General features: G+C 30.3%; 6 protein-coding genes across 11 annotated transcripts; 3 read left to right on the top strand and 3 right to left on the bottom strand.

Moving 5' to 3' along the window:
* Positions 1 to 3335: 3335 nt before the first annotated feature.
* LOC100784948 (3-ketoacyl-CoA synthase 15) lies at positions 3336 to 7514 on the bottom strand. The gene is made up of 3 exons (XM_006594528.4): positions 5429 to 7514; positions 4517 to 5101; positions 3336 to 4121 (listed from the first exon to the last, which is right to left on the bottom strand). The coding sequence occupies exons 1-3, from the start codon at positions 5819 to 5821 to the stop codon at positions 3570 to 3572; spliced, it is 1530 nt and encodes a 509-aa protein (XP_006594591.1). The 5' UTR covers positions 5822 to 7514; the 3' UTR covers positions 3336 to 3569.
* Positions 7515 to 9128: 1614 nt separating this feature from the next.
* LOC100804391 (L-type lectin-domain containing receptor kinase VII.1) lies at positions 9129 to 11634 on the bottom strand. Its single transcript, XM_003542996.5, has one exon. It carries the CDS (start codon positions 11350 to 11352, stop codon positions 9298 to 9300), a length of 2055 nt encoding a protein of 684 aa, XP_003543044.1. The 5' UTR covers positions 11353 to 11634; the 3' UTR covers positions 9129 to 9297.
* Positions 11635 to 24803: 13169 nt separating this feature from the next.
* LOC100804922 (probable hexosyltransferase MUCI70) lies at positions 24804 to 30391 on the top strand. Its single transcript, XM_003542997.5, has 9 exons — positions 24804 to 25453; positions 25729 to 25965; positions 26175 to 26388; positions 26558 to 26667; positions 26745 to 26944; positions 27199 to 27302; positions 28822 to 29009; positions 29097 to 29296; positions 29847 to 30391. The coding sequence occupies exons 1-9, from the start codon at positions 25210 to 25212 to the stop codon at positions 30060 to 30062; spliced, it is 1713 nt and encodes a 570-aa protein (XP_003543045.1). The 5' UTR covers positions 24804 to 25209; the 3' UTR covers positions 30063 to 30391.
* Positions 30392 to 31841: 1450 nt separating this feature from the next.
* LOC100305662 (uncharacterized) lies at positions 31842 to 35618 on the top strand. Of its 5 annotated transcripts, XM_041007750.1 has the most exons (3): positions 31842 to 32373; positions 33814 to 33999; positions 34956 to 35618. In XM_041007750.1, the coding sequence occupies exons 1-3, from the start codon at positions 31931 to 31933 to the stop codon at positions 34972 to 34974; spliced, it is 648 nt and encodes a 215-aa protein (XP_040863684.1). In that variant the 5' UTR covers positions 31842 to 31930; the 3' UTR covers positions 34975 to 35618. The 5 variants fall into 5 exon arrangements, with proteins under 5 accessions (XP_040863684.1, XP_006593338.1, XP_040863685.1 ...); XM_006593275.4 differs by lacking the exon at positions 33814 to 33999 and having other exon boundaries at positions 31845 to 32373; XM_041007751.1 differs by lacking the exons at positions 33814 to 33999; positions 34956 to 35618 and adding an exon at positions 32489 to 32558 and having other exon boundaries at positions 31845 to 32373.
* LOC100785480 (lipoxygenase 3, chloroplastic) lies at positions 33997 to 39198 on the bottom strand. Its single transcript, XM_003541688.5, has 9 exons — positions 38685 to 39198; positions 38300 to 38565; positions 37870 to 38107; positions 37065 to 37400; positions 36882 to 36964; positions 36479 to 36586; positions 36045 to 36328; positions 35691 to 35957; positions 33997 to 35521 (listed from the first exon to the last, which is right to left on the bottom strand). The coding sequence occupies exons 1-9, from the start codon at positions 39076 to 39078 to the stop codon at positions 34765 to 34767; spliced, it is 2733 nt and encodes a 910-aa protein (XP_003541736.1). The 5' UTR covers positions 39079 to 39198; the 3' UTR covers positions 33997 to 34764.
* A 25140-nt stretch (positions 39199 to 64338) lies between these two features.
* LOC100805463 (probable ubiquitin-conjugating enzyme E2 24) lies at positions 64339 to 71800 on the top strand. 2 transcript variants are annotated; one of them, XM_014765804.3, is made up of 9 exons: positions 64339 to 64751; positions 65635 to 66502; positions 66836 to 68286; positions 68910 to 69074; positions 69365 to 69790; positions 69884 to 69947; positions 70493 to 70632; positions 70795 to 71106; positions 71264 to 71800. In XM_014765804.3, exons 3-9 carry the CDS (start codon positions 66847 to 66849, stop codon positions 71507 to 71509), a joined length of 2793 nt encoding a protein of 930 aa, XP_014621290.1. In that variant the 5' UTR covers positions 64339 to 64751; positions 65635 to 66502; positions 66836 to 66846; the 3' UTR covers positions 71510 to 71800. The 2 variants fall into 2 exon arrangements, with proteins under 2 accessions (XP_014621290.1, XP_003543046.1); XM_003542998.5 differs by having other exon boundaries at positions 68943 to 69074.
* The last annotated feature ends 289 nt before the right edge of the window (positions 71801 to 72089 follow it).

The following is a 72089-nucleotide window of genomic DNA, read 5'->3' on the forward strand; positions in this document are numbered from 1 at the left end:
TGCTGTGCTACTTTTGGCGTATCTAGGCTGGCAATAGCAATGAAGACAGTCTATGTAGTTTGAACTTTGCAGACACATGTAATGCAATGCAACCTAACAGATAATTGATACACAGAATGAGAGGATCATTCCAGTCATTAGGTTGTTAATTCGTTATCAGAAAGCGAGAGATTTGTATTTGATAGTGATTAATGTTGGCCGTTGGGTAGGTGAGGTGAAAGCAAATTTTGACCGTGAATTAAAAAAAAAGAGAGTACATTTATGATAAAGATTAAGTACAATTATAATAAATTTTGAAATATATATATATACTTTATCTTTTAAAGTATATTTCCCTTATCTTAGAAGAGACTTAAAAGTAGAATCGTATTTATAGCTAGACAATAATTGTCTTTTTAAGTTCACGAGTTTTTCTGGCCCTACTTTTTCTTATAAATTCTTTTATTTAGTAATTAGTCGATGTATTATTTAAAGAGTGAATTATATACACAAGAGGTTTAGACTTCCTCTAAAATTTTTTTTATTTAAAGCAAATCTTAAGATGAGACCTTTTTAAAATTAATAATATTTTTTGACAAAAAAAATAAAACATTTTATTAACATTTTTTCTTTCAAGCTTATATATAAGGGTACAAAATTATTCGTTCAATTATTATAATTGATTTGTTTAACATTTTCTTTTCAATTTCATTCAATCTTTGTTGAAATATTTGTTATCTTAAATAATATTATCGAAATTATTAACATTATTCTATAAAAATCCATTCAATCTTTATGACATTTAATTAATTTTATTTAAGAGAATCAATCCTTCTTATATAATTAAGTATGCTAATTGGTGTATTTTGTATAATTTTTCTTATAATTCCAATTAAAAATAATATAAAATACTTAAAAAAATATCATCCAAATTCAAATAATGAAATAAAAGCAATCATTATCTATAACTATTATAAAAGAAGTATTTTCATTTGGTGTCGTATCTCTTCTGAATATTTTTATTCTCAATTATTATAAATTACTATAATATTTTATTTTAACTTTTAAGGACAGTTATATTTTTTTAAAATAAGTTATACCCAATTACATATATAATTAATTTTCAAATCTAGGCATCGAGTGCTTTTTTTTTTTACTAGTTTAGATAAAAATGCAACCAATAGTAGATATGAGACGTTTTCACGAGTTCAATATTTTTTTTCGTATAAGGTCATGAGCTCAATAACTGAAGAACATATCCACTTTGATACTAAATTTGGTCGGCTTCGATCGTAGCTTGTCTTGTGCAATTGAACCTGCGTAAGGAAAGAATCAGCAAAATTAAGAATGCATGTGAATGATTCCACCGTTGTATATAATAATAATAATAATAATAATAATAATAATGCATGATTTTGAATGCGATATCCAGAAGATAGATATCTCATGCAGTGTTTGGTGTACACAAAGATAATTATAGTAGACTATAATACATTAACTCCTAATTTATTATTTATGTTTGGGGTATTTTAAAAATAAAACAAAACAAATCTTGAAAAATCAAAATGCAGTACATTTTAATTTCATTAAAAATGGTAAAGTCGAAGAAAATAGAATAAAACAAAACTTTGTGATTATATCCATTCTCCTAACACTACCCCACAGTTCTAATCATTTCCAATTTTTTTTATAAATATCTGTTTAGATCTTTTACGATATTAAAAATTAGATGAGGATAGAGGAATTGTTGTTCTTATTTGGGCCTCGGCTGGCGTTGTTCTCATAAGCACTTGCATAATAAAATAATGACTTAATATGCTAGTTAATAGTAGTATATTTTCTACCTTTATTTCCATGGTTTTCTGAATTTTGTAACTCTTTTGTTAATGTATTTTTGCCTTTTATTTTCAAAATTTTGACTATTCATTACTTCACTACTCATTGTTGTTAGTTGACTCTAGAATGATTAGTATTCACAATTAATGACATTACACGTTTTTTTAGGACATTACACGTGTAACATTGGTATTAACCATTGACACTGTCACTGATGTGTACTCAGGGTCTAAATGCAGGAAAAAGTCATTTAATGTTTTAGTTTATTAATTAAAGCATTATATATATATTATTATATTTTAACTGTACTTTGTTTATTAAAATATATATATATATATATATATATATATATATATATATATATATATATATTTATCAGTTAAGCGAAGATGATAATTTAATCATATAATAATTTATCATTTTAAATATAACACCCCATTAAAAGTTAATTAAATCTGTCTAATTAAAAATAAAATAAAATATTTAATAGATAAAATTATAAGATATTGCATAATTCAACTAATAAAAAGTTAAAGTAAAAAAGTATTTAATAATATCCCAACTTTGTATATTTTTTGCCTTATATTTCATTATATCTTACGTTCATCATCAAGTATTGGATCGTTTGGCCAACATCTCAGGAGGGGCCGACTCAAACCGTTCCGGCGATATTAGAGACATTTTTCAAATACTACTCTCATTGTTGAGAAGTCTTTAATTTCCATGATTAAAACAAGGGTGGGTTTCCTTTCTAACTGCAACTCAGTGCATGCTTGGAAATCCGATGACAAAATCAAAGGATCAAGACCCTTCCTTTTACTTTTATTTTATTTTTTTCCATTAGATCTACGTTAAAACGTGCATTACAGTAATTTCAACTGGAAACCAAACATGCATTTAGCCCATGTAAATTCTACAAATGTGAAAAAATCAAAGTGTTTGCAATTGTGCAATGAAGCAACTACTTCATTGTCCCCCAACTGAAGGTAAAATGTAGGATATGTATGAGACTTGAACCAAATACAGTGTTGAAATTGCTGGACCAAGTTTTCCGTTCAGAAGGTAACGCCATTCCTCCTCTGACAGTGGAAGATAAAGATTTCTCAGCACTGAGTCTGAATGTGTCAATTCAGCACGGTTAAGACTTAAGAGTGTTAACAAATGGTCGTGACATTTTGGTTCTACATGACTAATGCAACCCAATTTCAGAGATTTTTTTTTAAAAAATGTTTCGTTAATTTCAGGGACTAAGTTGAGAAGGTGTTACAATTTCAAAGACCAAAACGGTGTGATTTCCTCTTCCAATTGTATTTTAAATTTTTGTTCTTTAGTTTGAAGCCTTTCTTTCACTAACACCACAATTGAGACTGCCCTCGTTTTTTCAGGAACAGGCTGCTAAAGCAAAAAAAATTCTTGGTGAGAACAACTAATTTAATACTAAAATTAGTAAAATATTTTGATTTTGTATGAGGTCATGATAAGCCAATTCTGGTAGAAATTTCGAGAACTAGCTTCCAGCGTTTTATTCTTCAAAATATTTTGTAAAATTAAATTTTCCAATCTCCTAATTAATACTCCTCTTGATCTTGATGAACACGTGGCCCTTCTAAAGTTTAAACCATGGTGATCTTTCTCAATCAAGTCCTAATGTTTCTCCTTTTGTTTTAATTTATTTAAATTTATGTCTTTTTCCATTGTACATAATATGGACCTAAGGCAGCATGCAATCGAGTTATGTAGCTGCTACTACTAGTTCAGCTATCATCCTCAATCCAAGGACTCTGCTTGGGTCTCCCAACATTCCTAAGAGCCTTCCACACAACACTGTTACACATGAACCCTGCCCCAAGAGCTATTTGGCAAACCCGATCACCCCTTTTGATCCTTGAGTTCAACTCAAGATAAGCCAGTTCATACCAAATGCTGCTGCTTGATGTGTTGCCAAATCGCTCCAATGTCTTCCTTGATGCTTCCATGTATTCCTCTGTGAGCTCCAAGTTCTTCTGAATCTCATCCAGCACTTTCTTGCTCGTTGCCAGAATGCACATGTGCTCGAACGCCAGCTTGTAATCAGGAATGTATGGCTTTGTTTTCCTTTTCTTGAAGATCAAGTTGGTGAAGAAGTGAAGCTGCTCTGAAACGGGTAGCACTAGTGGACCTAGTGTGGTGATGTTGGCCTTTAGTGCATGGCCTCCAACTTCAATTACATCTTTACTCACAGAAATGCCCTTCCTCCCTTCACTATCTTCCCTTTGATGTATGCTTTTGTAGCTTCTGTTGTTCATCCCTTTGTGAGTTCGGACCAGCTGCCACATGCATTAGTCATAGCTCAAAGCATTAAGATAGAGATCCTAAAATTGATCTCTTAGAAAACAAAAGTTATAATGTCATGAAGAGGTACATGTGTAAAGTAACATAGTAGAGGTGTATCCACTCTTTATGGACAAAAATTATACACAGTAGTGCTTTTTGTATTGTTGTCTAATCAGAACTGAAGTTTTACTTTGATAATCTATGTTAAGCTTTAATGTAAACCTACATTACATAGATTAGTAAGATAAAACTCCTATTCTAATTAGATAATAGCAACATAAAGAACTGCTTATAAGTTTTTTTCCTTTAAATTGGAGTATGTAGTACAGTAAATATATAATTGCTTTCTCATTTCACTTTAGAGGAGTCAAATTCTATCGAGAAATACCTGTTTGAGTTCATACTTGGCGCACCATCTATCTAGGTGAAAGTTTGAGAGCATGATGGCTGCAGCTCCCATTCTGAAGAAGCAATTGGGAAGCAGCATGCCAATATCATTGCCACTGTACCATGTTGAGCTTACAGCTTCTGTGCTAACTACAAGTGCATAAGTTCTTGGATAAGCATCCAGAAGGTCTTTAGCAAGATCAATAGCTGTAATTCCAGCAGCACAACCCATCCCACCAAGGTTGAAGCTATGGATGTCATGCCTAAGCTTGAAATGGTTTACTATCATTGATGAGAGTGATGGGGTGGTGTTTAGTATTCCACAGTTTACTATCAGGATTCTGATATCTTTTGGTTTCACTTTTGTGGCAGCAAGAAGGTCCTTAATTGCCCCAAACATCACCATGGATACCTCTTGTCTGCCATCATTCAGTGAGTTTCTGTAACCAGGGTGAAAAACTCTTTTTGGCAGGTAGGTCTCATCGCCAATGCCAGATTTCTTAAGAACTCGTTCTTGAAACTCAATGGCAGTATCATTGAAATTCCCAGATTTTTTGGCTAACTCAATGAACTCTGCCTTAGAGATCTGCATAAATGCCCTATTATTGAATACATGCCAACATTGAATGTATGAATAAATAAGTTTACCCCCTCAAGCATATTGCCAAAAGACTAAGTTCAGGTTTGTATATATGTTAGTGTGACTTTTAAGGTAGTTATTGTAAAGTTAACAAACATATTATACACAACAGTTTGTAGTTAAATTATAAAATTATAAATGCATACTCAACTTACTCAAAAACTAAACAACGATGATAGACTAAAGATGACATAAAAGTTAAAACTCATCCACACTCTTGTGTGGTATGTGAAGAGTAACTACTAGTTAAGAAAAAAGTGTGTTTGTTTTTACCTTGCATTCATCTGAAGGGCGAAAACATGAGAAATCAAGCAAATAGGTAGAGCCGGGTGTTAAGTCAATATAAAAATATAGCATTAGGCCCAAAAGTCCTGATATAAATAGAATCTCAATGAAACCATATTTCTCATAGAGGTCTTGCCAAGTGAACTTTCCAATACGAGCAATGAAGGCTGCAAGGAGAGGTGGTGCCAGCAACAAGTACAAGCGATGGCTAATGAGGTAGCCATAACCCAATTTCACATATTTTAGATTAACTGAACTAAGGAAATCTGGCAGTCTAGGCTTCACTTTCACAGAGAAAGAAAGAAAGCCAGCATTTGGGCCAGAGTTCTCAACACCTCTCTGCACAATCTCGGTGGAAAACTCCTCCCTGTCTTTTGACATGGGGGAAGAATTGTGTTACAATAGGCTGAGTGTGTTGAATGAAGAAAAAAATGGTGGAAAAAAGCAAATATGTGGAGGATTTTAGTAAGCTAATGCAGCTGGATAGATGTGCAAAAAGTAAATAGAAAATTATTGAAAGGCAAAGAAGCTTGATGCGATATAAATATATAGGAATTAGTGTCCTCAGTTGGAGAAACACTTGCTGCTTGGCATGGTAAATGATGCTAAGGATTTTAAGGAGAATGCAAACTGAATAGGTACATTTTGCATGAATGCGTTTGAGCAGCAGATTTACAGCCCCATTGAAATTGCATGCAAGAGGAGCATGTCAATTTCCATCCTCTTTTTCAATAACAAAAATTCCCTTTAGCAATTTCCTTCCTCGGGAAGCAAAAATTTGTGTAACATAAAGTCATAAACCATAAGGCTCTCTGGGGTATATATGGTAGAAGAAAATGAGAAATTGAAAATTTTTAAATGAAACTATTTAATACTTACTGGTTATTAATACAATGAAAAAGTAAGACAATTAAAATTATAGCAGAACAGGATTTAGATATTAAGTTCATAATAACCTGTTGTGAAGATAAGGATTTAATTAAATTAATATGGTTTCTTTTTATGACATACGTAATTGACTACCTAAAAAAGTTCAGCCTATTATTTGTAATCTAATCCTATCTTTGAAATCAGAGAGAACAAACAAAAGCATGGAAGTTTTTAATATAAGACCAGCGACCAAAGACAAGCCTAAAATGCCAAAGCTTAAAAATAATGTGGCATCATCGATGATGGAGATGACAAGAAACTGAATTACCATTAAAAATCCAGACCATTTTTTTGGAGATTTTGATTTGATGAGGCGAGTAGACATACATGGTTGATATTTACATATGTATTTGGTTTTCCCTCTTAACAGAAACATGGCTAGTAATTAATAATCAAGAGTAGACCTTCTTTCATAAAATCAGCAATTCAGCTGTTCTTGCGCACCCAACTTCTCAGTCCCATCTTATTCACATACTCCGATATACTGTACTATGTAATTCAACCATGATTTTAACCCCATAATATTTCATGCGAAATACACTTCAGTTCAATCTCTGCCTCTAATCTACACCAAAATTACCCTTATATCCTTTCAACTTCAGCCAAGTCACTGGGATACCATTCTCTTTTGGCCTCCCTATTTTCATCTTAAAAAACCTAAAACAAAAGTAATCCCAAAAGACAAGAAGACGTACACACACAAAATTAATGACATAAATAAAGACTAGTCGAGATACAGGCTCAATATTGTGCATCGCTGCTATCAAATAGTTTGTCCCTCCAAATGACTGAATTGACTTTAGGTGTCTTCATAAAAGTTGTGGAGAAGTTTATCCTTAAAATTTTGGAACTTGTCCCATTTCATTTCAACCTTTACAATTCAAGATATGCTTAAAACACTACACACGTATCAGGTTGCCTAGGTAGAACGTCGTTTACAACTTCAAACACAAATTCATTCACATTCCACATTGTATCCACTCAGAACCTCTGCATGAAAAGTATAGATCTTTATTTGAGTTTTTCGTAGACCCCAAGATCACTTCAATCAAATCACTAGAACCTAAGTCATGTCCTAAATTAGAACAAAATGTCAAAATGAAATAAAATTAAAAAATTAATCAAGATTTGCATTTAAGTTTAATAAAGTCCAAAAATATAAAATTCATCTAAAATATCATTATTAGGTAAATAAACATTCAATATAGTTAAATAATAATAATAACAAATATCTCAAAATTGACATGTACCAATGGCAAGGGGAATTACAATGAAATAGAGCATTTAAAAAAACCAACCTAACCCTATTCTTGGGGGCTAGATGCATTGCCTTTTCCGCCCTTTGTTTACCTCTTCCTTTCTGCTATTTTAGCTGAATGCTGCTTTCAGTTGTCCAACTCCAAAACCAATTCAATAAATATGGATTTTTATTTGTCAAAGCGCGTGGACCGCACCACCTCCCTCTAATTTTTTTATATTCCTACTGTGTATGCACTTGTTTAGAAACGTCACTGCCAAGCCAATGGAACAGGCAGAATCCTCTTAGATGTACCACAAGAGTTTATTCCTTTCTTATAATTTATAAACAAAATTAGTGAGTAGTTCTATTCATAATAAATTGTTCGCAGACAATTCATATTTCTAAACATTTGATCAGTTAAGACTTAAGAGTTCACAATGAAATCATTTAAATTCATCCACCGGCAATCTTTGGCAAGTATTATGGAAAAAGTATCACCGGATCATACGTTTCCCAAAATCTAAAAAGTACTGGTTCGATAATGTCCCATAATAAATGAAAACTGGATCACTTGGGATGGAAAATTTGGTCGTTCAACTCGTAAAACTAACGTCTAACAGTATGCTACACTAATGGTTCACTTGATTCGGCGGAAACCAAGCTATAACACGAGACGTGATTTTTGTCATCTCATAATTTAACTCTCGTGGTTTTGCTGTGTCAGTTGACTCAGATCTCATGATTCAGTGGGCAGTGTCATGAATGAAAACATTAAACGTGTTATCTTATCTTCAATTTTTGATGGAGTGTTTCCTTAAAAAAATAGAAGAAAGAACCAAATTGTTGGCGGGTGGGCTATCACGCAGAATTAATGCACCAGGTTCCAGCTGGCAGCACTTTTCTATTCTACCACTAGACCATAGATCGATTTTGATGGTAAAGTTTTAAATTGGAGTCAGGTTATAATTTCATTGTGATTTTTACTACTCTACTAGAAGATTGCAAATGAATGTGACTAATATGGCTGTAATTGTAGTTAAAGAGACTTGAAATTATAGCCTTAGTTGATGGTATGGCAAGCTAGGATCATGGACGCCGCAAGCTTGTTGACAAATAACTACATTCTTCTGATTTAAGTTCTCACAGCTTACAAGTGAAAAAATGCCACTCGTTTCTTGGTGATGTCAATATAGCTTTGCTTATTAGGTGCAGATTCAGCGACTGCTGCCAAAATTCCCACCTAACGATAATCAATCTTCTTATTTTGCTTCCTCACGTTAACCAAAAAGCTAAAAGTTCTTATGATGGCTCTTGGGAAATTAACTGGCAGATTCCTTCTATAATAGTGTCGTGAATTATAAAATCAGGGTAGAGTTTGGTTTGGCCTAGAGTTCTGTCAAAGCAATAATTTATACAATAGAGCTAATCAAGCATAATATATCAGATCAAAATCTATAATGGTACATTCTGTACAACAAAAAATTCAAAACTATAAAATTGGACTGTGTATAAGTTGAATTGTAAAAAAGAAAAATATATTTCTTCTTCCAAACCAATCCGATAAGATGATAAATGAATTTGCTAAATGATGCATGCGCTTTGGCCTCACAGTCTCCGCTAGCACCAAATCCAACTCCTGCTGCCAGAAAATGAATCCAAATTCTATGTTGTCATTCATGACACAAGTTCACCTACCCTCAACTACAGATTCGGACCATGTAAGAGACATTGAGGAAGAGAGACGAATATCTTGGAAAGTTGGGTGTGACGTATAGCTAAAATACTGAGAATATTCAGACAATATGTCCCTTGATTTTAACTGTTGGAGCAAATAGGTATCCATATTCTCAATTTCTGAGTCCTCTACCTCATTCTTCCCCTCTAAAACATTCACCACTTGTCTCATTGTGGGTCTGGTCTTTGGTTCAGGGTAGGCACACAACAAACCCAAGTGCATTACCCTCTCCATTTCTTGCACATTGAACTCTCCCTTAGCCCTTAGCCTTTCATCCAGTGCACACTCAACTTGCCCTTGTACCATTAGTTGCCAAATCCACTCCACCAAAGGTGGCTTACCTTCTTCTAAAGGTCTCCTTCCACACAAGACCTCCAAAATCAAGATTCCAAACATGTAAACATCTGTCTGAGTGGAAGCTCTTCCAGTCTTAAAAACTTCAGGGGCCATGTACCCCACTGTTCCAACCAATTTTGTGGTGCTAGCAACTTGACCATGGCTATGCATTCTGGCTAACCCAAAATCTCCGAGCCTTCCATTCATATCCTTATCAAGTAGAACATTACTGGCCTTGATGTCCCTGTGCACAACCTTATCTTCCCACCCCTCATGCAAGTACAACACTGCAAAAGCCACATCTTTTAGAATCCTTATCCTGTCTTCATAACTTAACATCTTGCTCTCATCACAATCAAACACCCTCTTGTCCAAGCTCCCATTTTCCATGTAGTCATAAATTAACAAGAAATTCCCAACATCTTTCTTGCACCAACCTCTCAACCCCACCAGATTCCTTTGCTTCAGTCTCCCAAGACTTGAAACTTCAGCAAGAAACTCTCGCAAACCATCATTTTCATGAGAAATGCGCTTCACAGCAACCTCCACCCCTCCTCGTAGAACACCCTTGTAGACTTTCCCATTCCCACCAACCCCAATCACATTCTCCTCAGAGAACCCCTTTGTTGCTGCCTCAATTTCTTCATATGTCATTCTGTGTGGCCAATACTCCAACTCCCAGTCTTCCATTTCCATCCTCTTCCTTTCTTTCTCACGCTTTCTCTGAATCAAAAACAGTGCCAACAAAACAAGGAGACAAATAACAAAGAAAACTCCAACAGTAAACCCTGCAACAAACCCCTTGGACTTAAAAATTGAATCTTTTGGAAGAACAAAAGATGGTAACCCGGTAGTAATAAGTTCATCACTTAATGAAAATTTCTCATTACTGAAACTCCACCCCAAAATCTTATGACTCTCAACTAATTGGCCAGTGGCACTAGTAAACCCAACAAACATTTCATCCTCAAAAACCTGAGATAAGTTGAGAGAAACATTCAACAAAGGCCTACTAGGCCTTTTCATACCCACCGGTGCCATGGTAACATTAATCCAAGAATCTTCATAGTCAATCCAAACTTGGTAATTCTCACCACTGTTAAGCGTCAACTCCTTAAAGGATTTGTCAGCGCCATCTGGCCAATATCCAGCATCATGGGAAACATAAGATTTAAGAGAGTTTATGTCAATCCCAACATGGTTGGCGTCGATGTCATCGAACTCTTGGTTCTGGAACACGTCGAACTCAACACCGAACACGTGATTACTTGAGTTGCCGTTGTTGGTGAGGTTGAACAGACCAAGGTGTTGGGCTGAACTTGTGCCTTGGATGCCAGTGACAGGGGTGAAGATGAAAACTAAGCCGTGCCCCGGAAGAGTGTCTTCAAACGGTGCCATGGCAAAGATGAAAGAGGTGGAGAAAGGATACACGCGAGAAGAGTTTGGTTTCTTGGTGGGGATTTTTTTGTTGTACAAGGCACGACCGACGGAGAATCTTTGCTGGTGGGTGAGTGTTAGAATTCGAGAATCGACGGTGGCGTTGCCAAAGAGCAACACTTCAGAGGAGTTGAAGCCGTTGAAGACGAAATCTATGGCACATGTTGAGTTGAAAAGAAAGAGAATTGAGAGAAGAATTGATGGAAGATGGTGTGTGTGCTTGTGTCTGATCATGTCTTTAGCAGAGAACAAACAGAGGGGTGTGTCATGTATGGGTAAATAGAAGAATGATTAAGTACAAAGGATGAAAGAGTTTTAAGTTTTAACACTTAAACTGAAGCAGGTGAGAGTGAGAAAGACTTGAGAATGTAGGAAAAATGGTGGGATTGGAAATATTGGATGAAAAATGGTGGCATTGGAAATTTCGTGAGTCAACTATTTGAACTCCTTGATCACCATTTAGGCGTTAAGTAATGTTGTTTATATTGACAGATGAGTAATTCTAAATCCTAATTCTTCTACTACTTCCAAAGATATATCATTACTCTATATTGGACATATAAAATATTTTATAAAGTCTGACTGAATCAGTCTTAAAACGTAATCGATTATTTCTTCTATAGACAAAATCAAATGAAAAACAACCATATGCGATAACTTTATGCCAACGAATCTTCTTGATCAGAGGCTATTGATTATTGAAAGAATTTAAGTTTGAAAAGAAAATATATTGATTTCAGGCACACTATATGACATATATCACTATTCACTCTACTTAAAAACAAATACATACGTACTACAACCTATATACATTTGTTTTCTGTATTTTGTTTATGTAGTATATTAACTCGTCGATCAAATTTAATGTCTTTTTTATTACTTTTTAATCGATAAATATTAATTATTAATATATTTTCTTTATTGTGATTCAACGTTCAAGTAATGTATCAAATTGAGAAGAGGAGAGGTGAGATTTTTGTTTTGTTTTAGATATATTTGAATTTAATTTAAATAAAAAAAAATTACGAGAGTGAGAATAATCAAGATTTAAAAACTATATTACTTGGTTATTTGAGTGTATGGAAATAATAAGGAGGTCAAATCTAATCAATACATTTTTATAAAACATAAAATGCCAAAGCTTCGTTGGTCAAAAGGAACCTGCGAACTTCCTTTTTTGGTGGCATATGAAACGATGTAGCATGACATCTATGTTTCGTGAAATTAACTACACAAGACAGCGGCATGCCGGCAACGAAAAATAATATAGGAATTTGGAAAATGGAAATGCAACGATTTTTTTACGCTAAAAATAAGTGTGGATGAGTAATAAAAAAACTCTGTAGCTTGAATGCTTCTGCGTTCATACGCCAATTCATAAATGATAAATGTCTCCTTCTACGGCGGTCACTTTCCCTTCACTATACCCGTCTCGCCATATGGGACTATAGGAATTAAGAACGATAAAATAAACCGCAAAGTTTGGTTTTTTTTGTAGCAATGACGACAATGGATAGATATTATAATACCAATTGGGATTACTGGTTAAGATATGGATATAAAAAGACCTTTAATTTCAGTATGGATGGAAAGAAAAAATAATATAGATGAGTTAATTAATTATCAATTCAAAATTACTTCTTTCTCACTTGTGTAAGTATATCTAGACAACATTTTGTTATAAAGAGATAAGGGAGAAATGAGACCTACTATTAATGATTTGAGGCGTTTGCATAGTAAAAAAAGAATTTAATATGCACGTATTAATATTGTAAAATATTATTTATTCATAAATTATCATTTGAATTATTTTAAGATAATTATTTTAAAAGTTAAAATACTTATCATAATGATAAATTGTGATTGAATTAATATATAAATTTTTTTGCACTAATGCATAACTTTTTTTTCTATAAAAAAAATGATTTGAGGTGTTGAGTAATAGCTAGAATGGGCCTATCGGAAAACAAATTTAGTTATAGCCCACATATAAATCATTATCATTGTTCGGACCTTTCAAATGTTGATGATGAGTAAAAATAATATTTGGGAAGCTTCCCAAAATCATGCATCAACACATTGTCTTAAATATTGAGGATTTAGTGAAATTCCTATGACATGATGTATTGTTCAATCTTTCATGGCATCTTCTTCCATGTTGAGCTTCTAGTGAAAATTAGAGTATATTTGATTTTTTGTTGGAATCATGTTTAACTGGATCTTCTCATTTTTTAAGACAAGTAAAAATAAGTCCTTTATAGTTTTAGAATAAAAGCTTATCCAAACATCTTTTTATTTTTTTTTTACATTGAAGTTTGTGTCTAAACTCATAACTCAAATACATTCTTTTACATTGACATCTCCTTAATTTTTTTCAAATTACACATAATATAACTTTTTTCTATTTTTATACAAATTATTTTTTTATGTTTGAAAATATTTCACTAACACTTCAGATGTTGATGATGAGTAAAAATAATATTTGGGAAGCTTCCCAAAATCATGCATCAACACATTGTCTTAAATATTGAGGATTTAGTGAAATTCGTGTGACATGATGTATTGTTCAATCTTTCATGGCATCTTCTTCCATGTTGAGCTTCTAGTGAAAATTAGAGTGTATTTGATTTGTTGTTGAAATCATGTTTAACAGGATCTTCTCATTTTTTAAGACAAGTAAAAATAAGTCCTTTGTAATTTTAGAATAAAAGCTTATCCAAACATCTTTTTAATTTTTTTGACATTGAAGTTTGTGTCTAAACTCATAACTAAAAGACATTCTTTTACATTGACATCTCCTTAATTTTTTTCAAATTACACATAATATAACTTTTTTCTATTTTTATATAAATTATTTTTTTATGTTTGAAAATATTTCACTAACACTTCCTTTTATATTACACTAATATTCCTTACAAGAGAGTTGGTTGTGATGATTAAAAATAAAATGTATTCGTATAATTACACGAAACCTCAACCTCAGGAGGAATTAATACACTTTATTCTACTTTTTGTCTTTCAAAAAAAATTATCTTCTTTATAAAATATAACCTAATGTTTCTTTTTTAAAAAAAGTAAAACCTATAAATATCAAAGTATAGCACGTTTGTAATGAGTCTGTGTCCCTCTTCAGTACTGAAATTTTTTAGTGTGAGAGACAATTTTTTTCTCCTATTGGAAAATTTGAATTCTTTCCTATTGAAAAATTCCAATAATGGAGAGGATTTTTTTTTTCTTTTTTACCTTACGATTGAAAGGGGAGCCAAGAGATTGTTTGTTAGGTAAACTTAATTTTGAGATGTTGTGTTTATTAATGTAGATTTTGAAATAAATAATTGAGGTAAAGATGAAGGTGAAAATAAATAAATAAATTTCACCATTTCAAACTACTTTTAAAAGTGAAGAAATGAAAAATATAGATTGGATTTACAACAATCCATTTTTTTATGCGTGTGAGTTAGATCCTTAACACAACAATAATAAGTTATGCACTAATAATATACCTAGATGAAAGAAAAAATAAAAAAATTTAATTTATAAAGAAAAAGTTGCCTACAAAAAGTTATTCTCTCCTTCCCTGTGTAAGTGCGATAAACATTTGAATGCGTATAAGTTTGTTTTAGTAAGTTTTTATAGAAGTATTTTTAAAAGAAAAAAAATATGATGAATATCTCTTAAGAGGACATATATAAATTATATGCTGATAAGGAACTCATCTTAGTTTATACAAAAATTCATTCCATCTTCTTCTTTTTTTTCTCCTATATACTCTTCTATTAAGTAACTGCAATAGAATTCAAATTTGTATCTTTTGAAAGGAAAAAAAAAAAACTTGTACTTTTGTAAAAAATCTCAACCACCCTCTCTTTCTATTTCTCCCAATAATAATAATAATAATAATAAATTTTTTCTGTATAAAAAAATGTTATTCCAAATATATATTTTTTTATCTTGATGATTGATTCTCACACCTCATTTCTTAGTGCAGCATATTTATGTCATTTTAGGTACATGTCTATTATTTTCTTTCACCTTTTAACAACTAAATAAGGAAAAATAAAAGTTACAACCATTTTTTTCCTTTGTATTTTCTCTCGTATCAATCAACTTAAAAATCCTCTCACCTTTTTTTTGTCTCTTTCCTTCCTTTCTCTTCATTTCCTTTTACTTTCATGATAAACAAAACAAATCATTAATAAATAAACAAAACAAAATAAAGTTGACCCAAAAGCCAGATCCTGAAAAATATCATCTGGGGTGGTTGATAACAAAATCTAGCATTATATTTCATAATAAGGAGTCAAACGACAACAAATCTGCCATTACATTTCATACAAAAGTGATTTTACCTTGAATATCAATAAAAAACTATGATGAAATTAATACATCCAATGAATGTTATAAGTTTAAGAGAATTTTTTATTAATAAATATTAATGGCTAATTGTTAATTTTTTATTAGTCTAGAGAATCAAATTCAAAATTTCTTACCTCTTTTCTTTTCCCTTCACATTAATGGATCAACCCTGTAACTCATGAGATCAAATCTTAGTATTTATTTTTCTTTTGAGTTTTTTTTTTTGTTTTGTCGAGAAGAATTTTGTACTAATAAATTGTTTTATTTTTAAAATAATATAAAATTATTAATTTAATTAAGTGCACAATGCCTCAATTTCTTTTGTTTGGGAGGTTTGTCATCCAGGCTCAGGAGGTCAAACTTACACACACTGCTATTATTGTTTCTTGCAGCCTTTTCTCTGTTGGGGAAGAAAAAAGTAGCAGTAATATTTTATCCTCTTTGACCGTCACTAATATAAATCATTTTTTTTATATATTGCACGGTGATTTGATATTTTGATTTCCTACCCCTCGTGGCCATGATTTTCCGTGACCACACTCTGGAATTGACGTTGCAAATAACTACAATATACTTTTGCATGTCTCAGTTTGAATGACTTGAGGTTGAAAGTAATTTTTGAATATTAAAAAATTATGGATAAAAGAATAATATGTAATTTTTTTATAATTACCGTGTCAATTATAAGAAAAGTAGAGGAAGAGGTTATGTTATAAATATATGAAAATGTAGAACCACAGACACACACGTTGCATTATTGGAAAGATTGTTAAAATAGAAAACAATTTAATGTTAATTTTACAGTAGTTTAAACCGTAACATAGTTCTAATAAAGTTAGATTTTCAATCCCTTTCTGTAAAAGTTGTATCTACGCAAGGCTTACGTGTAGGTTGTTGATGTCGGATGCAAAGACAGATAATCATAATATCAAACAAAAATGAAAACAATATAAAAATATCTTATAAACAGTGTTCAGCAGCCACTTTAATTAATTAATTAATTAAAAGTTAAAAACCGTATTCCCAGAGTCATCGTCCCACTTGCTCAGTTTTCCTGGATTCTAAAATGTACTTTCAACTTCCAAGATAAAGTAACACCGACATCCACATTTTATAGTTTCTTTTAATTGCTAGAAAATTTTAAATTTTATTATTATTAGATGTAAAATTTTAAATTATGGAGCTAAAGGCATAACAATGTTTAATATTTTCTTCGGGATTGAACGAAAAGATATCCATTACTTACCCAAACCTAACTAATGGGCTTCATCTTTAAATCCAGGCCTTTATATTTTCAAGGTGGGTCTAGATAGTTCACTACTGGTCTTATCAATCTTCCTTAGGCCCATTTTATTTTATCTGTATCCTGTTTATTGTCTTCACATCTTTTCCAGTTTTTTTTTTTTTCTATCAGAAGTACTAGCCACGTATTATTAGTTAAAATTAATTAAAAATTACAAAAGTACGAAAGAGTCCTAACAAAAAGTGAGACTAAAAAATATTTATAATTTTAAATAAATTTTGATCAATAATAAAATATATACAAAAGAGTGTATTATTAATATTTAACTTAGTATATATTTGGTAGAGTGGAAATAAAAGAGATGAAAATTTTAAATTAAAATAGAGAGTAAAAATATGAATTTTACAAAATTTTACTATTTATTTAACTAATTTTCTACCTTCTCACGCCAAAGGAAGTATTAGTGTACTAGCAACATATTTGCCCCTTTTGGTGGCTCGGAAGTTTGGGTTTGCACTTCTTGTGCTCCAAATTGCTTTTTCTTTTTTTATCTTTATTTTTCTTTCTAATTGTTTCTGGAGTGCAAAAATACATTCTGGAAACTAATTTTTGAAATATGATAAAAAAAAACATCAAACTACAAAGAGAGATTAAAAAAAAAATCCCCTATTTTCTCCCTCCAAAAAGTCCAAACATTCCATAGCCCTTCTTCTTTGAGGACTGCGGTGTTGTGCCAAAGCCATTTCGTTTGACTATGAATAAAAATTGAATCAAATGTCAAGCTTATATTAATATACGTGTTTAATTATCAAAACTCGTAAAAAGTCGAGGGGAGCCGTTTGGGATTGATCATCGATAGCTGTCATCAAGATCCTAATTAATCCTTCACTCCTTTAATTCTAAGTTTGATTTTTCAACTTCTTTTTTATTATTATTTTAAGTTTGATTTTTCAACTTCATCAACCTTGTAGCCCATATTAAATATTTATAGCTATTATTATTGTATCCATCAATAAATTTAATACATATATTCCAGATTATGATTGGCGAAAGGAGTGATTTAGCGTATTAATTTGAATATATAAATACTAGAGAGTGTACGTACGTGGTTATTTCTGTTTCAAAATTTGTTATTGCACTCAACAATTAGAAGATACGAAGATATCACATTGCTTAGCTGGAGTGGTGGTTAGTTTTCATAATCACTTAATAATGTAGAAATTGGGCTATGATTAGACGTTACATATATAAATAATAGTTGGAACTTGTATAATTTGATTCTGGTGCAAGAAAGTGGTTACTATGCTTAGCTGTTGCTTTCGAAATGGGTTGCGTCTTTCTCTTATTAGCTATCATGCTTTCAGAAGTTTCATGTCTTGAAAGGGAATGAGACCAAGTACTTGTTGACTTATAAAAGAAACTCAGACGTTCATATTAGTGACTCTATTAACAGTGGAAGGTTGTTATGACAAAGACTAAGCATAAAGCATGCATAAAAAAAAAATGTTAATTATTGTACTTTTATAAGATCCTTCATTATGGTTATAAAAAAGGATCTCGAAATTAATGGTTTGGATAGAAATATGGTACTTGATAGAACATTATGGCGGAAGTTGATCCATGTAGCCGACCCCACCTAGTAGGATAAGGCGTTGTTGTTGTTGTATAAGATCCTTCATTTTTATTTTTATTGCTATTAGACAAGACAATTTAATGTACTTACTTTTAGAAAACAAAGAATGTTAGGAATTATTTGGTATCGATTGTTAATTTGTTATTAACTGAATAATTTTTAATTATCTCTTCAGAATAGGATTCTCAGTTTGTGTATGCCGTAAATGTAAAACTTATCAAGGATAAATAAGTAAGATTTGTATAAAGTAGCCTGTAAATCATTGTAGTCCTTCATTAATAACTGTTAGAATATACTTTTAAAATATTAAATATTAAATTATCATTTGCAATAAGTACGACAAAAGGATTAAAAGATTACCTTATACATATCCTGGATAAGGGAAACATAACTGATGAGCAAGAAAAAGATATGACAAACCATTTTACTTTTTACTTTTTTCCGTGGCGTAAAAATCATCACTTGAAGTAATTCATGGCTGCCCTTTTGCTTCAAGGGCGTATATTTACTAGGTTAACTTTTGCAAGATTACAAATCATGTACATGACAAATTTGTTAATTTTAATAATAATAATCTTAATTAGATACATATTAATAATATTTAATGATTGATCGATAAAGTAAAAAGTTAATTTTTACACCGATAAAGTCATTAGTATAATAGCATTCTTAATATGTGTATGCATGCACATTAATAAGACCCAATTAAGTTCTGAGAATAAGTTTCAGAGGCACCTTTCTTTTTTTTACGGTTCAGATGCATCTTTTATTTTTCTCATGATTGCAGCACTGGTTGCTAGCTTGTTGCTTTGTTTATTTTCTATGGTTCAATTTTCACCATTCAATTTTTTATGTGTTCAAAATAAATTAAAACATTAACATAAGCTGAGTATATAAGTGGTCCTCTACGAAGAAAAAAATAAATAAAATAAAAGTGGTCCTCTTACAATAAAGAGCAAAGTTTGAGCATTTAAGTACTTGCTGAGGGAATCTTATAGTTAGTAATTAGTAATTAGTAATTAGTTCACGTAATTGTGTTGGAAAATCCTGGCCAATTAAAGAGAAAAAGGAAAAATTAAAATAGGTTGGAGCTAGATGTGTTTAATAAGTTAGAGATGAAATTCAGATATTAGCAAACTTCTATGTTATTCAAATTCTAAACGTAAGATAAGATATTATGGTGTCCTATATACTTGTGGTTGTCTAATAATGGCATGGTATGCAACTTGCTTGTATATTACAAAAGCAGACAAAACTTGGAAAGCAACTTCTTCAAGAAATGCATGATTCCATAAATAAATCCAATGAATTGACAAATTCATATCGGAATCGATGGTTGTGGGGACTGGTTCTCTTCCACATATGAAAAACCATGTTAAACAAATTTATAAATTATAACTGATTATCAAAGTGTCAATGTCTGATGAGAAAATCAGAATTTAAAGTATGGAAAACGAATTATTAAAGTATTCTTTTGGTACAAGTATTGTGCGGTAAAAAGGAAGTTTATTAGGAAAATTATCATATCATTTGCCTCAATTCTTGAAATATAGTTTATATATTTGTTGGATCATTTTATTAAGTGACAGTTGATTTTATGTTGAAATGTAACAAAATTGATACATTGGATTGGACTCATCTTTAAACTCAATTTTAGATGTTTTAATTTTAATTAAAAAATTGAGCAGAACAATTTATATATATAAAGTTTTGATACGATGAATGTTTTAGATGTATTATTATTAAAAAAATTGACCTTTTTATTTAAATATGATTTAATTAGTAATATAATATTAAATTAAAAAAGATATATTTTTTTATTGAAGGCAATTCTCCTCCAATCTGATAGGATATTATAGGTGATATTTAAAATTCAAACTCAACTCAAGACAATATATAATAAAATTGAAACAATTATAAATCAATTGATACACACCATTAGTAGTAAGCAATTGCGCTGCTTACATAATTCAAAACAAATGACGGTGATGTGCAACGCCCTTCCCATGAATTATATTCTTTAAGTTATTAAGTAAAATCAAATTTAATCAATGACTAACTTGCCTAGAATTGATTTTATCGTTTAATTTTTGTACACAAAAGGGCTGGTTTCTTTAAAAAATGTTATTTTCAGCTGAAGTTAGTGGAAGAAATTCGGGTGTCAATTGTGTCATCAATTTGTTGTATTTTCTCATTGTGTTTAGGCTGTTAATGAGTGATGTTTTGAAGAAAAGGATCGAAAGACAACGAAACTATTCTGCATAAGGAAGCAACAAAATTGACGATAAGTTTTACCAAATGAGAAAATTACTCTCTATAATTCTAACAATGTCACACTTAAATTGGAAACCAGCAGATAACGGGTTAAAAATATGGGACCATCACTTTGTATAGTGTATACAGATCTTGATGATTGATTATGTTTGGAAAATACAGCTGAAATAATTTTACATGCATGCTAGGTTGCTAACAAGTTTGAAAGAAAACTCATTTTACTTCGAACGATGTAACAAAATGAAAAGAAAAATATAAATATCGGAGTTTCTTTGGAGTGGGTGTAAGTGTTAGTTTTTAAATACATTTTTAAAAATAAAATATGTTTGGCTCATGTGGAGTTTAATTAGACACGGTCTTGAAATTATTTAAGCTCAATTTAAAAAGTCATCAAATTTTAGTTTTTAATTACAAAAATGAATTACTCATACTCTCAAGGTACATTTCAATCACTTAAAAAATCTACATATTATCATTATCATAATGTACTATCCAATCAAAGTCATCACTATTGTTATTACTTTAATTTGTATAATCACTATTACAATTGTTTATTAACATAAGTTATTATTAATTTATTATCATGAGTGTTGTTATTGTTGTTCTTATTATCTTACCCTTGACATTATTCATCACAACTTAAAATAGAAATAGGTGAAGATAGGTTACACTTTGACATGTTTAAGCTTGAACTTCATTAAAGTGATAAGGTCTAAGTTTAACTTATTTAATAATATGTTCGTTTCTCGATTCCCAACCTTCAAACCAGCGTTCAAGCAAAAGCAAGGGGGTAGTTGCTTCACACAAAACATTGCTTTGGAATGTTTGCAACGAGATACAACACCTACACAAAAATGATATTGTTCACAAAAAAAATTTCACGCTCCCTTTTTCATCTTCCTTTCATCTTCCAACTTCATGGTTTTTTTTTTTTATTGTAATTTTAGTCTCTTTATAATTTTTAATTCTCAATTTTGACCCTTCTTTTAATTTTTGTAATTTCAATTTTTCTATTGTAATTTTAATTTTTCTATTTAAAAAATCACAATTTTGATCCAATCATAAAACTTTTTTTTTAATTGAACCACAGATCTAATATATTTATTTAAATACCATAAAAATAATTTAACTAATTAAAATTATGAAAAAAAAACAAAAACTGCAAAATTGCAGAAAAATAATAAGATGACCAAAATTACAATTTGACCTTATTTTTTAGTTACATTCCTATTTTACCCTTCCCTTTACACCCCACCCCCACTCTCTTGTTCCTCAACTCACCACATACCCCCAATTGCTGCTATCATCATTAAGTTATTAGGAAAATTTAGAAAAAAAATTATTTTGCATTTGCTTGAACTATAAAAAATGGGATATTGAAATAAATAGAAATTAAATTTCATACAAATAGTACAATCTATATAAGAAAATATTTTGATAAAAATAATAGACTAAAATGTAATTTTTGTCTCCCTATTTTTTAAAATCTGTGATTTTAGTCCTCTTATTTTTTAATCGAGATAATTTATTTCTCACTTTTGAAAAATCCATAATATTAGTCTTTTTATTTTTTAATTAAGACATTTCATTCTCACTTTTTTAAAAATATACAATTTTAGACTTCTTTTTTCAATTTTAGACTTGACTATGCATTTTTTTAATAAAATAAGTTTGTTAGAAATTAAATCATTTTTAAAAACACATTTGTCATGTGAAAAAATAGATAAACATGTGTTAGTTAACGTTTACAGAGTACATAATTCCATTTGAAATTAGTCACAATGACTAAAATTAATAATTTTTTAAAAGTGAGAGATAAAATGTCTCAACTAAAAAATAGAAAATTAAAATTACAAACTTTTAAAAACTCAAAAAATGAAATGTCTTAATTAAAAAATAAGAAGATTAAAATCCCAAATTTAAAAATATAAAAGAATAAAAGTTACATTTTAACCAAAATAATATTGATAAGATCAAACATTCAGTCGAATCAATTCTTATAAAAAATTAATTGGTCGGGTGGTTTCATTATTTTGTATGCATATCAATTCTTTTCATAACTTTTTTGAACAAATTTAAAAATATGAAATATCTTTACATTTTTTAATATTTGAATTGTAATATTTACATTTTTTAAATAGAATAAATTTTATATTAATCTTGAAATAAATTTAAGTTTTTTTTAAGAAAAACAAATTTAAGTTTTAGTAAATTAGTTTGATACTATTGATTTTGACTTCCCCTAAATTGAAAGTATGGAAAGAAATACTAAAAATACAATTCAATGCCTTGTTAGAAGTATTAAAGATTAATTTTTTGCTGAAAGTATTAAAAAATATTAAAGATTGATTCTTTTTTAAATTCATATAATACATAAAGAATATTATTAATTACCGATAATACTAGTTTTTTTTATAAAAAAAAAACCAGCAACCGATAATACTAGTAATTACCAAAAGATGTTTTTTAAAAACTAAAATTTATTAAATTCAGTTTATGATCGACTATATTGAAAAATTATGATTAAATGAAGGCTAAAAACTTTAGTCAATTTGAACCTAATTCTGACATAATCATTTTAGTCACCGTCAAAAAATAATATAATCAATTAAAATATATAAAAAATATAGACTTTAGACTAAAATTATGGATTAAACAACATAAAAGGATCAAAGTTGTATTTTATTCTTAAATGAATTAACTTAAATATATATATTATGAAACTTTAATTAACAATTTAACATTTTTAAAACTTAGAAAAGTAAAAATAAAATTGGCTGGTTATATTAAAATAAGATCAAGATATAGAATTTATCTAAAATACACATAACAACTTCTCCTATGTTTTGCATTTCATTGGTACACATACAAGCCAAAATGTTTTGCACAACACACCAAATAAATTCATCCTAAAGAAAAAATTTAATTTAAATATATATTATTTTCATAAATTATTTTAACTTTTACATCAATTTAGTAAAAAAAAATTATTTTATTTAACATAATATTATATTTAATTTATGTTGATATCATTTATCTTAAAATCTATATTATATATTATTTAACAATAATTATATATTCTAGACTTATAATATTATGATTAATATGTTGAATCTACAAGTCAATTTGGATTAATTTTTGTCTTAATTATTATTGAGTGGTTACTATGTTGAGTTTAAATTCATAAATTTGATCATATAAATATTTGGGATTGACATAGTTAAATCTCTCCTCAATTCTCTGAAAAAAGTCCATTACAAATTTTTACATTTTTTAAAGGGTAAATAATCATTTTTGTTTTTAATTGTGTAGAGCACCGATAAATTCATCTCTAAAATATGGAAATTCAAATCTTAGTTTCGAAAGTGAAAAAAATGGGACAAATTCATTCATCCGTATTGTGTCTATCACCGTTAATGAAAGAACATACATGACACATTCATGAATGAATTTGTCAATACTCTATACGTCTAGAGACGAAAATGTCTATTTATAAAAATATAATTTAATCTTCATATTCTCCTTTTTTAATTGTACCACACATAAATAAGCACTTGAAAAAAAATAGGAAATCAAACATAACTTAGAACAAATATAATAATAAGCATAATATTGATTAATAAGTATAATTTATATGTTGCTTTGGAATTTTTATTATGACAACATTAGACATTGATAAAATCAAGTTGAGTTTCATTTTTTTTTGTAAAGATTAACGTAATGATTGTGCATAATATGATATTTTGGATAAGGTATTATCACGTTAGAAAATTAAGAATAATAGACCAATTATGTTTATTAATCAATATTATGCATACTATTATGTTTGCTTTAACTTATATCTGCTTTTTTATTTTTTTAGTGTTTATTGTAACGTTAAGCTTGTAACGATTAAAAAAGGAAAAATAAAGATTAAAATATATTATAGATAAATAGTCATTTTGATTCCTCTAGTGCATTAATAAATTCGTCTCTAAATATGCCACGTAGACGTTAACAAGATGAATATATTTATTACAGTTTTTTTTTTTTTTACTATTTACTTTTTTTAAAAAAATATTTTACCCTGGCGTAAATATTCCATTAATGTTTCTAGTATGAGATTGCTACTTTTCAGAACCAGCAGCAGTAATAAATATAAAAAAATTACATATAAATACCACTTGAATATTTTGATCCCAGATTTCTTCCAGGTGTCAGATTTCAGAAAACGCAGATTTTCTCTGCTAAAAACCCTACTGGGTCAATTAGAACAAAGAAAAAAAAACTTGATTCATCCCCTGTTTCGAAGAAAGGGGGGATTTTTCTAGGGACCCAGTTTTCGTTTCAGTGCCGCAACACAATCGAGTTTCTGTTGGCTTTTCTAAATGCATGAGTTCGATTTGATTTTCCCCTGCTCCTGCCACTCCGTTTTTTGTTTCTGTTCAAACACTCACTGATAGAAAAAAAGATTCGAGAATTGGTTTTGTTTTCATTGGTGAGTTGGAAGTGAGAGTGGCATTGCTGAAGTGTAATTCCATTGAAATGAGGGAAATTTTAATGAGAGGGCAATGAAAGGGGCGTCTGAGATTTTAGAGATAATAAGATGAGTGGTGGATCATTGGGTATTCGTTCTGGGAGTTATGGGTCTTTGGAGAAGCAGCAGCAGCAGCTACAGAACAATGGTGTGTCGCTTATTCAATCAGCACGCAAACCCACCAAGACGCTGAAGGAGAAAGACAGGTTCTTCCTTTGGATCTTCAAGTTTGCTGGCAGAAAGAAGGTCGGAATGCTCTGTCTCTTTACCATCTCCGCTGCTGTTTTCATCTGGGTTTTGTACGTTGGAAAAGGTTCCTCAATTTCTCACACTTTCTCTTTATTATTCAATATATCTAAACTTTTTAGTTTTAATAATTAATGTGATGTGATTGTGGTGCTGGCTGGTGTGGTGGATTCTGTTACTTTACTATCATGTTGCATTGGAAGCATCAAACGTAGGTTCGAATTTGATTTATTGGTTATAGGAATCAATGCATGCCACGTGTTTTGCTGAAGGTGGAGGAAGAAAGCATGTTTTGTGATTCACATGATTTCGGCTTTGATATAAAATTTGGCTTGCTTTCAGATGAAGATTCACAGGAGGGGAACAGTGTTCATAACATTAGTGTTAATGGAAATATGTCTATAGGTGTTTCTCCATCTTTGATCGCTGGTGCAAATATCAAGGGCTTCACTACAATTTCAGTTCTACCTCCTCCTCCCCCGAGCTATTTTCTGGGTTACACTCTTCCTTCTGGTCATCCCTGTAATACTTTCACACTTCCTCCTCCACCGGCAGATAAAAAGCGAACTGGGCCACGACGTAAGATCTTGTTTTACTCTATTGTTTCTGCACATATCTTATGTTAGGTAATTTTATAAGGTATTTTCAATAGTGTCCCTCTTCCCTGCAGATATTAGTAAGTTTCTTGAGCTAGGGTAGTTTATGAGGATATGGAAGGCAGGTGAATATTTTAGGTTGCTTAACATTAGTGGTATGATCCTGAACATTTTGGCTTGTTTGTGTTTCAGCATGCCCAGTATGTTACCTTCCCGTGGATGAAGCCATTGCACTTATGCCAAAGTTTCCGTCACCTTCTCCAGTACTTAAGAACTTAGCATTTATCTATGAGGAAACTCTTAGCAGGGATGGTGAATTTGGTGGTTCGGACTTTGGTGGATATCCTACTTTGAGGCAGAGAAATGAATCTTTTGATATACGAGAGTCAATGAGTGTGCACTGTGGGTATGTTTCGTGTTTTGTTGGATGTTTCCCTTCTGTATATCTATGAGTACTGAAGAAGGCTGTTTGTGGTTATAATTTGTTTGTTTCAGTAATAAAGGGTATTTCTCCTATCCTTTTACTCACATCTGTCCATTCTGCATCTACAATGATGCATGTGTACATCATTCAGATTTGTTAGAGGAACTAAACCTGGCCGCAACACAGGATTTGACATGGATGAAGATGACCTCCTTGAAATGGAGCAGTGTCACGGCGTAGTTGTTGCATCAGCCATATTTGGTTTGTATTATGTGGTTTTTGCTTTCATTTAGATGTTTAATCTGGCATGTTGCTAATGAATTATATCTGTTGTTCAGGAAATTTTGACGAGATAAACGAGCCAACAAATATAAGTGATTATTCAAAGGAGACAGTATGCTTCCTTATGTTTGTAGATGAAGAAACAGAGAAATATTTGAGGATTTCTGGCAGGCTGGGGACCAGAAAGAAGATTGGTTTGTGGAGAATTATTGTTGCTCATAATCTTCCTTATACAGATCCAAGACGCACAGGGAAGGTGAGAATTATATGCCAGCTAGCACCATCAAGAAATTAGCATAGTTGTTGTTAGTCATATACTCATTTGTTTACGATCTGATTTAAATAATTGCTCTTTTCTTTATGATCTGATTATTGCTTTTCTTTTCATTCAAATATAATTTTTCCTTTTGGTTTAAAATAACAAAAATATCTCAGTCAGACACTGTTGTATTTTCTTGTTCATAAAATAGTACTTTTATGTACTTGTAACTTAAGCTATCTTTTCTGCAGATTCCAAAGCTTCTGTTGCATAGAATGGTTCCAAATGCCCACTATTCTATATGGCTTGATGGAAAGCTTGAGCTTGTTGTTGATCCATATCAAATCCTTGAAAGGTATATTTCAGTATTGCTCTTTAATACAATATACTGATTCATTTTACATGTGAAAGTTGTGTAGATCACATTTCAGTCCTACATCTGTACATCGTCTGATATGAGATTCATCTTTCTAATTCTTCTCGTGATAGATACAGTATACTGCATGTGAAGAATTGACTCAATGATTTTATTTCCACCTTAATGGTACTGCTTACAACTACAGATGCACTAGGAGTTGTGAAGCTTGATATATGCCAGTAGTATGTTTATTGGTTTTACCAAGAATGGTTATTTGTGAATTTTTTATTCAGTGTCACAATTGCACGATATTGTCCTGTGTAGTTTTTGCTCTTAACATATCTTTCTGGTTCTTTGTGTCATAACATGCCATTGAAAATTTTGGAAGTTCGACTATGTGATTTCCTTCCCACACATGATGGCATCTTACTCTTTCTAGACCATCAAAGGCGACTATATTTGTCTTTAATTGAGATGTTGTGGTGAATGCCAGTATAGTTTTAATGAAGAAAACTTATAACTGGTCTTACAATAGAGAGTTTATTGCATTTAATATGGTTGCTAAAATTCAAGATGTGGAACTGCCTCTATTGCCTATTTCAGTGGATTAAATACCAGTAGGTAGTCTTTAAAGAGCATAGCAATGAAAAGTGAGGATAACTTAAATCTGAAATTTAATAAACCCTATTCTGGTCCTGGTTCAAATTTATCCTCCATAAAGGAACAGTAGCTCTATTGAGCTCCTAATAAATCATGTTTGAGTCATTTACTGTCTTCCTTAACTTCCAGGTCCTAAGATACCATTTAGATTGCTATATCTAGAAATTCCCATCTGGACTAACAAAGCTATGCTCACACAGAGTGCAAGCCTAAGACATGCTGTGTAAATCAAAACATTGCCGTGTATAAGATTAGATCAGAGATCTTCATCTTAGCTTGCTCTTATTATGAATTAAGATAATAAATTGTCTCCATGCAACATAGGCATTTCTTCAAAATCCAAATTGCTATTTCATCAGCATTAGTACTCATCAGGAGCTAGCATAAACAGAGTTCAGTTATCACCTTGTAGAGCTTACCACTAGGACATTTTTTTTATAGGATTATAGCTTCATTGTTTTTGGTTTGAAGTACTAGAATCTTGGCAATTGCCTACTTTAGTGTATGAAACTATTATTTGGATACTAAAATTTAATGATTAGCAGCTTCTTCTGTCCACTGCTCTATATGTTGGTTTTACCATTTCCTCTTCTGATCTTTCTCTTCCTCCTGCTCTATGTCAAGTCTTGTTTTCCATCTTGGTTGGGTGGCTATCGACCATTTATAATGTATCTTGCATGAAAATCAAGGTTGAGTTTTTATTGGATTTTCATATATGCCTTTTGGGGTATATCCCTGAATATTATTTATTAAGCGACACATAATCATACCTATGCTGACTTTGTACTAGGTTTATGTGAGATTTTCTTGATAGAATACATGTGTTGGCACATTAATTGTTCTCATCCTTATTTAGGTTTTTGTGGAGGAAGAATGCAACTTTTGCAATATCTAAACATTATAGACGCTTTGATGTATTTGTTGAGGCCGAAGCAAATAAAGCTGCTGGAAAGTATGAGAATGCCTCTATTGACTTTCAGATTGAGTTTTACAAGAATGAAGGACTGACTCCATATACAGAGGCCAAACTTCCTCTTATAAGTGGTAAGCTAAACTTCATGTTTCCTTGTTGGATGAGATGCAACTGGTTCTGGTTCATTTCATTTCTCAACCTTGATGGCTAATTTGCAGATGTTCCTGAAGGATGTGTAATAGTACGAGAGCATGTTCCCATTAGTGATCTTTTTACATGTCTTTGGTTCAATGAAGTTGACCGATTCACTTCTAGGGACCAGATTAGTTTCTCAACTGTCAGGGACAAACTTTTGTCCAGGGTGGATTTTCATTTTCTCATGTTCTTGGATTGTGAAAGACGCAACTTTGTAGTTCAGGTAAATGTTTTATTTCGTTCGTGTAAAATGATCTCAGACCAGAGGCTTCTTGTAATACAATATGATTGATCTATAATATATATATATATATATATATATATATATATATATATATATATATATATATATATATATATATATATATAATTTTTATGCTATCGGTAGAACTTTTTTTACATTTTTACATTGTCAACCAATCAGAAAATATAGTATGACTTTTGAAGTTGTTACTGTGAAAGTCAACAAATTTATGACACAATAATTTCTGATTAAATGATAGTATAAAATCTCCTTATACAGTGGACATATCAACTCTTTATACAACATATATTGTATCAACTCTTTACTCAACTAAAATTGGAAGGACTTCAAATTCTAGGTGCTGTTAGTGTAATAATATTTTATACTACCTATCAATCAGAAATCATTGTTGATATGACTCTTAAGATAATTATTTTAATAGTCAACAAATTTATTATATATGACATTTTGTGATTTCATGGTCATGCACACCTTAATTGTAATGTAAATATTTTTTGGTTGCATACAGAAATACCATAGGGATATATTGGAGCGCCTGGTTGCTCCAGTGGCTATTGCTCTCAGTCCTCCTCCTCCTCTAGAAACTTTGCCGGAAAAGGTTGCTAGGAGAGGCCCTGGAAGGCGTGGAAGAGATCGGAGACCAGGCTCTAGGCGCCACCGTAAAGTCGTGGCCGGAGGCAGGGACATAAACATGGAAGCAAATTATACAGTTTTGTTTGTGTGATTATATGATTGATCATTTTGGTTTTGGCATTCCACCTACACAAATCATTTTCATAGCACAGCCCCGGAGGGAAGATGAGTGTTGTATCGGTTCCGCATAGACGCCCCTCATTCTTTTTACTTTGTGCAATTCGTTCATCGTTATTCTTTTTTGTTGTATATAGAGTTAAAAAATCCTCAATAATTATCATGATATCAGGGTTGTCACTTGCGACCAAATTCCTCACATGTGGTAACCCACTCTGTTGCTCCATTACTATAGGATAAAGTGTAGTCGCTCTCACTTGTACTCCATGAAAAATATATTCACGACCCACTCTTACTCTTCAATAAAAAAAAGTTTCTCAACGCACCATTGTTTCCCCCTTGGTTCCTCTATTGAACCTGACATTGAAATCAATTTTAGTAAACTTGTCATTAGCTACTCCCTAATTAAGGAAATAAAATGAAAATGTATTTTGAGTCTCATTGAGCTTAGTGTCTAATCCCAACCATATATTGATAATCTTTTTAATTATTTATTCTTGTTAATTTTCTTTTCCAGCTATCTCAAATGACTCTCTTGGCTTCAAAAATGTCCAAAATTATTGTCTTTGTCATCTATTAGTAACATTGATGAATATTTGTCTTTTGAGTTCAGCTGAAAATTGATATAACGATTTTTTTTATAAAAAAAATTATGAAATCTTGCACATAAATGTTTGTATTACCTTCAATGAAAAGAGAAGGAATTATGTGTGGTTTTCCTTTAGACTGTTTTAAACTTATTTTGAATAGAAAATTCAATTTTGTGATATGTTTGACTACTTTCCAAAATATATTTACACGTTTTTTTACAGCATGTACATTTACACGCTAAAATTTGCAAAGTTAATCTATCTAAAGTTGTATTATTTCTATTTAAGTTTAATTGTACTTTTTAATTTTTGTCATATTTTATCTTCAACTTTTAAGAAACTGTGAATTTTATTTTTAGTCATTTTTTATTAATAAACACAAAAATTAGAGATAAAATTTGTCAAAAAAAAATTAGAATAAAAATAAAAATTATAATAGAAATAAAATAAAAGAAAAAAAATTACAAATTTCTTAAAAAATGAAAGTAAAATAAGTCAAAACAATTTATTGAAAAAATAAAATATATTTCATAAAATTGAGGATAAAACATACACTTAAGTCTTCTATTTATTTGATGTGGCATGCCATTTATAAGAATACGTGTTATCCTGGCAAGAGAACGGAATGAGAGAGGGGTCCCACGGGATCCTTATCTTAGCATGACCCTCACTTGCGTTAAAGTTATGGAATCTTGAGCCCTAAATAAATAGGGGATAAACAATCATTGCCCGAATGTATAATATAATTTGCTGATAGATGTATTATAGAAACATCAAAATATAAAATTTAATCATTTAAAAGGTAAAAAGTGTGATCAATATATTTGATTGTCAATGAAATAACTTACGTAACACAAATAGATGAATTTGTCATTGAAATGATTGTCAATTTAATCATCTTTAATTTTCAACGAACATATTTGTTATATGATGTTTTCGTCTTCCTATTCTCTAAATATGAATGGGTAAAAAATTACCTTTGTGTCTTTAGATGTGTAATAGAATTATATTGATGTTTAGGTTCAATAGAAGATAATCCAATAGAATTATATTGATGTTTAGGTTCAATAGAAGAATTAGTTACATTTTGGTCTTATAAGGGTAACTTAGATATTTTCTTCCATGTAGGCTATTTTCGTCCAATAAATATATAGTTTTAGTTAAAAAGAAAGAAGAAAATTTAGGATGGGTGGGTGCATCCAGAAGCAAAGCAAAGGCATGATGAGGTTATTAGGGTTTTAGAGATGATGAAATGAGAAGTCGAATGGCATCATCGTCATCGGCATTTCTGGTGATCTGCATCCTGCACTCGTTAATAGCAGTGACATGTGGGGGGCTGATGATGTTCTACATGAAGGAGGTCTACACCTTCGGCCACGGAGTGCAGGCCGCCACCAAGCTCTTGGGATCCACGCCGCACGACCAGCTTCTCATCAAGACCTCCGATTCCTTCTCCGGCTTGCTCCTTGTCGCAATTGGGTTCCTCCTCTTCATGGTCTCTTTTGTTAAAGATCGTGACTTTCAGGTCTTCTTCGCCAAGGGTTGCACGCTCCTCCACCTCTTCATGGCGATGTGGAGGGTCTACTTTGAACGCAAGGTTGAGGATCTCGCTTGGGATTGGCTCCGCCAGACTGTTGGCGATTTTCTCTTGGCCCTTTCGTGGGTTTTCTTCCTTGTTTACTCTTGGAGGGAGAAGTATGATTAGCTTCCCTCTTTCTTTTTTATTTTTTTATTTACGTTTCCAGCTTTGGATTTACCTTGTAAAAATCGGATCTCACCTGGCTTTCTTTCTTATCAAATCTGTGGTTAGAGATACGTTATAAACTTGTCAATTTTGCCTTCCCTGCTTCAATTACAGAAAATGGTCAATAATCTTACCAGATTATGCGTAAGTTTTTTTGCTGCAGTTCATTGTGATTTGAGATATTAATCTTCCAAAATCAAACTTTTCTAATTCCTGTGGGGTGTGGACTTGAGACAGTTTTCTCTTAATTTTCAGCTGATGTTCAGCAGAGTGACATTGAGTGCTGTAGCCAGTGTGTCGAGTTTGAGGATTGTTATAAACTGGGAAAATGATCCGAAGGTGTGCGACTGTGCATGTTAGTGAAGTTGTTGTGTTTGTAGGTTGGGGTGAACAACAGTGGGATGTTTTATTGGTTTGTTAAGATTAAAGAGTTTGGGATCACAGAAATCAGAAACTAATGGTGCATCTGTCAAATCAGTGTATTGTTTTCATTTAATTTTGAGGATCCTCTTTTCATATCAATGCTTAGAATTTACAAACTCTGCGGACTTAGCTGATGCAGCAATTGTAAAGAGCAGTTGACGCGTATATCTGAATGAAGCCATTTGAGTATGTATGTTGAGAAATTTCATTCGGATTGATGAAGTGTTTTGCTGGTACCGCTGATGAAACCAAGTCCGAAGACAGCATAGAGTAGAGTGACAATTATTGCATAGATTTGTGTCTCTGATAATTGTCACCATGCTCCTTTATGCTTAAGTTCATGGTAGTACTGCTTGATTAATTGAGTGACCTTCGATTATGACACATCCTAAGTGAATTGTTTTTAACCTAATATGAATGTTATTGTTCTCTCACTCATCCCAACTCTCTCAACCTGAGTCCTTTTAATTTGTTGTCTTTCAATCTGTCAAGCTCTTCTTTGCTTTCTCTCAAATCCCAAAACCCTAAAACTTTGTTGCAAGGAGTGCCTCTCATTCTTTGTTCTTGAGTATTATGGTATCAATTTTTAATTCTCTCTGTTTTGCTGTTCCGGTTTTGCTCTCCTCTTTGACTTCTCTGCTATTTACTCTCTACTTTGACTTTTATATTCCTCTGTTTTGCTTCTGTGAAAATGTCAAGATAATCATCAAGTGGGTTTATTTAACATTGCTGTCATATGCTAGAAAGGCTATTGAGTATAACCTGGATCTTTCATCTGACCATGGCTATTGGTTAGATTGTTGATATGATGGAAGTTCATATAACATTAAATATTTAAATATAAACTTGGATTTGGGCACTCTGAATAGAAGACAACTTGATTCAAGTTGTAGAGGATGCTATTGGTTTTGTTGGTTTGCTCGTCTAGATGATGTGGGGTTCCTAATTTTGATATGAATTTGATGTAGTTGGAGAAGAAGATGCAATCCAGATGGAGATGATGAGAGAGTTGGGCTGCTTTCTTTTGGCGTTTTAGTTTTATGTGCTGTCAAAATCCAACATCTTTTATATTTGAAGTTGTTAATTTGCAACTTTACCTTAATTTGTGATTGTGACTTGAATATTGTAAACGATCACCTTATGCATTTTTCAAGGTAACTTTTCACATCTGCTTTTTTTTTTTTTATATGCATATATGTGTTTGGATGTAAATTTGTATTTTAGGTGGGATCTCACATGCATTTTCAAACCAAGTTTAATAAAATGTTAGTAGTGATTTAAAGGATATTTTTCACATCTGTTATTTTATATGCGTATATATGTTTTGAATGTAAATTTGTACTTTAGGTAAGATCACACAATCCGTGTTACTAGCACATAATTTGTGTCTTTCACGCTGCGTTCCCATGTAGGATGTTAATTATATTGTATTAAGAAAAAGCATCATACAATATTGCTAGCAGTCTTTCACAGTAGAATTTAGTCATTACATTTCAGTCTACGTTTAGAGGTGCTACAAATTGGGTAAATGCTCAATTAATGGAAAAATATTACTCAAATAGTATTCAGTCTTTGTTTATTCCAATATCTCTGCTACACAAGTACATACTTTTGCAACTTCATTTTGTCTATGGATAATACTATTAATAGATAAATTTTATACAACAATTTTTACAACTTATGAGAGAAAAAAGGATAAAAGTAATAAGAGGGGAAAATTATAAAATGTTATAAAATTCTTTTAGAAGTGTATCATTACTCTATGACTATTGACTTTTACCTAATTCAATGACTATTGTCCGAGACGTGATCAGTGCTACCTTTAACATTGCTAACACCAAAAGTTTCACCTAATGGGATCTACTGGTAACGTATTGTTTGGAATTAGGAGCGAAAGTATTTGTATCTTTACATGACTTCTATATACTTATGCTATTTGGCACTCCTCTACCTGTAACTCCAGGAGCCGAGGAGGCTACGAGCAACTCATATGGTGGAATTCCAGCACCACATCTATTTCTACGTGTTGTGTCTTTATTTCTCTTGTCAATCTCCTTTTCTATTCTCTTTATATCCATGGAAAACTCATAGAATGCCTTTATGATTTCAGGGTCGCCAGTCCAATCTGACAAGTCCTTCCTCTGCCCCATGTACTCTTCATCAGGCGAATGCTGAGAAAGTATGTTAACCACTGCTAGAAACTTGGTGGTTTCAAACATATTTGGCAAGCAAGACAGCAAGTATCCTTCTGGGTCCTCCAAAAATTCTTTGTACTCTAAATCATCCTCTTTGGGCAACAACTTCTTCATGTGTGGGGAACGCATTGGGACATACCCACCAAGAGGGTATTGCCCAAAATTCACAGCTGAATGCTGAACTGAAGCAACCCATATGAGTGTGGTGAGTATTGAAGTAAGATCACTAGGAGTGGAGAGTGTGGGCCACCAACTTGCATTTGCATGATCAGCGTGGCCAACATTGGTGACCTCACTATACCATGATTGAAGCTCACTATCAGATCGAACCATGATCCTATCACTGTAATAGTAGTTCACATAAGTCCTAACCAAGTTCTCCAAAGCAAACCATATAAGAAGTCCATCATTTGCATAAGGGTAGTCTTCAATCAGTAGTCTTAGTCCATGGGGATGTGTTGGATCAGGTTCTGCTAGTCCCCTGCATATTGATTAGAACAAGATAATGAGATCATAAATTCATAATTTTGTACGTTATTTAAAGAGAGAAGTGCACAAATAATTGTTTTCGTGTGATAGCTAGTTGCTGTGTCTCCACGATAATAATGACATGTATTATTGTATTCATGTATGAGTCTAAGTATACGAACCTTCTAATGAGATCAGCAGGAAGGGCTTCCATGTCAAAACGCCACCAATCTTTATAAGCAGCTGAGATAATCTCAGTGCTGTATTTGCCAGAAGAAAAATCAGTCTCAATGATGCCTCCTTCGTTGATGAGAGCCTCACGAGCCAATGCATTTATTTGCAACGTGTGTTTCAAATGAGGCTTTAGAAGTTTGAAAACCGGGTGCATTGCACTTAGTTGGCGATGAGCAGCTATGATGAATGGCTCCATGCATGCGTGGGTTCTCAACCTGTTCAACAAACATCAAATTCCATGTCAGGTAACTATAGTGAATATTGGATAATTGATAGTTAAAGGGTTTGGTTGAATTGCATACCAATGATGGACAAGTTGGTGAACACCAGCGTCATTGGAGCAAACATGGGCTTTGGCAATTTGCCACAACCAATGAGAGGTGGCATCCAATGGAGGGGTAAGGACCTGTTTCGATTCTGGAAGACTCAACTCGATGGCAATAGGCTTCAAAGTACCTAGTCTTGTCAAATACAAGATGGTGCGAGTTGCATAAGCTTTCCTATCTTCACGAGCATTGATGCCATTCAGAAATGGGAGATAGGCATCATGATAATCCAACATGAATAGCTTCTTTTCTGCCATTGCCTGCACAAATAGAAAATGTAAAACTTCAAACTCCCAACACACACAAAAAGAAAGGAATCTTTGTAGTTGTGACTGATGAAGTTGAGAATAACTGACAACTAATTAAATTGCTCAAATAATATAAAAAATGGAATTCATTGACTTATTTACCTGTTGTACAGGCATTCCATCCAAATGGCTTATTATGTGTTCTTCTTTTAGGGCAGACTTTTGGGCACCGTATATGGAAGGATCCAGATCACTGACGGGTGGGAAAGTCTATAAAAAATTTAAGAGTAAAATACAAATCAATACATGTACCAAAATAAAAGATAGAAATCAATATATGTATTTGCTAAATTTAATAAATTCAGAGCAAGATTTTAACGATGGAAGCAGAGATTGAAATCACGAATGAAACTTCCGAATCTTTATTTGATTTTAACAGGCTAATTTATGGTTGAACAGTGATGGACTTGTAATATTTAAACCAGACATAAGTACATAACCACTCTAGGATCTGACTAGTTGAGCTTGCTTAATCTCTTAGTATTGTTATATGTTTTATAATTACCTCAAGTCTTTTTATGCTTAGAGGGTTGATACCGGCCAATGCTTGACGCCCAAGTTCTTCATCTTTTATGCAACAACAATTCCCTGAAAATACAAGGAACATTTTTCTTGTTAGAATATTTTCATCATAAACTGTTTGGAATGAAGATAATTAGTTTGATATTGCTAGCTTAGGTATACGTACCACCATTGATAATACGCGGAGTATCGAATTTAAAATACTCTTCCACGTCATTTTGGATCTTGCTCATCATATTCATAGGTAGAGGCCATTTTGTTGTGGTTACGTTCTCGGGTTTCATTTTATCAACGTGCTTTCTCTTGTATATCTGTTGAACATCTGAAAGCTGCTTGAAATTTCCACACTTGGTGATACAAGTTCTTATGAAGGGAATCAAATTCCGGGTTGCCCCTTTTAACTTTTCCACATCAAGAGCTTCCTTTCTCACACCTTCAAAAGCTTCATCTCTTGGCACATAACTTTCCACGGATGAATTTATAGGGGACTCATACTTCTCGTCTGTCATGGTTTAAAAAGGAAACGTGAATATATGGTAAAGACTAGATATATAACCAACGAAATATAAATAGGCTTTTCATATTGTATATTGTATACCATTAAAAAGTATATGTACCTTTTTATAGTATAATTTGTTCTAAATATTTTTGTAAACTGTATATTTCCATTTTTAATTTGCCTTTACCAAACTTGAAAACCTTTTTAATAAAATTCATGTAAAGGATTTATTTTTTGTGTAATACTTTTCATACACAAAATTTGTATAATAAAACGAGTTTTATACTGTAACTAACTGAATCATAAATCACCATTTAATAATTATTTTTAAAATTAATAAATTTATCATATATAATATATTGTGATGGATAATTATGCTATAATGTTATAGTTATTGATGTGAAAAAGTATATGGAGGAGGGGTGAGAGTACACGTGTGTTAATATTAAATTTATCGTGAAATGAAACTCACCGGTTGTGGCATGAGGACGACCGGTTCTGCAGCGTCTGGGACATGGGTAGTCTCTGGTCCCTAATATTGGCCTCACATGTTCTTGTCCTTTGTCTGGATTTCCCAAGTCATTGTAGACATCATAGTCATACACTCTTTCACATCCCCTTCTCACTCCTTTTCCATTACCTCTAAGCTGCTTCAGTTCCTCTTTTCTTAGCTTTTTCAGACCCGCTGGTGTATGACATGGTAAGTATGCCTGCTTAATTACATCCATGCAAAATGTAATCAACTCAGTGCCAATTTTTACGTGACACGTTGGTAGTTTTCAAAAGTGTTGATAAAACTTGATTAAGTGACAGGTAAAAATTAGTTGAAACCATGAACACATTCTAGTTTGAGACCATACAATATAGTTTTTCATGCAATTAACAAACAAAATATCAATTACCTTGTTGCTAAAGAAAACTCTCTCCTCTGGATGAACCTTCTCAGGTTGAATCCAAGAATTGCAGGCAATATCCACAACACCTTCAATGGAAAAGCCTTCCAAAAAGATCTCTTTGTCGTATTTGTTTGTCACAGTAATAGCTACCGGGAACCCAAAATCTGAATCTATCTCAAATTCTACTTTGTATGTGGACCTCTCAGCCCCCACCTTATAGCATTTCAACCACTCCAATTCAACTGGGTTGCTCAGTTTTGGCTCCATCGTTCCTACAATTTTATAGGCCACTCAAATAAGTCATATACTAATAAATATCTGAAAACATAACAAAGTGCATACAAATTAACTAATATAAGGATATTATTGATGCAAAGAAGATAGGGCTTACTCGGGTCAATTTCGGTGCTAACTAGCTGCAACACAATTATTCCTCTTTCATGAAGAGCATTTTTGAAAGTACCAAAGTGTTGAAGCATCATGGCCATCATCTCCTTATGATCAGTAATATCACTATTCTTGATGGTTATAGTTCCCGTTATGGTCACACTCATCGGATTCAAGGCAAGGTCTCTCTTGGAAGACTCATCTAATTTGATAAATGGTGGTTGCGAATATGGGGCAGGTAGTTGCAACATCGTCTTCAGCTCCGAGAAAGTGGGAAGTATGGAAACTGTTTTCTGCCTCTTAATGCAGAAACGGTTAGGTTGTGAAGAACATCTTGAAACATCAGAACAAAATGCTTCCACCATACGTTGTCCCATAATTTCTTTTACCATAGCCATTCTGAAAGTGCTAAAATCTGAAGTATATGTTTTCTCCTGTATGTGTTCCTTTACTATATTACACAACAGTTAGGATAGTAGAATTGCGTGTGCTTTTGAGTTTTGATGATCTGGTAATATATTAAGAACCATATATATTTATAGCTGGAGAAACCCATAAACTGCCAACTGAATGCTGTAAACGAGTGGGAGATTTTTTACGTACAGAACTGTCCAAAAATGAAACCGTTGGAAACAATGTGAATCACGTTAAGAAGGAAAATAAGTGACTGTTCAATACAATGACATAATTAAATTGTTAATAAGTGGAAAAAAGGAGAGAGGAGATCTATTTTTTTATATCCATAATATTAGTGTTAAATATCTGACTAATTTTTTCTGTCAGTTAAACTTGACTTATTATCTTTAGTGAAATGTCTTTTTAAATTATATTTTCTTTTTCATTCACGAAACTTAAAGTTAATATCTTATTTAAAAGAATCAAGTTTAATGTCATCAAACTAATGATTTCTTGAGAGATAATTTCTATACATATACTAAATGTGCTTGATTTTTACCTAGTCCTTTTCTAGGTCTAAATGGCCTCTTTTTTTTCCTGAGTTTGGGATGTCTATGCTAGCCAGCATTAAGTTAGTAAGACATATATAGGCACGTTTAAAGCTAAACTAGTATGTTATTAACTATATTGATCTCTACACATATACCAAATGGCTTGCAAATATACTAATTAATTAATTTAATTAATATAGATATGTGTACATATAAAGACAAACCGTCGTTTAACAACTCTAATATTTAATCACTACTATAGAAATTCCATTTTACATCGGTTAAAAAGAATATTTTACAACTAAGTTATTCACATGATGTAGTTTTTGACGAATGTTTGAATCACTAATAGAATCGATTTAGTATTTCCTTGCCCATTCTTCGAATCTGTGTCTCCCTTTCCTTTCACATCCAAACAATTAGAGTACCAAACCTCATATATTCAAACAAACAAGCAAATGATCTATGCTATTTAAACTTCTCGTAGATCCAAATAAACTTCTTGTGGTTCGTGGTGTGTCCCATTGTGGAGTGCCTCGACGGCGACCTCCGTCACGAATTGGCTTGGATTCTTATTCTGGGAAGCTCCTTTGAACTAAAACTCCTTGGAAACAATCAATTTTAATTTTTTGGTTGCGAACGACACACGATGATGAAAGAGCGAGATTGTTCTATGCATCATTGTTGCGATTCTTCTTCTGCATGATTTGCTTGTTTGCTTGACAATGGTTCTTGACAAGAGTGAGGAGATATGTTCATTGATGGAGAGCTTTAATTGGCGAAGGAATTTTTGTGCTCGAGCTCAAAATCCTTGACGAGCTTTGGACAAGAGTTTAGAAACTTGAGTTAGATAGGATATTTAATCTCTTAGATTGGTCATACTTTTGAGTTTGTGCTGAGTGCTGAAAAAACTAAAAATTATCTTAGTTACTTATTATGTTTTAACACATAAGAACTATCACGCATTGAATGTTTTCAAATTTGAAGTTGAACTTTGAAAGAAGATCCCATTTTTAATTTACAAAATTTAGTTGGAAATTAAGCTTGTCCCGTAATTTTCGAAATTAATGGGCCAACCGTGCTTGACCCCATTCCCATCACCATCAGTGCTAAAATTGCATGCAACCGTACCTGACAACCGTGAGACAATTTCACTTTCACATGCATTCTTCTTTAAATTTGGACCTAAGTTTCAAGCTCTAACAATTTAAATTTTCTTACCTTTAAGCATCTCTTACAGGCTTCAAAACTTTCACATTTAAGCTTAGTATATATTTAAACAGTAAAAAAGATATATTAGTGCATTTGTTATGCTTTGACATAATAAAGAAAAAAAATTGGAAAGTTAATGACGAACTAAATGTTGTTTTAATTAATTTAAGAGGACCTCTAACTGTATTTCTATATAATATTTAGGCGTGTCTGGAGCTATCAGTGTCAGACACGCTAAGTTTAATTTCAGCCATATATGCTCAACTGGCTCAAAAATAACAAATATGTTGTTATCCAGAGAAAAAATTAATCAATTACCTTAATTAACGTTGTTCATGAGGCAGTCGAGTTTCTATTTTCTCAAATACACGCTTTTTATAAACGAAGAAATGGCTTCGTTTCAAGCATCCAGGAAACATGTACTTGCATGGTTTTAGTCCACAAAAATATGATATTATTTTCTTAAAACTTATTTACATCAAAATAAAATGTATTACATGTTAGCCTAAAAAAAGCATAGTTATTTAAAATATGTATTTAAATAATTTAATTTCATCTTTTAGTCAAGTAAAACGTGTCAAATGCAAGCGAACCCTATACGAAGACCTGTAAGCATCATGCATACATCGATCATACTTTGAATAATAAAAAAAAAAGAGGTAAACGCAAGAATTAAACGAATATGAGCCACATGAGTAAGTAGATAATATCAGAAACCAAAACCATGAAATTTTGAGTAGGATAGAGCCAACAAAAACACGCAGAGACCAGTCCTTTTCATTGTACTATGTAGTGTGATATTAGTTTTGCTTAATTTAAAACGAGTTAAATTACTTCTTATATTCTATTATATTACCAAACTAAAAAGACGTGCGAAAGTTTGAACAGACTATGTATAAAGAGAAGTATAATTATAATATATATTTTAATACACTTTTATTATTATATGATTTTTATAATTTGTCTACTTAAGTTAATAACAAGTAAATGTTACAATCTAGTACTACTGTTTTTAAGTTATTTTGAATTTTTTTATAGTATTCTATCATTCTTTTTTTTTTATTATTATTTATTGGGATCAAGTCAAATCCATATGATCTAATTGTAAAGATAATTACCACGCACAGTGAGGATCCTGATACCTATATCATTTCTAACTATCCTTAATAGTGGAGTATTAATTTATTATCGAATTATTACGTGACACGTATGATGAAGAAATAACAGTTAATGTACTTTGAAAAAAATTATCTAATAGACAAATAAAAAAAAATGCTTGGTGGGTTTCTTTCAAATGTTGTGCTTGCAGCTTTCACCAATGCTGATTGCATCTTTTTTATCATCTTTTTAATTCGAGATTTTGGTTACATGTAATTAGAATATTGCAATTACTCGTGGGAAGCCAATGTTGAAATTCGAGTGGTATATGTACTATGGAAATCGTGTTTGATGAACCATTCTTTTTGAATCGAGCCTTATGCAGGTAAGGCGTGATTGAATTCAATTAATTAATAGTATCATTTATAGGATATTTTTCTCCACTTTCTTAGTATAAATGGGAAAAAATATCAATAAGAATTAAATATAATACCAAAAAATTTATAACATTCGCGTGTATCATAATTAATTAATTAAGTTACACTTTTTATATCTAATATTATTTTTTATATTTTATATAAGAAATAAAAAAGAATATTTTTTTTATTCTAATTATAAAACATAGGATAACTTCCAAGTATGTTAGTTGTTAAAAAAATTAACCTTGATTAATTATCAAGTTTATTAATGATATATAATTTATGATATTATTAATTAAAACTAATTATTATATTTAATCGTTTTTATTGATCTTTTTGAATTACTTGTATATAGGATCAGCGATTTATTTACTTTTATTTTGTTTATTATAAAACCAACATAATTAACCTCTTTGTCAACATAAGATTTTATATGATTCATTATGATAGGAATAAGATTTTACGATGCTTTTTTTATGTGAGTTATTTAATTATTGTTGTAGAAGATGACGTAGTGACGATTAACTTTGCAATCAAAATCAATTATTTTACATCTTTTATTAGTTAACTGATGTAAAAAAACATTTTACCTTGATTCAAAATAAATCGATGTAGAAATGACTTTAAAAATTATATATGATTCTTTTCTTGGATATGCACCAATTGCAAACAATATAGATGAGCCTCGTCAAGGATTTTGAGCTCGAGCACAAAAATTCCTTCGCCAATTAAAGCTCTCCATCAATGAACATATCTCCTCACTCTTGTCAAGCAAACAAGCAAATCATTAATGATGCATCGAACGAATCTCGCTCTATCAATGTGAATTGTAGCACTGATGGTGATGGGAATGGGGTCAAGCACGGTTGCCCCATTAATTTCGAAAATTACGGGACAAGCTTAATTTCCAACTAAATTTTGTAAATTAAAAATGGGATCTTCTTTCAAAGTTTAACTTCAATTTTGAAAACATTCAATGCGTGATAGTTCTTATGTGTTAAAACATAATAAGTAATTAAGATAATTTTTAGTTTTTTCAGCACTCAGCACAAACTCAAAAGTATGACCAATCTAAGAGATTAAATATCCTATCTAACTCAAGTTTCTAAACTCTTGTCCTAAGAGATGATGGAACTCTCTTTTAATTTACGCTTTTTAGTATACGTGAGCATATTTAATTTGCAACAACTTGAAATACATAAACACTCTACTCAAAATTTCGTAGATGACTAGATTTCATTGGTTTTGGTTTCTGATTGCGGCACGGGTTCATATTTGTTTTAATGTTTTCCACTTTCCTCTTTGGTTTTATTCAATGCATGACATAGTTGATGCCTACGGGTCCCCGCAGGAATTCGCTTTCATTCCACACGTTTTACTAATTGACTAGCTAGCTAAGATTACGTAATAGTAAATTATTTTTCTGTTAATATATCTTTAAATTATATCATTCTTGTTCATTGTAAAAGAATTATGCTTTTTTATAGACTGGCTAACATATAGTAATATATTGTATTTTATTGTCATTAAATGTTTAAAATTAATAAAATTCAAATAATTAAATATCAAGACTAAAATAATTAGTACTGTATCATGCATATTTTTCATGGACTGAATTATATTTAAGCATGCAATGACTCAGCACATATGCTCCATCGATGCAAGAGCGGATGGAGCATTTTCTCCTTTATATATGCACAAGCATAAATAAATTTTGTAAAAATTAAAAGAAATTCTAATTTCTCATGAACAACGCTAAAGTAATTGATAAATTTATATATCTCCAGTTAACAAGATAGTTCCACTTTGTTCTTTTTTGCGAGCAGAAACAATAATCATGCACATGTTTTTATTTTTAAGCGTGAATGGCTGACACTGATTGGGTTAAAATAGAATCACATGCAGAAACAATAATTATGCACATGTTTTTATTTTTACGATCATTAATTTTTTATTTTCTTACAAATTGAGTTTTTGCACACTCAAATGTATTGTGTGCGGAATCAAAACCCAGAAAGCTAATACTCATTCAGTTAGATTTCCTCCTAAATTAATTAAACATATAGTTCGCTAGCTCTTAATTTTCCAGTTTTTCTTTATTGTTTTGTCAAAGCATAACAAATTATATTATTCTTTTTTCTAGAAATTGGAATGGGGTCAGGTTGTGCAGTTAGTCTAGTCAATTTCTAACCAAAAAGTCTTTTTCTTTCCTTAGTCATCTTATATCTTATATAAATAAATATATATATATATATATATATATATATATATATATATATATATATAAAGTAAGATAGATAAAATTAAAGTTAATTATATTCATTAATCAGGGCTAGCCTAATAGTACATCATTTAAGTAGAATGTAAATGATTATATGTTCTAACTTCAATGCCACCATCATATAGAGGGACAACACCAGAAACATTTGTTTTGGCCGAGGGACGAAAATTTAACACTTAATAAGTTAAAGGTTTAATTGCATATTTTATCACTCACTCGAAGTTTTATAATTTACAAATTTTATTACTAAAACTTTTAATTTCTACCCATTTTACCGAAACTGATCATGTCACTAAAAAAATTATCAATTTTTGCAAAATAATGTTACTTTGTTACCAACATGATAAAATGTATAAAAAAAAACTGAATCATAAAATTCAAACAAAAAATTGGATGGAAAAATTTATAAAATAATGACAATTGATGATAAAATATGCAATTAAGCCTAAATGAAATCAACAATGATTTATAATTAAAATTATTTTTTCTCATATAAATTAATTTATCTACCAAATTAAAAACAATTTAAAATGTAACATAAAATTATAAATAAGAAAACATATTTGAAACCAATAATTCAATAATTAAAACAGTAAAAATATAACATAATTAAAACCAATTAACATATATTTTCTTAAAATTATATAGCAAACGAAATAGTCAGTGCTACTATAATTAATAAAAGAAGATATAATAATTAGTGCGTTTAATACTTTAGTTATTTAACAATCTGAAGGTTTGCTCTGGCTATTATTACAAAAAAATAAAATTATGAATCCATTTGTTAGCATACTTTCGTTATTTAACTTGAGCAAAGGCTAAACCAAAATTAAAGAGAAAATGCATTTAATACTTTCGTTATTTATTAAGTTCGAGAGTTTTAAAAAATACTATTAATCTTCTGTAAAACAAATACTAGTAATCTGATTGGTTTATAATTATTTTGACTATACAACATACAATAAGTATATATTTATAGAAAAATAGTGGGCTGAAAATAATTATGTAAAGGTGAAAAACGAAGTGAAGGGGGACTAAAAGCAAGATTAGAAGGGGAAGGGGACAAGGAAAAGGGAGCAAATATTTAATTTTTATAAGGAATGTTCAGTAACTTTTGTCATTTAGGGGGACGATAGCCCATTCAACTCAGTTCCGTTTCTGATTGTACACAAAAAATATGAGTATTAAAAAACTAACTTCTCTAAAATAAGAATACACACTTTGAAATTAATTTCAAGAGATAGAAAAACAAAGTGTTTTAAAATAAGAAAACACACTTTGAAATATAACTAACAACAGAAGTTAAAACGTCACTTTCTAGAGAGAGAGACATTTTAAAACGTGTTTTGCGTACATATGCTTCTAAAAGTTTAAAATTAGGGATAAAAAGTTTCAATACACACATTTTCCATATAATTTTTTTATACGATTTTTCTCTTTTGAATTTTCTATTCTCACTTTTAAGATATCAAATATTTTAATCTAATGAATTAAAAGAATAAAAAAATGTAACCAAGCTAACATAAAGCGAAAGGAATTACATTCTATCACTTATTTACCGAATGGGGTATTAATTCTAGAGTTTAATGCTAATCAAGTGATTGTGTTATTTAACTATAAATCATTGTTAATATGATTTTTGAAGTAATTTTTATAAAACTCAATCAATTTATCCTAAATAGTGATTTTTTTATCAGATGATAATATAATATTATTTTTTAATATTAGTGTATAATATTTTTCTCTTATTTTATAATTATTTTTTTAAAATTTAATTTATATCAAGGTTTATGTGAAACAGCTATATTTGAAAATTTAAATTGTCACGACTAGAAACGTAGTTGGGGCCGGACGACAAAATTTACATTTTTGTAATTTAAAAATAAGAATATTAGTTAATTTTAATCACGTGTTATTAATAAGTAGACAAATTACAAACAACAAAAAATAAAACATAAAAAACAAAAACAATAAAATATGATATAAAAAAAGATTTTAATTCCCGTATATTTTCGTGTAAAAGATTTTATATAACAATTGAAATGTAGAATACTAGAGACCAAAAAAAAAGTCAAGCTAACTTACAAGAAAGAAAGAGTAATGAGTGTTTTTCTTTTTTTGTGTAATACATACGGATTATTAATTTGTAAGTTAAATTAATTATGCGGATTAATAATCCGTAAATTTAATTTAACATACGGATTGAGAATTTATATATTTAATCCCTATGAAGAATATGGATTGACAATCAGTAAATTTTATATGGATTATTGATCCGTAAGAAGCATATGAATTGACCATCCTTATACTTTATACGGATTCTCAATCCCCCCACTATGACGACTACAATGGTGGCAGCAGAGGTGGAGGTGCGGAGAATGCAAACGGAGAAGATGAAGAAGAGCACTGTAGTGGAAGGAAAAAAAATTGGAACACTTTTAAAAAGAAAATGAAGAATATTTTTGTCATTTTAGTTAAGTTTGCTAGGCAATGGGTAGGTGCCCAAAGCAATTCCCCAAAAACGGACATGAGTAAGCACTTAAGAGTAGGTGAAATATGATCAGCTAACAAAAATAAGGATAAGAAATTTGGTTGGATAAAAATTTTGAGGTGTCGCATCTGCTGTATTGTTAGTTGTTACCCTCCACAAGTTAGCACGCACATGTTCTTGAACATGGAAACCAATCAAATCCTCTAGATCTTTTCTATTTGAAATTCTCCTTCATTTGACTCATGGACACGTTATTAACGGATTGGGATAATTTAATAAAGGGCAAGATATTATTAGTGTATGTAAACATCGTTAATCTTCACAAAATTTTAAACATTTAAAAATAGTTTCTATTGCTTATTGGTTATGTGATAAACATTTAGACATGTCATATTACATATTTGATTAAATGATAATTTTGATATCTTATTTTTTTAAATAAATAATTTTAGTCTTCTTAATTTTTAATTATAATATTTGATTTTTTTAGTTTTATAAATTGATGATTTTAATTTTCCCAATCAATTATTAACAAATAATTGTGATTTTATTAAGTTAATAAAAGAATCATTAATTATTACCTAATCCACCACATCACTATGCACCCCTTTCCTATGCAAGCAAACATCTTTTCCACAATCACTATCACATGCAACCCCACTAGCACGAGGACCATCTTAGATTTTTTTTTTAATATCTTAGAGTTAATAATCTTTTATTAAAATTTTTAAATGATTAATAATTTTTATTTAATTTATAATTAACTTAATAACTCTATTAACATAATTTTTAGTTAATTATTTATCAGGGAATCAAAACCGTTAATTTATAAAATTAAGGAGACTAAAATTACAATGTAACTTGCATATTTATCACATAATAATCATGCATGTGCCATGTCATATTGCATATTATTTTAGAATAATCATTCATGTGCCATGTTACTACTAAATAACAAAAAATATTTTGAGAAAATTTAAAATTTATAAAGATTAAAGTTAACAAAACTAAAATAAAAAACAAAAATGAAAATTTTAGTCACATTTACAGAAATTAAAAATATATTATAGTTTCTATAAAAAAATATTTTCATAATTATCAATTAGAGATAGATGCATAAATGTTAGAATCATATAAAAATTAGTTATATATAATTCAATAAATGTATTAACAAGTTTCTGGTTTGAGTAGAACTACATTCAAAATTCTAAGAAAATATTTTAAGTATGTGTTTTGTGAATGAAAAAAATATAATTAGAAAAAAAAATCTACTAAAAATAATCAATCAAATTAGTTATTAACAAATTTGATAATTACTTACTATAACATAATTATAAAAATAAATGTGTACCCTGTAATTTTTCTCCACATAAATAATTCAATTCAATGTGAATTAGTTAGAATTTAGTATGAATTTTGGATATCGAGACAATCTAAGAAAAAATGCATTATTTTTTTATGTGTAAAAAACAAAAAACTGTCGTCGCCGCCACTTATATTATTGAACGCATCTCTCTTTCTCTCTTAACAAGAGAAACTAAATACCTATTCATTCATGCATCTTCCATTACTTTTTCACCATCTTTGTAGCAAGAAAGACTCTTTAGTCTTTATTCAATGGAAAATTATTCTTGGAACAAAGGCATGGTGGTTAGTCATAAATCATGGCCTTCAAGGTTTCATCCCTGAGTTTTCTTGTTAAGGTGTTTATATCATAAGAGAGATGAAAATACAAGAGACATAAATAATTGATAAAATTGATGATGTCATTATAAAAAAATATATCTTTCGTGATGAAAAAAATTGTGACTAAAAACTTAAAAAATCGTTATTAGAAATATTTAGTGACAATATTTTGATTGGTCACTCGTTGTTAATAATATGTCAATCACCACTAATTTCTTGGAAGAGTTTATAATGATAAAGTAAGTAATGATAAAATTATTATTAGTGTCAATTTTTCGACACAACTAGTTATTAATTGCAATTAATATGATGATGATGATGATTATTATTATTATTATTATTATTTTTAAATAAAATATGTTTTATTATCACTATTATTTTTTAAATATATCAATAATGCATTGAAAATTATTTTTAAATGCTACAATAATTATCATTAAAATAAAAGTTAAAAAATCAAATAAATCAAAGTTTACATTAAAATATAACAAAGTCATTACATGTTGAACGATAAACTAAAATAATAATATCCAAAAATACGTAAATCAAATACATTAATGCAATATTTAGATTCTCATAAAAATAATAAAATCAAATACAAACCCTATAACATTAAAGTTTCAACATCACAATAAAAAATAATATTTTCATAAGTTTCAATCCCAAAACTACAATAAGTAATATTTTCGTACATTTCAATCCTGCAAATAAATATAAAAAAATAAATCAGATAAAAAAATTGTTATCTTGGTTTTAGAAAAATGAGTACATAATAAGTCTAAAAGAAAATATTCAATAAAAGAGTTTCGTATTACTAACATGAGCACTTGAGTTAGTAGGTGATCCAGAAGTCGATAATTCTTCCAATACGTCTACAATTTGGCGCTTCGCTTCATTTTCAAGATTTTGCTTCATTTGTTCTCGATTAGTTTCAATCAACTCTCGTTGGGATTGTACTTTAATATGAAGTTGGGCAATGACATTTTCTTACTTTTTATAATATTTGTCAACTTTTGCATGTCCAACTCTAAATTATTTGCTCGATTTTGTGCATTTTCAAGTTGATTTTGAATAATTTGTTTGTGTGAAAACTTCTTTGTTATTGGTGCACTACCAATACCTAAAGAATGCTTTGACTTTCTTCCTAATACCATGACAAAATGTTCAACAAGTGGTACAAGAGCTTTTAAAATTTCCTCTTGATATATATCACTCACATTCTCCAAAGCTTCCTATACAATGTGGAAAAAGTATGTATAATTTTCATAATTACATTAAAATCTTCACATTATTAGTTGACAAATGGAAAGAAAAACATTTCACAAAAATATAACTACATGTGATATCATAATACAATTAATGCTTTTAATTCTAATATTGACATCAAGACTTTAAAATGAATTTTTTTCTTTACCATATTAGATCTCATGTGGGTGACCTTTCAAACTTCCACAACATCTGATCATTCACCAGATATTGAATCTTCTTTCTGTTAAAATTAAATATAGTAAAAGACAAATTAAATAATATAATCTAATGCATGATGCCTTTATATAACTTTCACCAAACTTTCGCATAGCATATAAAAACAATCACAAAATAAAAAATGATTTATTATTATATAACTTATAAGAAAATGAATATAAATATTAAAAGATGTTACCATTTCAAATGCCTTTTGCACAATTGATTTTGTGTCAATAATTGATTTTATTTCTTACTTGTTTCAATTAGCTTTGTTTGTCAAGCTTCTTTCCTACATCAAAGTATAAATGATTTTATACTATAAGTATAAACCTATTAAAAAAAATTATTCAAAATAATAAAGTTTATTCTTGTATTGAGATTGAATTTGCTTCATTACATATTCTTTCACCTCGTCACATAAACTAAAAGCATCCTTATATCATACGTTTTTATCAGAAAAAGTAAAAATTAAATATTATCAAGATACATTATCAAATCAATTTGAAGATATAACTAATATTCAAATATATAAATAAATTAAATATAATTGACCTAATTATATATTAACCTTCATATGTCATCACATTTTGTCTACATCATCCTTACTAATTTCACTCAAACCATTAACTTATAAAGGAGCTTTCTGGCGAATACACACTTGTGCCTCAAACTTGAAATATTTTGCATATTTTCCGCAAATCTTATAAAATGGTGGAGGAAATTAGATGTTGATACTTTTTTCCTTTGCCATAAGATTTTCCTTTTTCTTTTGAAATTTTACGTTTATTATATACCCACGTCCCTTCTTTATGACATGCTTGCCTAAAATAAATAAGATAAATTATAACATTTTCAATGATAATTTTTTTATTAAAGATTATTCTACAAAGGTACCTGCATTTGATTCAACTTGTTTTACATTGGTCAATTATGAGACAGGAGATGCATTATTAGATAGAGACTGCTTCACTTCTTTATCAAGAGAGTGATGTATGGATGAATCATTATAGACTCTTTTAGAATTCAATATCCATGATTTCATCATCTATCAATTACAACGATTAATCATAAAAATAAGAAATAAAATACAAGTTAAACTTGTGTATGATATAAACTATAATTGTAATAAATCAAGAAATTCTGAATATTTAATGGAAAAATTATATCTAAATTTTTTTCACGCCTAAAAGAATACCAATTCATAAACAACATATATACACTTTTCAATTAAAATTAATCAATTCTCCAAATTTAACTTCTTAGCATCAAATGATACACTTACAACACACTTAATCACTAACTAATTTTATTTTTTAAGCAAGAGTAAATTTTATTGAGAATATATCTTACTCTCACTCACAAAACCACCCCACTCATTTATTAAGAAAATAATGTATATTAACATTATATTGAAAAAATTTCAAGAGTTACATTTCTTTTTCGTTACTCCTCAAGATCATTTATAGCAACAAACTCATCATGTTTGTCGTTCTCGTAATGTTTACTTAAAGAATTTGATCCAAGTCCCCCTTTATATTCAGGTACATAGTCTTCATCATCATGATCATTGACCTTCTTTTTATCCTTTTTTTTAGCTTTTTGAATTTTATCCTTGAAAATGGTGGCCAATTTGGACAACCCTAAAGTTTCTATTTTTGCTTGATTCTTTGTAATTCTCTGCATTCTAAAAATAATGGTAAACTTAGATAATTAAATAAAAAATAAATCTAGACTTTTAATCGGTTTAAAAGAAAAGATAAATTCATATCAAGGTGATAGATACATGGTTTTCATGGTTACTAAATGTAGGAAAATTTTCTTATATTAGAAGTCGTCGATTTTTGCCTCGTGATTATTCTTGGAAAAATAATGCAAAAGCATTTGATGACAATAAAGAAAACAATCCACCCCTAAACCATTGTTCGGGGATGATATAATTGAACAATATCAATATTTTGATCGGATTAGTATTTTTAATTGCTTATCCAAAATTTCAATTGACAGTCATTTTCAATGCATATTAATTTATTAGTTGACACTCGTTCAATAAAATCATTTCAGTGTTATTTTAAATAAAATTTATATTCACTTTTAAATTAACAACAACAAATTAGTTATATTAATGGGTTTAGTTATCTATCATATTTATCTATTTAAATTAAATTATAAAATTAGCGTAATTATATTTTAACTTATGAATTGCATATTAAATTCAATTCTTAAATTTTATAATACAACAAATAATAACAATAAAAACAAAATCTTATTCTATTAAATGAGATTACCTATATAGATCACACAATATTATTTGGCTCAGTTGAAAATCATTTTTTTATTATTTTTATAATATTTATAGTTATAATTAATTATATAATAAAAGGTAAGACTCTCAAACCAAAAATTGATTTTTTTTAATTTTATAATAGCTGAAATTATAATTAATTATATGATAAAAGATAACTCTAACCAAAATTTTAACTTTTCAAAAATTTTATAATAATTAAAATTATAATTAATTATATAATAAATAAATTTAAATTTTATTAGGGCAATAAAATATTAAATTTACTTATCATACCAACTCTTTAACCATAATATATTGATAGCTCAATAAAATTGAAATTACCTATTTGGTCAAATTAAGTTATATTAATTTAAATTCATTCAAAATTCAATTTTTAAAATATTGACATAACAATAATGCATAAATCAAATTAAAAGATACTAGTCAAGAATTCTATTAAAATACATGTACAATCAAAATATAATATTTTATTCTAATAATATTTTAAGGTCACAAAAAAAATTAATATATGTGTTTTAAAACTCCAATAAATAATTTAAAGCGAGTTTACAACAAAAGTTTAAAAATTCAATGATTAGTGATAATTAATTAATTAATTAATACAAATATTTGTATTAATGACTAGTAAATAATTTTAAAATTTACATTTATAAGATAACTAATATTTCATTGATTACATTTTATTATTTATATTTGGATCATTATAATTTTTTTATTTATATGATGTTATTTATGTTTTCTTATTTATATGTTATTATTTTATATTTGCATCATTATATTTTTTTATTTATATGTTATTATTTATATATTTCATTTATATTTTTATTTATTTATATTATCTTATTTATATTTTGTTATTTATAAATAATAAGATATAAATAAAAAATAAATAAGATTTTATAACTAAAAAATATAAATAATAAAATACTAATAATGCAATATTAATAATACAATATGCAAATTTATAACATAAAATGTAAATAAATCAATTAATTCTCACTTAATTTACTTTAGTGGTTTGGTTTGCTTCTCATAGTAAGAGGTTATAGGTTCAACTCTTTTTTTTTTTTTGCTTTAAATTTTGAATGATGAATAATTTGTCAATTACTTATTATCTCATAATTACTTTAAATTTTTAATGATGAATAATTTATCAATTGTAATTGAAAATAAATAGACTAATAAAATATAATATTTATGACAAACTCATTTTTCTTATTTTTGCCATAAATATCTTAATAATGTTGACTACTAGAATGTGCACAAGTAACAATTTTAAATATGAAAATAAAATATGTAGATATTATTGACAAGTGTTTTTTTGTCACTAATAATAAAATTATAGTGACAACTTTTTTTATAACTATTGTAAATAATATTAGTGATAAAATAAAATTTAGTCACATATGGTGTATTATTAGTGACAATTTGAATTTTCATCACAATTTTTTAGTTACTAAAAATCACAATTCTTGTAATGTGTAATATAATAGGAAAAAAATACACAAAAATAAAAATATGAATAATTTTTGTAAATTTAGGATGTTCAAATATAATCAATCTTATTCAATTACTTTGGCAATGGATAAAATAATTGCGATACCAATTATCTTCAAGAGAAAATAAAGTTGTAGATAAATGTCTTTTAGTTTTAGTTAATTATTTTCATACAAAGCTACATGTTTATTTATTTTAAGGATGCAAATTTATTCAAAAAAAACTATAAAGATTAATTTAAAAAATACAAAGACCCGCATTCTGCTTGGAATGAATCATGAAATGAAATAATAAAAAAAGACAAATTGTACAAGTCACTCACAAAGGCAAAATCACCATGGAAAGAGGAAATATTTTGGATCGCTATCAAATCTCAATGAAAAAGCCTAAAAACACGAGTATTGTTTGTTTGATTGACGTCTTCTCTACTATAGTATGCAAATGAATATTGTTCTTGTTTTTTTGTCATCTTCAAAAAGAGATTAAACAATATATCTTTTTAGGATTTGTCTCATCCCTTTGTCCCTAATTAAGAATGTTATAGAGCATAGTTTAGTATTAAAAAATAGATTAAATTACTCGTTTGATTCTTATAGTTTCATGATTTTTACTTTTTTTATTCCTATAATTTGAAAGTGATTTTTTTAAGTTTTTATAAATATTTTAATTTTTTTAATCCCTTTAGTTTTCAAAGTGATATTTTTAATCCTTATAATTTGTATTTTTTTTTAGTTCCTATAGTTTGAAAGTAATCTTTTTAGTCCATATATTTTATATTTTAATTTCATTTTAGTCCTTACCATCAAAATATGAGTAATATTATCAATTACAATTAACTACAAAAATATTAGTAAGTAATTCGTAACTAATTTATCGTAAGATAATTTGTAATAAAAAAATAATTGATAATTTATAACTAATTTATAGCTAATTATTTTTATATTTTTTTGTAGTAAAGACTAAAAGGTAATTAAAATATAAATTATAAGGACTAAAAATATCACTTTCAAACTATAGGGACTAAAAGAGAATTAAAATACAATAAAGACTAAAAAAAATACTTTTAAACTACGGGACTAAAAGAGAATTAAAATGTAAATTATAGGGACTAAAAAAATCACTTTCAAACTATAGGAACTAAAAAGATAAGAATCATGAAACTATAGGGACAAAATGAGTAATTTAACCTAAATAATATTTAATTGTATTTGAATTTAATAAACTCAAAAGTTAAAACTTATAAAAAATATTTTTATAAAATTATCAAAATTTGAATTTAGATAATTCAACATTTTAAATTTATTGGACTTAACCAAAACATTAAAATTAGAGAACTTGAACACCAATATAATTAAAATTAAGTTTAACTGTTCAAAATTAGAGGGAGAAATATATTTGTCATCATCTTCAATACGATAGTTTTTGCATTAAATATTGTGTGATATTTAATTAAAATTATTTTTAAAGGCCAAAATTAATTATTAATCTAAGATATATAATTATAAGAAAAGAGATTATACATGGGGTAAAAGAATTTACAATGTTATCCACTCACCACTCAACATATATCATAATATTGACTTTTATGATAATTACTTTAAAAGTCATATAGATAATAATTTGTGATTAAATTCATTTTGACCTGTTAGTTTTTTTTGTTTTAATTTAGTCCTCTAATTTTGTAAATCAATTCAATTTAATCCTTTAGTCTAAATTGTATGAAATCAGCCATTAGCCATTGAGATAGTTCAAAATCGCTACAAAATATACATTTTCTAAAAAAATGAATCCGTTTTAAAAGTTAAAGAACTAAATTAAAAAAAAAGACAAGAGAATCAAATTGAATCAATTTTAAAAATTAAAGGTTCAAATTAAACAAAACAAAAAAACTAAAGAACAAATTAAACCTAAATAATAAATTTGAGAAAAAACTAATTTAACCTAACTATTACCATAATCTGTTATACATATTAAAAAAAAAAAATCGGTTATACAATCGGTTTAGGATATGCAACCGATGACAGTAAAAAAAAAAAGAGGATATGCGACCGATTTATGCATTAAAAATTGTGTCATGTTTAATTAAAATTATATTTAAAGACTAAAACTATTTTTAAAGGCCAAAATCAATTATTAATTTAAGATATATAACTAATTTCATAATCGGTTTTAGATATATAACCAATTTTTTTATAACAGCCATGGTTTGGACGTTATAATAAAAGCTTGTCATATGTTGTTAATTTTTATAATTATTTTTAATCAACTAGTTAAATAATAATAGGTAAATTATGATTATGGTAATTTTTTTATACCAATTACTATAAAAGCCACTAATTACTCACTCCGTTGCATAATATAAACGTTGTGTAAAAAGAAAAAAAATAGTTATTAAAATACGTGTTATTTTAACTTTTTAATGTAGTATAATTATTAATTATTTTTTCTACTAATACCCTTGATAAACGTGGTGAAAGCTAGTACTTTTATTTTTATTTTTTACTGAAAAGCATGGGTGATTACTGCTCTTCGTATACAAACCAAATCTATAGTTTTGCGGCAATTTTCCTCTGTAAAAATTATAGAACAACGTTAAAACTTGCATCCTAGCTTCAAATTTCCAGTTTTAAGGTCGATGATATAGTTTAGACGTTTCATTATTATGTTGTAAATTATGATTGTATTGCAGCTGCTGCCAAATGTGTGAATGCTTTGGGTGAGAGAAGAAAACAACTACAGAAAATTAAAAGTAATTAAGAACATCCTGGGTTAACTAATAAAAGCTCTTTCCTTGTGGTTGCGGGTATTGGAGTATTTCTTTCCTTGATGGCCACCCCTTTTTCCAAATTAGAGACCATTATCCGTCAAAACTCATATTCAAATTAACTAATTAAATTAATACTATTACGAAATGGGACATTAGAGACGATAATAAAAGCTTTACATTTCTACAATTTCAATCCTATATCATCTCATTCCCTCTTGTGCTTGATTAATTGGATAGAGTAGTGCATGCAAAAAGGGGTGGGCAAACATATATGTATCACAATGATTGACCTTGAACTTGCCAAGCTGGCTAGGATGAACCTATTTCCTCGGTGTCATTTTCTTAATTCCGCAATACCAAAATCAAAATCAAATGTATAAAACTTACAAAAACCTCCCCCCGCTTATATGCTAAAAGAGAAATGATTGGATCACATTTTTTAACATACTCTTTATAGTATATATTTTTTTAACATTCATTTGTATAGATATGCATGCATGTTAAGCTTGAAGAGGAATGATAGAATTACTTTTTACTAATTTTTTAGGGTCACTTTCTACTATTTGATAAAAACATATGAACGTCCTTTTAATTAATTACAAGACATTTGAATGTCCAAAATTAGCTATGGATTTAATTTAAGAATTTTATAACAAAATAACTTATGTATCAAATTTTTCTCATGCATGCTCTAACTCACGGCAATCTTTCTGTGTCTTAATTGTATGGATCGTTGCAATGCGTGCTTGCAAGGGTCAAGGTCAAAGAGATCCAAAGGAATGAAGAAGATCTCCATTTAAATAAACTAAGTGGATCTATGGGGTCTAAGTACTATATACAAAGACTTTGGCATACTGTAAAGCACTTCCGCAGCTCCCACTTGGCTTACCGCCATGGTGCCATATAATATAAAATATATAGCACTTTAGTATATATATATATATGGATGCCATCATTTTATGTAAGAATGATCCATCTCAATTATTAGATTAAAATAAAAGATTAAAATTAAAACATTTTAAATTAAAATTAAAATTTTATTTTATTTTTAATTTTTTAAAAGATTTATTAAATAAAAAATTAAATATTTTAAAATTTTAATTTGTGATAAGATCATTATCATAATAATCATTATTATGATCATTATTATGATTAGAGTTGTCATTACCAATATGATGATGATAATAATGATGATGATAAATTTAAGATATTTTAAGATAACATAAATTAAATATTTAATATATTTAATTTTTTATTTGATAAATTGTTTATTTTTTTATTAAATAAAACTTTTATTTAAATTAAAAATATTTAAATCTTAATCAGCCCAAAGTGCCACTATATATTATTGCTGGTAGCCTTTTACACGTGGCTATTATTTTGTTAAAAGGTGTTGAGTGATACCATGTGAAAATTTCTCTATTACAAATACTAACCTTTATTATTTGGTCTGTTTTTCTTCTTCTATCACGTTATATCAGCCTATTATATATATATATATATATATTCGTTCTCACTTCTCAATTTTCATTTCTTTTAAGTGTCAACTAGTATATGGGTGTCCACCCTCATTATTTTCAAAAAATGTTTTGTGGATACTCATTGTCTACGAACAAAGATTAAAAAAATAGTATGAGAGAGAAGTAATAAATGTAATATGCGATATAACATAAATAATTGTATATTTTTAATTAATTATAAATTATATGTACTAAATATGTCTTTTTAGAGCAATAATTATTATGAAAGCCAATATTTTTAAAATTATATAACAATTTATGATTGGGTTATTAAAATTCTGACTTATATTTTTCAATTACCGAAAAAAAGCAAGGAAAATAGGAACGCATTTTTTTTTAAGCTATTGATGCTTGTGTAAAAGTCCACGTTGTCTACGAAACCTTTTTTTTTATATAGGGTTGTCTACGAAACCTACTTCATGCGTTTAAGCACTATCAAGCTAGTGGTTCTATAATTCATTGGAATGATTATTTTATTAATAGTGGAGGACCAATTATAAACCTACCTTTGAATATCCTTTCCTTCCTAAATTGGAAGTCAGAGTGTGGATGCACTAACTCGTAGGTTTAAGGGGGAAAATAAATATAATTGACAAAGGCTGATCAAGTAAACAAACAGTGAAACAGCTAGAGAACAAGTCTTACTATTAAGCAAAGTTTTCCATTTTCCCCTTTAAATGCAAAGGTAACCCCAAATTTTATAATTTTTTTGCCCTTCTGTAATGCAAAGGTTGTCACCAAATCACATTGCTTCAAATATCGATCCACTAAATGAAAGTTTAAAACATTTTATGCTCACCGATAGCTTAATTAACAAGAAGATTAAATAGATTATGAAGAAGCTTTAAAATAATATATGGCACTTTTAAGGTGGGGGTGGGGGTGGGGGAAATAGAATATAGACATGCATGCATTTAATTTCCTACTAGGATAAAGTAACAAGCTAATTGTTGAATCTATATTCTGTATAGTTATGATTACCATGTAGAAAAGCATCCCTCCCTCCCTCTTGGCTCTCAATAAAATCTGATCATATATCTTCCTCAGTGCTAAAATCCTCTTAATTAAAATTTCCCCTTTTAGTTATAGACAATAAACAGCCAAACTTGGCACTTTTGCTGCAGTTGATCTAGACAATGCCTTTTGTTCTCAACCATTTATTTACCGTGCTAGATATGAAACATGTTGTTTTGTGGGCCATGGCTGAACTTTTTGGTGTTGGAAAAGTTCTCAAAATATTGGAAGTCTGGTCTCTAATTGTGTTATTAATTAGTAGCAAGATTAGAAAGTTAGCATGGAAGGATGACATCAAAATGCGATTTTACTTTGACATTAATCTTGATATTTATATAAGAGAACATTTCAATTTGGAGTGGCTAGCTGTGGTGTTGAACAGATTCAGGATGAGCATGAAAACATTGTTTTGGTAGACACTTTTAGGTGATGTTTTCCCCCCCACAAGTATTAATTAATGTTGTTGTGGATCTTATTTTAATTTAAAACCTTTATGAAAAGCACTATAATGTGAAAAAAATCCCACCAGTGATATTCAATTTAGTGGTTTAATATTGGGAAGTAGCTAGAATAGTTCCCTATGCACCTTCATCGGTTAATATCTCTCGATTGTCATATGACAAACCCGCACAAACACAAGAGACAAAACTGACACGTATGTACACACCCATTTCAGAAAATATTTAATTATAATTAATGGTTCACAGATGGCTCAATCCTGTTGTAAAGTCTATACCAACATGGAGCTTAGCTTTCACTGGATTCCTTGAAAATTGGCATCATATTCTGAAAACTATATTGCATGCCACGGAAAAAAAAAAGTTGCACAAGGAGGAATAGTCTCTGAATATTCGAACTGGTGTCCTTCTCCAAGGCCTCATGTAGTAAAATTTCTCTATTAATAATAAGCACTACCAATTGGTGTAGATTTGCCTAGATAATTGTTTAAATGCAAGGAATCCACTATGTAAATAATTAATGTCACAGTTTCGAAAAGTTGAAGAGCAATTATATCCGTACGAGCATTTACAAAAATTGTGTAGCAGAATAAAGTTACTGTGAAAGATGTTTGATGCCCCCCATCTTAATAAAATGTAGACAAACTAATATTCAGAAACTTCTTACATACACTTAAAACCTTTGATGACTCAAGCATTTTGTGTTGCTTAATTCCTAGTTCAGGCGTCTGAAAGAAACTTGTGTGACCTGTGGTTTGACTAAGTAGCAATAGCATTCTCCCCTTATTGTGAGGATGATACGTCATGGTGCATTTCTTATTGGTAAAAAAACATAAGTGTAGGATTAGATTGAGTCAAGAAGTTAAAAAGCTGAGGTTTCATGCCTTGTGTACTAGACCCCTCTATGGAGACTTTAGGCAAATTAAACCAAGGTGTTGGCTAAATAAGCCAAACTCAATAACTAGACCCTAAAAGCATCATATATGAAAAAACTATCAACTGAAGATGAACCTCCTTACACAAAGCACTGAATCACAATCCAAAATCCATTGGATGTCGGGACTCTCTCGACATTTGCTTCATTTCTTGCTTCGTATCACATAAGAAACACCAAAATAACTAAATCAAGAATGATATAGGAATATGGAATCAAATCAAGGGCACATGCACAACAAAACAAAGTAACAAAATGCAAAAAAGAACTGTCAATTTGAAATGAGTGAAATCCACCCAACGAATTTTTTTTTGAAAAGAGTAAGGTTTAAAACTGCATATGGCCTCATAGGAAAGTGAGAAAAGTCGTAAGGAATTGGGAATTTTCAGTTAGTGGTCTTTTTTTACCTTTGCATCTAGATAGTGTCTTAGTGCGGTTAGGCCAAGTCACATTCTTTCAACACTTTTTAATATTTAGAGAAGAAAATGCTTCTTATCTTTTGGTTTCAGTTCAGGTATCTATAAAACAAAACTGATTACCTCCTCTCATTTTGTGATAAGAAAAGAACTTATCGATGTAGCGTATACAGTCTACTATACTAGGAAAAGAAAAAGATACAAAGACTTTTGTTTCTACGAACATTCCTAAAGAATCGTTGTCCCTTTTGTTCTTTGAATATATTTTTTTGTTTTGAGGAATTTGTTCTTTGGATCATGCTAGCTAATACTACGTACGTGCTTTTATATATGCAAAACAATCCCACTCAATTTTGAAGACCAAAAATATCTATCTCTCTATTTGCCATGGAAAAGTAACTTATGTAGTTCTCTAGGACATCCAAGAGAAAAACTACTTGAGATAACCCTTCTTTTAATGGCTAGAAACTGGAAATTAATACTATGATTAAGTTGATAACTTCGAAATATAAGTAAATTTGATAGTTAATTTTGACGACAATTTCTTTACTTTTACTGTTGTTTTTAATGAAATAATAAAAAAATTAATATCTTTGCTATCTTTGATTAATAGAATTCAAAAGAAGAAGATTTCAAGCACTTAAGAGGAAAATATTTTTAAAAATATTTATTTAATAATTATCTTTGGCTTAAATGATAAGAATTGATATTTTTCTTATCTATGGCTTGGAGATATGAAAAGAAAGGATTAAAATAAAATAAAAAGATACAAAAAATATCAATAAGAAAGATTTTTTGCATTAAACCCAAGTCTATTTCAATAACTATAAAAAGAGAGTCAAACCAAGAAGGGAAAGGACAGACTCAGTTGGGTCGATCCCTTAGGGGAAACCCTCTATCCTTAGTCACCTCTTTTCTTGTTATTAGTCATTTATCACCTTCTTTCATTAATCCCTGAATTGTAAAGTCTTTCATGGTCATGGCCATGAGAGGCTAAACCCCTTCTTGTTGGGTACTTGGAGGCCAAAATGCTTGTAATGTAATCCTTTGTCTATTATTTATTTAATGCAATTCTGTTTCTATTATTCTTTTGTGCTTTTATGTTATTGTGTTTTTATGTTATTATAGTTTGATCAACCATATATTGTTTAGAGGATAATACATTGAAAAATGATTATTTTCTAGAGAACTGGGGAAGGGTATCTTAATAAATTCACTACTAGAAATAAATTAATATTTATTTTGCCCACGTAATTTTGCATCTCTTTTGCAGTTGGTTATCTTATCTCATCAAAGAACTTTGGAGAAAATGATAAATAAATTAAGCTCTTCATGCGGAAAACAAAAGATAGGATAATTCGGTAGGTGCGAGTGGAAACGAAGATTCTATAAAATAGAGAAAATTAATTATATCATATCATAAGTAGTTTCAGCCTACTAGGACCCAATATTATCACATTCGGAGAGAATTTATCTTTCTCTTTTTATTTTCGATTTTCTTTTATCTTTATCATCTCTTAATTTAAATATTTTATCTTTTCTATCTTCTATTTTTATTTTTAAATTTATTATCTTTTCTTTTAAATCTTTATTTTATCTCTTATCTTATTTTTATCTATTATTTTATTTCTTTTCATTGTTTAATAATTGGATTTGCATCACTTAAAAACTCTGTGAATACTTGAACTCCCAAGTACTTTAATACTTTTGATAAAATTGATACAATTACCAATCAATTAACATGAGTGCATAACTATTTGAAGAGATTGATTGCCGGAACTATTTTAACTAACTTTCAAAATAAATAAATGTGTTTGTGTTTGTGTATTGTGAAGTGGAAAATCAATTGAACTAAAAGCATTGAGGTATCTTTTAAGGAGTTTTCGTAAGTCACCCGAAGAGTATATGACTATTTGATAATTAGAACAAACACCACGTCACTATAATGTAAAATATTAAAATTAATTTTTTTGTCACATATATTAAAATGAATTTAAACTCATATTTCTATTTATATTTAATAATTAAACATTAATATCATAATTTTAAATCAAATCAAACAGTATTTACTACTGTCAGTACTGTGTCACAACATTAAAGATAAATACGAGTCGGACATAAAAAATGAAAGAAAAACTCAAATAGGTGAAAGTCGATCAATTAAGCTATGTTTACTTTGAAAAGGACAACCCGATCCAATGTGATAATTATTGAATTGGGTCGAATACAAGTTATTGAGTTCAATATTTAAAAATATATAAATTAGGAAAAAAAATAGATTTCTCATTTTCTTGTCTAAAAAATTATATTTTAAAAAATAAATAAAATTAAGAATTGAATATATTAAATATTCTTAACTTTATTATGATTAGATAAAGTCAAATATAAAATTCTCAAACTTTATACTTGAAATTTGACTCTTTTAAATTAAGGAGATGCACTTGAGAGAGTAAAATATACTTATAATTATTGATTAAAATCAACAACTAAAAATTCTGATAAAATTAAGTACAGGTAAAACTAAATTTAAAGTTAGTTATAAGTTTAAATGATAATTTCTTAGTTAATGATTATTATTGTAATTTAGAGGATTACTCCCGTGGTTTTAGAAAAGTCAATCTCCTATTTGAATGAGTCAGTTTAACATGTAACATTAATTAAAGCATATTTCATCGCGACATAGTGGCACCAAGTACTTTCCCAGTTTAGCAAATGGGCTTAATTATGAAGCATTATTGGGAAAAAGACGAAGAGGGACAGAAGGAACAAAAGGGTCTACCATTTAGTTGCTTTTCTTTCTAGGGAAAAAACATTTGGTGGTTTCAGTATTACTGTAATGACATATCTGCCCTCAATATTAACAACGAGGGTGGAGTATAGAAGAAAATAAAATCTTTGTTTTTATATTTTATTTGGTATGAATGTAAGGAAAAAGATGGTTCTGTTTTTCTAATTTTTTGGTAAACTATAAATAAAAACAAATAAACTGATCGGGTTTAATTCAATTCATTCCGAGTCCGTCGAAATTTTAATTTTACTTACTTTATTCTAGAACGAATATTTTTTAATTTAATTACCCCAATCGTACATGTCAAAAAGTGTAGCTTATTTTGTACAACAGTATCTGTGTCTGACACTGTTGGGTATATTTTGTTTTTGGCCAAGGGTTCAATTTCAATCAATTAATAAGCACCCTCTATTGGTTAAAACAAAAAGGGCACAACAAGTACCACCTAAGTCTAAAGTAGTTCCCACATCCTCTGAATTAGAGCATTTCACAAGAGAAAGTGTGCAATTGCATGTCTTGTCCCTGAAAAATGGTTCCAAAATTCGGTGGTGGAGTGGATGATGGAGGAACTGGGCGTGGAACTAGGCCTATCTGAACATCAACCTCCTTTTGAAACTGAAACCAACTTTTTGGGAGTCACCTTCTTTCAACTTGTTATGTTCAGGATTGTGTTTCTTCATTTCGGAGTTTAGAGTCATGAAGTTTCTTGGTCTTGGGTCTTCTATAACTGTGAGATAGATCATGTGTCCAACCTTCTCTGTGGTTCAAATGGTACAGTCCCTTGCCTCTTCAAACTCACCTTTTTTTTCCTTGTTATTCTCGGGGTGGATTTACTTATTTTTATTGTGGTTATGATGAATTTATTCATCCTAATTTTGGAATTTTTTTTTTTTTTGTATTTGATTGTGTTGGATTTGATATTGTTGTTTTTCATGGAACACGATTGAGTTAATCAATTAGAAGAACTTTCATGTTCTGAAGGAATGTTTCATATTGTTTTTCCAACAAAGGAAAGCAATAAAGTTGAGGTTTATTTGATTGCCAGAAATTAATTATTGTTTGGTGGACCATGGATGGTAAATATCATTTTTTCTGTGGATAAGTTTGATAGCCTTATTTCTCTCCATGTCTCTTCCAAAGACCAATTAGATACTGTGGGAATTGAACCTTTTTCAATTAGTATTTTTTTTGGAATAAAATTAGATATGCAGAGGAATTGGACCTTTTTCAATAATTTTTTTTTTTGAAAAAAACATGATATGCAGAAAATCTATGGGTTGCGTGCAATGGCAGCCTTAGCTTTTGACTTTTTTTGTTGGATGCTAGTAGTAGAATAGATTTTGTGCTTCAGCAGCAATACTAACTTGCACGCATCCTTATATAGTTATATGTATGGAACGAATGTTCAGAAAATCATTAGTTATCATTTTCTAAAATAATTTCTACTCTTATTTAGTCTAAACAAAATGACCCCTTTAGAGTTCATTAATTTAATCCAAGTCTCATTTTTTTCTTGCCTCGTGAATTAGGACGATATATTTAAAAAATGTTGCCATCTTAACTATTATAATTGCTATCTCACTATTTGGATGTTTCCATTTTCTTTGTATATGAAAGTGGTTGAAGAAAGTATTGATTAGTCTACTTGTTGCAGGTTGAAAAGAAATGATCTTGTAATAGATGCTACTTTGGCTTCTGGCAATGGCAAGTGAGTTTCAAGTTGGAAGTTCTTTCAGACGGGTGATCGAATAACAGCCCCTTGTTGTAATCAAGGAGCAGAGAATGTGTGTTAATTGGTTTTTACTGTTGAAAAGCATTCCTGATAGACCAGACCTGTTGTGTTCGGCTTCATCGTGGGCAAATCTCCTTTGGCAGTATAGCTTCTATGTTCCAATCTTGGAAGAGGCAAATTTATAACTATCTGAAACTCATTTATGTTTAAAGGTTCAACACTTTAACTGTATTTGGGCAACTCTCCTTTGGCAAAAGTTACTTTATTTCCTTTGGTTGAATTCCTGGCAGTAAAAATATATGTGAAAAAAAAATTCTGCCATCTTCCATAAAAAAATTATTACCATTCTGAGGTTATTCCACTAGGAACTCCTCACTTTCCACCAGGGCAAATCTACTTTGGCATTACTTCCAAGGTTTTTCTTCCAGAAAAACACAAAAAAATCATCTGATAGTCAAATAGTTGTAGTTTCTTGGTACTTGTTTTGGGAAGCTTTCACAAGAGGTTCTTTCTCTGGAAATTCCCGTTCAACTGGGCAAATCTCCTTTGGCATTTTGGAGTCTTTGAGTGACTCCTTTTATCCTATCAGGCAAATATCCTTTGCCATTAACTTTCCTGTTTCATTAGTCAAGATATATTGTTAATAAACTGGCTTACTATCTGTGACAAACATCAGTATCAATCAGACACATTTTGCATTGTACACAAATATCCTTTGAAGTCAATATCCATACATCTGTTGTGGACCTCAATACCCCCTGGATTTCAATGCTTCTATTTGCTTGAGAAGGTAAGGATACTCTTAAATCCCTATTTATTGTTAATATTCCTTGTTAAAATTTTGTTGTCTAAACTTACCATACTTACTCTAGGTTTTGCTCAATAACGAAATGATATTACTAACAATTTTCTCAGTTATAGATCATTAGTAAAATTGAGAGTTTAAAATAAAATCTACATCTTATTACTGACTGCTGATTAATGTTGATTCCATCTATTTCTCAGTCTGGTCAGAATTTCGGTTGATATTGACTAACAACTCTACTCTTTGCTTGTTGTGTTATGAAGTTAGGTATTTTATTGGAATCATTTTATTGATGTTACCATGAACACATTATGACAGGCATCTAGTAGATGGATGCTCACATGACTGATTTGGATTGGGAGACTTTCAGTGACGGCAGCAGCAGTGAGGATCAAGAGGATATTGATTTTCAATATGGTAGACAAGCTCGGAGCATATTATCAAGTTTAGAGGAAAGCATTGGGAGGATAGATGATTTTCTCTCATTTGAGAGGGCATTTGTCCATGGGGATGTGGTCTGCACCTCCTCAAATCCATCCGGACAGATGGGGAGGGTCACAAGTCTTGATGTGTTGGTGGACTTGGAAAATGTTCAAGGAAAGAAATTGAAAAATGTGAACTCCAAGAAACTTGTGAAGATTCGCTCCATTTCAGAAGGTGATTGTGTAATTAAGGGGCCATGGATTGGCCGGGTTCAGAGGGTAGTAGACAGAGTGACTATATTGTTTGATGATGGAACTAAATGTGAGGTCATTACCTTGGAAAAAGATAAGCTCTTACCACTGACTCATAATTTTCTTGAAGATTCACAATATCCATACTATCCCGGGCAGAGAGTAAAGGTTAATACCTCCACAGCTTCTAAACCAGCTAGATGGCTGGGTGGCACCTGGAAAGACAATCATGATGAAGGAACTGTTTGTGCTGTGGAAGCAGGTTTGGTGTATGTTAATTGGCTTGCCTCTGTTCTTTTGGGTTCCAATTTTAATGTGAGTGTTCCTCCATGCTGGCAAGATTCCAAAAACTTGACCTTGTTGTCCTGTTTTTCACATACAAATTGGCAACTTGGTGACTGGTGCATGCTCCCAGTTGTGGATCAAAAGGAACAGATTATTCAAGATGCATCTACCTGTGATCCTTATAATGAGCAGGGTATGGCTAGAGGATATAAGAGAAGAAATCTTAACATTGGGGAATTATTTCTAATTGAAAAGATAAAGACCAAAGTTGATGTTGTTTGGCAAAATGGTGAACATACTTTGGGATTGGATCCACACAACTTAGTCCCAGTGAATGTCATAAACACTCATGAATTTTGGCCCCAGCAGTTTGTGCTGGAAAAAGGTGCTTCCGATGATCCTCTTAAGCCTAGCAATCAAAGATGGGGTGTTGTTCTTTCCATGGATGCAAAAGAGCATACTGTAAAGGTACACTGGAGAACTGTTCCCACATCTGAGACAGATAATTTAGCTGGAGACACAATGATTGAAACTGTGAGTGCCTATGAACTTGTCGAGCACCCAGATTACTCCTGTTGTTTTGGTGATATTGTGTTCAAGGAGGCTCAAAAACAGCTTGGCTACCAAGCTGATAAAGATAATGCGAAGTCAGTGACTGACTTGAATGTGGAAGTTCCTCTGATAAACTGGGACCAAATCAGTCATCCGAATAAGTATGCAGATAACAGTTACCTCTCCTGCATTGGCAATGTTACTGGTTTTGAAGATGGTGACATGGAGGTGAAATGGGCTACTGGTTTAACAACCAAGGTATGACTTAAATTTTTATGTACTCAATATGTTGTAGTTAATGATGCTAATGGCTATGTATGATGTAGAACTTATATGAGGTCAACTCTTCCCATATCTGCAATTTCTAGATGAACAGTTTTATATATAATGATAGATCCAATCAGTTTAGTGATTCCCTCCTCTCCTCCATCTTCCTTGTACCTGGAACTGTGTGGCTGTGTTGTCTGAGGTATAAAATCTTTCTTGGCTGAAAAGAGGGTTTGTTTGTAGCAGCTGTTTGGTGTACTTAAGGATGGTTTAAAATGATCCTTTCCATTCTTTTGGGATACAAAAGAAAATTCTTTCCTTTCTTTATCAAAATCTAGATTTAGTAATAATTGGTAAATAACTACAAGTTATGACACTAAACTTGGACTACATCATACTTATATGATAATTCTGCTGAACTTAGACTGCAACTATATTAGTCACTCAAGAACAATTCTTTCTTATGTTCTATTGTAACTGCAACAACATTAGTCACATAAGAACAATTCTTTCTTACGTTCTATTGTAACTGAAGCAATAGTAGTCTTTTAAGAACACTTCTTTCTTAGGTTCTACTGTAATTTATACACTATTTTGTTGCCCTACATCTACAGGAGGTCATTACAAGTTTATTTGTGCCCCTACAGGTTGCACCTTATGAAATTTTTCGAATTGATAAGCACGAAGGTTCAACTGCAACCCCTGTTTCTTATGAAGCAAATGTTGAGGAGTTGACTCAAGAGATGATTGTAAGTCAACCATCAGACAAGAAGGGAAAGGTGAGGGCAATAACTTCTCTGTGTCTTATATCTATGTACATCCATATGTGCATAATGTTTATGCTTGTATAGTAATCAAATATTTATGAGGATTATTTATCAGGACATTGAAATACTGAGGATTCATCTTCGAAATTATAGTGAAAAGACATGTAGTTAATAGCAAGAGAAAAATAAAATAGAACTTTCAAACTCTTCTTCAAAATTATGGATCGTTTTCGATGAGATTATAATTGTTGAGTTTATCACTGATTGTCTAGTCATAAACTGAATATCACTTTGATGATTAGGGCTTGTTAGATTGTGATGGCTATAGAGATAATTGTGAGCATCCAGGAGAAAGTAGTTCCTCTTCCCTTCCACAAGCTGCCTTTGAACTTTTCTCCAGTATTAAGGCCAGCATATTCAAAACACTTGGTGTAACATCACTTTCTGGCAAATTCTGCCCAGTCCCTACGTTTGAAGAGGGAAATGAATCTGGTTGTCTTGATAAGAAAGATTTGGACACTTGTGGCCCTGAATCTGAATCACATCCAGTGAGCAAGATGCAGTCTTCTGGAGACATTTGTGAAGTTATTAGGACTCATAAGAGGAATGATTTTCCAGTTTCTTTAGACAACAAAAACAGTTTAGATCAGTTGAAGCAGTTTGATGTAATTGATAATTGCTCAGATCACCACTTTATTCAAGAGGGGAAAGGATTGACATCATCTCAGGTCAGAAATCGGAACATCATCACTAACAGTGACATTATACATACATTGGAAGCATTGGGGCTAAAAAATTTTCCTATTTTTGTTCCTTTGTAGTTTAAAAAGGGTTGGGTGAAGAAGGTACAACAAGAATGGAGCATCCTGGAGAAAAATCTTCCTGGTGCACACTTCTTCTTATTTATTTTGAGCCATATTATTTTATATGCTTTGGAGCATATATTGTTATACAATGGCTAAAATCAGGCTACAAAATTATATATGCATTGCAGCAGTTGCAGGTCCCTGTCCATATAGCCCTGTCAATATATGGACAGGGATCGATCCTGCTTTAATTCCTTTAGCCATTTTAATCTGGAAGGAAAACACTGAAGATTATATTAGAGACAAGTTTCAATTTTAGGAAGACCAGGACCCTTATATTGTGTAGATTACTGCAATATGGGAATTAAATTGGTGGCCGCTATAAAGATTAACCAAAAATCGTCAGAATTCTATCTTTTAGAAGTTGGAATCCATAAGTTTAACTGAATATAGTATGTAACTTTGTTAGCTTTGTTGGTCATTAAGATTTAATCTGCAACTGATCTGAAAATGAGTAGGTATTTACTAGTCAAAAATGAAAAAGGGACATCTCTTCATGTATACTGTAAATTTCCATCACGCCTTTCTGCAAAATTGACATACAATATTTATTTGCACAAACAGAAACTATTTATGTCCGTGTTTTTGAAGAAAGAATGGATCTCATGCGAGCAGCCATTGTTGGTGCATCAGGGACACCTTATCACGATGGCTTGTTTTTCTTTGATATATGTTTCCCTCCAGAGTATCCCAGCGAACCCCCTGTAAGCTTTGGAATGTAGTTTTGCGGTGCTTTTATAATTCTTTTCATTTACATGCATGTTAACTCCCTCCACTTAGTATTCAGCATCCTTACTAAGAAAGCTGCATATTTGTTTCTGAACCAGCTCTCATCCTGTCATTATGACATTTTTAATCCCATGCAGATGGTGCATTATAATTCCGGCGGGCTACGATTGAATCCTAATTTGTATGAGTCCGGGAAAGTCTGTCTGAGTCTCCTAAACACGTGGACTGGTACAGACACCGAAGTTTGGAACCCTGGAGCTTCCACAATTCTTCAAGTCCTTCTTTCTCTGCAGGCCCTTGTACTTAATGATAAGCCTTATTTCAATGAGGCTGGATATGATCAACAAATTGGTAGAGCCGAAGGGGAGAGAAACTCAGTGAGTTACAATGAAAATGCTTTCCTTGTCACCTGCAAATCCATTTTGTATCTATTAAGAAAGCCTCCCAAGGTAAAATGACCACTTCTCTCTACTTTAGTTTGCCTCTATATTATTATGACAATGACTAAATACCTATAGTTAATAGTTGAAAAGAAAATAGTGCCATCTTAATCTTTGAATATAGTTATATAGATGGAAATGTGACTAAAAACGACTCTTATTGCAGCATTTTGAGGCATTGGTGGAAGAGCACTTTAGACAATGCTCCAAACATATACTTTTGGCTTGTAAGGCATATCTTGAAGGAGCTCCTATAGGATGTGGTTTTGGTGGTGGAAAAGCTGAGCATGAAAACCAAAAGGGAACTTCTACTGGATTTAAAATAATGCTTGCTAAGCTCTTCCCAAAGCTAGTAGAGGCATTTTCTGACAAGGGAATCGATTGCAGCCAGTTTGCTGAGATGCAAAAGTAATTGTCTGTTCTACCTTGTTGTGAATAAGCCGTCCAGCTTTCTGTCAAGGATATTCAAACTTTATGTGTAATATTAATTTGTTTTCACTTATCTTGTATAATATCAAATGTGTGCTTGATAAAAAAATACCAATATCCTCTTGTAAACCACCACCCCCTCCCAAAATAAAAGAAGTGGTGAAGATGTATTGATAATAAAAATACCCTGTGGTATGTAATGTATCATATGTACTATGTAATGGCTTGAAGATGTGAGAATGTAAAATAAGAAGCACAGTGATTGGAGTGGTTTGCTTGAAGTGTCCTTTAATATGTTTGATGATGATTTTAAATGCGCTATGACTGCTAAAGAAGGGGTTAGGGAGTTTGGTGAAGGTATCACTGATCACTTGACTATAGCTATTTCTGTGGCTTTTGTCAGAATCTCTGTTTTTCTGATTTTCATTGATCGTGATATCATCTATATTATCAAAGAAATATTTACAGCCATAAATAGCACAATTATTCTAATTCCTATAATTAGGAAAATCTAATTATATACAATGAATACACATATTGCTAATTTAAATAGACAGATTATA

The sequence above is a fragment of the Glycine max genome, chromosome 13 (genome assembly GCF_000004515.6).
Source record: "Glycine max cultivar Williams 82 chromosome 13, Glycine_max_v4.0, whole genome shotgun sequence".
NCBI classification, from domain to species: domain Eukaryota; kingdom Viridiplantae; phylum Streptophyta; class Magnoliopsida; order Fabales; family Fabaceae; genus Glycine; species Glycine max.

Coding starts and splice junctions, on each gene's coding strand:
- LOC100305662 (XM_041007750.1), top strand. CDS start 31,931: ATGAGAAGTCGAATGGCATCATCGTCATCGGCATTTCTGGTGATCTGC. Junction 32,374..33,813: donor GTTTACTCTTGGAGGGAGAA/GTATGATTAGCT, acceptor AATTTGATGTAG/TTGGAGAAGAAGATGCAATC.
- LOC100785480 (XM_003541688.5), bottom strand. CDS start 39,078: ATGGCTATGGTAAAAGAAATTATGGGACAACGTATGGTGGAAGCATTT. Junction 38,566..38,684: donor TAGCACCGAAATTGACCCGA/GTAAGCCCTATC, acceptor ATAAAATTGTAG/GAACGATGGAGCCAAAACTG. Junction 36,329..36,478: donor ATGGAATGCCTGTACAACAG/GTAAATAAGTCA, acceptor CTATTTGTGCAG/GCAATGGCAGAAAAGAAGCT.
- LOC100804391 (XM_003542996.5), bottom strand. CDS start 11,352: ATGATCAGACACAAGCACACACACCATCTTCCATCAATTCTTCTCTCA.
- LOC100804922 (XM_003542997.5), top strand. CDS start 25,210: ATGAGTGGTGGATCATTGGGTATTCGTTCTGGGAGTTATGGGTCTTTG. Junction 25,966..26,174: donor AAAGCGAACTGGGCCACGAC/GTAAGATCTTGT, acceptor TTTGTGTTTCAG/CATGCCCAGTATGTTACCTT. Junction 27,303..28,821: donor CCATATCAAATCCTTGAAAG/GTATATTTCAGT, acceptor ATCCTTATTTAG/GTTTTTGTGGAGGAAGAATG.
- LOC100805463 (XM_014765804.3), top strand. CDS start 66,847: ATGGATGCTCACATGACTGATTTGGATTGGGAGACTTTCAGTGACGGC. Junction 68,287..68,909: donor CTACTGGTTTAACAACCAAG/GTATGACTTAAA, acceptor CTACATCTACAG/GAGGTCATTACAAGTTTATT. Junction 69,075..69,364: donor CATCAGACAAGAAGGGAAAG/GTGAGGGCAATA, acceptor TTTGATGATTAG/GGCTTGTTAGATTGTGATGG.
- LOC100784948 (XM_006594528.4), bottom strand. CDS start 5,821: ATGTCAAAAGACAGGGAGGAGTTTTCCACCGAGATTGTGCAGAGAGGT. Junction 5,102..5,428: donor GCCCTTCAGATGAATGCAAG/GTAAAAACAAAC, acceptor GCATTTATGCAG/ATCTCTAAGGCAGAGTTCAT. Junction 4,122..4,516: donor CCAAGTATGAACTCAAACAG/GTATTTCTCGAT, acceptor TGCATGTGGCAG/CTGGTCCGAACTCACAAAGG.